We start from the raw sequence: 72,089 nt of genomic DNA on the forward strand, positions 1-72,089 counted from the left end.
CATCTCTAAGATTCTGGAAAAGATAGTAGCGGAGCAGCTATACTCATATCTACATAGAAATAGCATACATGAACTGTATCAGTCAGGATTTAGGCCTCGTCACAGCACAGAGACAGCATTTGTTAAAGTAGTAAATTACCTCCTATTGGCCTCTGATTAGGGTTGTGTAACTATGCTTGTATTACTCGACCTCAGTGCAGCTTTTGAAGCCATTGATCATTGTATTCTCTTTCACAGATTAGAAAATGTAGTAGGGATTAAGGGAACAGCCCTCTCCTGGCTCAGATCCTATGTGACCAATTAGTATCAGTATGTAGACTTAAATAGTGATTATTCTGCATGTTCTCTAGTGGAGTTTGGTGTTTCACAGGGATCAGTTTTAGGCCCACTGCTCTTTTTCCCTTTACATGCTTCCTCTGGGCAACATAATCTGTAAGCATAGTATTAGTTTTTATTGTTATGCTGATGACACACAGTTATATGTTTCAGCAAAACCAGATGAAAAAAAAACAGCTTACTAAAGTTGAGCAAAATATTAATGTGTTCAGGACATAAGAGATTGGATGCTAATTAACTTTTTTCTGCTTAATCCTGATAAGACAGAAGTTCTAGTCATAGGAGCCGCGAGATATGCGTGCACTGCTAGTGTCTTACGATCCGCCACGCCTACTTCGATCAAAAGATGCAGGCTGCTTGTCAGTACCGTATTATGAAAACTACAGCTGGGGGCAGAGCTTTTTCTTACAAAGTTATGGAATAGTCTTCCAAATAATGTTCGGGACTCAGACACAGTCTTATTGTTTAAGTCCAGGCTAAAAACCTATTTATTTAATAAATAATTTTTATAAATAGATTTGTCTTGGGTAAAGGGGCAGATCTGGAGGACTCATAGACATAGAGTATTAGGTGAACTGGTATGTTTAGATGCTATCTTCCCCACTCTCATTGATCACTCAGGTTTGTTTACGGTGAAGTGATTGTTTGCTTTACATCTCAGGAAGTCCTCATGTTTGTGTTTCCTTTTGGCTCTCCCTTTTAGTTAAGCTGTTATAGTTAGTCCTGCCAGAGTCTCTGCATGCACTTTACACTAAATATACATTTACATTATACATTATTTTACATTTAGTCATTTGGCAGACGCTCTTATCCAGAGCGACTTACATTTTTATCTCATTACACATCTGAGCAGTTGAGGGTTAAGGGCCTTGCTCAAGGGCCCAACAGTGGCAACTTGATGGTTGTGGGGTTTGAACCTGGGATCTTCCGAACCGTAGTCCAATGCCTTAACCACTGAGCTACCCCTGGCCACATTATGTGACTGCGACCATACCTACAGTAACTGTTATCTCTCCTCTTCTGCTTTCCCCTCAATTGTTCTCTCTCCCCCTTTCCCCCTCTCTCTTTCTCCCCTCTCTCTCTTTCCCTCTCTCTGTCAAGCTACACGTCATTCCTGAGCTGCCAGTGATCCAGACTCCCTCTGCCCTCCGGACCTGTCTGACCCATCCTGGTGCCCTGCTTCTGGTTGGAGATCCCATCACATGGATGCCCCGTGTATCTCTTTGGGATGAGTCTGGTGTCTGGGACGGTTTCACCCTACCATAAAGATGGTTCTGACCTCGACTGGTGTTGACAGCTGCTTCTCTGGGGACTTGACTTGGGTGTAGTTGCTCGATAGTTCAGGAATGGAATTTCCTAAAGTCTACCTGGGTCTCCAACAACTACCTGGACTCCATAAATGCAGATCAATTCCTGCTTTCTGTTTCATCCAAATGAAGATGGGTTCCCTGTTGAATCTCGTTCCTCTCAAGGTTTCTTCCTATTACCATCTTAGGGTGTTTTTTTTTTTGCCACTGTCGCCCTCGGCCCGCTCACCAGGGATTGATTGTGTAAAGCTGCATTGCAACAATGACAATTGTTAAAAGCGCTATACAAATAAAATTGGATTGAACTGAATTCAGCTTGTCTGCCTGAGTCTCGTCCGCGCATGTCGTACTGGATGTTGGTGCTTTGTTGTCTGTTATTGTTTTTAGTCCCTGCTACAGGCTCCTAGAGTCACTCTGTTGGAGCTGTGACTTTAACTTTTTCCCATAACATTGCTTTGCCTCCTTCACCGCTTTCTGCAGGTTATATGATGCAGCATTGTACAAGTTCATGTCATCCGATGCAAGTCCTGCGTTATAGGTAGCGGTGCGCGATCTCAGAGCATCGCGGATGGTTTTATCCACCCACGGCTTCTGGTTGGAAACGTTTTGATAGTTTTTTGTATGGTACAGTATCTATCATCCGCTAGTTTCTGATGAATCCCACAACCGCTTCCGTAAACACACTGATGTCATCGGAGCTGTTTCGGAACATGTTCTAGTCTGCGTCCTGTACCGGGGCCACCGAGTGGCCGTTCAGCGCGCAACCTTACTCTGAACCAAAACTTCCTGATTGTATTTTGGCATGAGGAAGATGGTGGCGTTGTCAGATTCCCCAAACGGAGGGCAAGATTGTTCCTTGTAGCTGTCCTTGACTGTTATATAACAATGATCCTTTCGCCCCTGGTCGCTTGAGGCGGGATATAAATGGCACTGATTATGACTGATGTAAACTCCCGAGTAAGGTAAAAAGGATGACATTTGAGGGACAGTAGTTACAGGTTGCAGGTTGGGTGTGCAGGAGCGTGTAAGAGGAACAACACTTGCGCTGTTGCACCAGCTATTGTTTACCATTAAGCACACACTGTCCTCCTTGACTTCCCCGAGATGTCCTGTCTATGCGGTGAATCGAGGAGAACTCGGCTGGCTGGATGGCATGGTCTGGCACCGCTGGGTTTAGCCATGTCTCGGTAGCAGAAGCAGCCGACTTCACCCGCGCCGTCTTGGATCTACAGCACTTATGTTGTGTGAAATAGTTGCTGGTACCACCCAATATTTTTCTTTCTGAAAATGTTGGTGGAGGTGTTACCAGCATCAGACTTAGAGGATATATGTGCCGGCAGCATAGATCATTGAATAAATGCTGTGAAATGTTTTTTTTTTATAATGTTAGCCAGTTTATTACTGACAGTTCTCTTCAAACGTATCCAAATTTTATATATATATATATATATATATATATATATTTAATTCAATTCAATTCAATTTTATTTATATAGCGCTTTTAACAATGGTCATTGTCTCAAAGCAGCTTCACAAAGATGAAATAAATAAAAATAAAAAAATTAATAATAATAATAATAATAATAATAATAATAAAATCATAAAATATTAATTATAATAATTAATTGTGTATGTGTGTGAGAAAAATGTGTCTAGATAATAACGAGATGAATGAATGAAATTTCTCTGATGAGCAAGCCAAGGGTGATGGCGACAGTGGCAAGGAAAAACTCCCTGAGATGGCAATAGGAAGAAACCTTGAGAGGAACCAGACTCAACAGGGAACCCATCCTCATTTGAGTGATAACAGATAGAGATGATATAACACCATGTGTGTTATGCAGCTGAGAGTACAATATAACAGAAATTCTTTAAATTAACATGAAGTGCAGTTCAGCATAGGGATGAGTCAGTAGGTGCAGAGGGCAGATGGGATCTGGATCACTGGGAGCACAGGAGCAGGATATGTAGCTCCAATTATAATAAGGCAGAATTCAGCTGGAGCTGGTCCTTCTCTGGATGCCTCAGGATCCTCACAGGGTTGGCCTTTATCTACTGAAGCTGGTACAATCTCCAGACGCCTCGGGATGGGTAGAAAAGTACAGAACAGATGGAGTGAATTAGCGTAGTTGCCATTCAGAATAGATGTACTGAAGGATGAAGTTATGGGATGAGTTACGCGTATGCTAGATTAAAGAGATGCGTCTTGAGTCTACTTTTAAACTGGGAAACTGTGTCTGAGCCCCGAACACTGTCTGGAAGGCTATTCCAAAGTTTTGGAGCTAAATATGAAAAAGCCCTACCCCATTTTGTAGATTTTGAAATTCTGGGAACTACCAGAAGTCCAGAGTTTTGTGATCTTAAGGAGCGTGGCGGATTATAGCGTTTCAGAAGACTAGTTAGGTATGTGGGAGCTAAACCATTTAAAGCCTTGTATGTAAGTAATACTATTTTGTAATTAATTCTAAACTGAACAGGTAGCCATTGCAGGGATGATAATATTGGGGTTATATGATCATATTTTTTGGATCTGGTGAGAACCCTGGCGGCTGCATTTCGGACTAACTGAAGCTTGTTTATTGAGGATGCAGGACAACCACCTAGTAATGCACTACAATAGTCCAGTCTGGAGGTCATGAATGCATGAACTAGCTTTTCTGCATCAGATACGGATAAGATGCTCCTAAGTTTGGCGACATTTCTAAGATGGAAAAAGGCTGTTTTGTGATATTGGAAATATGATTTTCAAAGGACAAGTTACTGTCTAATATTACGCCCAGGTCTTTTACTGTTGAGCTAGTAGTAACAATACATCCCTCTAAATGCAGGCTGAATTGTGAAAGCTGTTGTGTGCTGGATTTTGGGCCGATGAGTAATATCTCTGTCTTGTCTGAGTTTAGTAAAAGGAAGTTATTGGTCATCCAATCTTTTATGTCCTGGACACACTCGGTTAATCTAGACAATTTAGGTATTTCGTCTGGTTTTGTTGAGATATATAATTGGGTATCATCAGCATAACAATGGAAACTAATCCCATGTCTTCTAATGATGTTACCCAGGGGAAGCATGTATATTGAGAACAGTAGAGGACCTAAAACTGACCCTTGTGGGACCTCATATTTCACTGGCATTACACCAGACAGTTCTCCATTTAGGTCTACAAAATGGAATCGATCAGACAGGTATGATCTAAACCATTTTAATGCCTGTCCCTGAATACCTATGTGATTTTGTAAGCGATCTATGAGAATGTTATGATCTATAGTGTTGAATGCAGCACTAAGATCAAGCAAGACTAGAATTGAGGTGCAGCCTTGGTCCGAAGCTAAAAACAAGTCGTTTGCAATCTTAACTAGTGCAGTTTCTGTACTATGATGGCGCCTGAAACCTGATTGAAATTCTTCAAGGATGTTGTTTTCCTGCAAAAATGTGCATATTTGAGCTGATACTACTTTTTCTAATATTTTTGATATAAAGGGGAGGTTTGAAATCGGTCTATAATTTGTTATTTCATTTGCGTGACCTAGATATAATGAAGAATTAATAATGTTTAAAAGTGGCTCTCCAACCGTATGCATCACTTCTTTCAAAAATCTGGTTGGGATTGGGTCTAACAGGCACGTTGCTGAATTAGCTGAGGTGATAAGTTTATAAAGCTCTTCCTGTCCTACACCTGTAAAGCACTGAAAAACTAAATGTGAAACTTTAGGCTGAACTAGATCATGAGATGCTATTAGAGGTTGAACTTCCGTTATTTTCTTCCTTATGCTATCGATTTTTTCCTTAAAGAAGTCCATAAAATCTTCACTACTAAAATGTTGTGGAGTACTCTCTGCAGGCATCTTAGGTTTTGTTAGGCGGGCAACTGTACTAAATAAAAACTTGGGATTGTTTTGATTTCTTGCTATCAGTTGGCTAAGATGCTTGGTCCTAGCAGTTTTTAGAGCCCGTCTATAGCTGCACATCCTGTTTTTAAACGCAATTCGAAAAACTTTTAATTTAGTTTTTCTCCATTTTCGCTCAAGGTTACGGGTTGCTCTCTTTAGGGCGCGAGTATGACTATTGTACCAAGGAGCAAGTGTTTTATCTCTAACTTTTTTTAATCTGATGGGAGCAACAGTGTCTAATGTACTGGTAAAAATAGTACCCATGCTGCTAGTCATTTCATCCAGATCGTCTGCATTTAGGGGTCTAATAAGAATTTGGGACAGATCCGGCAGATTACTTGTGAATCTGTCTTTAGTAGTCGGATTCATATTTCTAACAAATCGATAACGTGGGGAGACACAGCTAATCTGTTCTACGGGTAGAGTATATATCAGGAGGTGATGATCTGTTATATCATTACTTTGAGGTAAAATCTCTATATTAGAGACATCTATACCATGAGATATAATTAAATCTAGCGTATGATTACAGCGGTGAGTTGATCCATTTATATTTTGTTTAACCCCAAAGGAATTTAGTAAGTCCATAAATGCGAGGGCTAAAGTGTTGTTAGCATCATCTACATGAATGTTAAAGTCTCCTACTATCAACACTTTGTCAAAGTTAACAATTAGGTCTGATAGCAGATGTCCAAATTCTTTAAGAAAATCGGCATATGGCCCTGGGGTCTGTACACGGTGGCCATTGTAAAATATAGCGCGGGTTTATTATGTATTTCATTAAGTGCAACATTAATGACGAGCACTTCAAATGAGTTAAACCTGGACCTCATTTTCTGAGTAACCGTGAGTACATCATTGTAGATAGTGGCGACACCACCACCGCGACCGGTTAGACGGGGCTCGTGCTTATAAAAATATCCTGACGGAGTAGACTCATTCAGACCAATATATTCATTTGGTTTAAGCCAGGTTTCGGTGAGGCAGAGTGTGTCAAGGCAATAATCAGAGATCATTTCATTAACAATAAGTGCTTTAGGCGCAAGAGATCTAATGTTGAGAAGTCCAAACTTTATATATATATATAAGGGGTGTCACCATTTTAAGTAAACTCCTAATAGCATTTTCTCAGTCCATTACAGAATCTTATCAATTTCAAGCAATGTTGCTTTGTTCTGAGAGAAAAACAATAATCACCACATTACAGAATAAATTAAATACTTTTTAGGGAGCTGTTATAGGAAAATTGGGCTCCAGATCCACTGAAGTCCTGGACCTACTAAAACTTGCTAAAAACATGGATAAATACAGTTTTAAAAAAATGTTTTGGTACGATTTTTAAAAGTAAATCTCTTAGTACAAAACTCACATTTGATCACATTTGTAACACCACTAGTCATTCTTTCAAATCTGATGTCATAATTTTATTGTATTTGCACATATTTTCATTTCACTTAATCATTGTTTTAGAACACATGATCATTGTGATATATATTGAGAACATTTGCTTTAATCAGCCAAACAAAATAGTACGTTTTTTTTTTTACTTAATTTAATTCAGGATCAAATAATACAAGGTAAGAGTTTCAAATTGTCTTTGGCGCTGAATAAGTGTAACTGAACTGTAAAACTTTACACAGCAAATATTACACTTATGTTCAGACAAAAAAAGCAAAATTATAGGCCATAAATTTTCATCAACATCACAGTGGATGTCTTTGTTGTTTAGGCACTGTGGGAAAAATCTCCTGACATGACAAATCCAGGCTTGACATTGCTCAGCAGCAGTTATATCACCACAAGCTTCACCCATAGCTTGGAAAAGGGAGACATGCTCAAGGGGTTGGAGACCAGACAACAATCAGTCAAGTTGAAAATCCATGGACATAATGAATGATTCATTGATTAAACATTAAGATCAGTTGAATTAAATGACAGACACATGTATTAAACTGAATAATAAGAGATGCAAATAAAAAATTTGATAGTGATAACATTATGAAAGGCAGTTACTGTGAACGGCACATTCATTTGGAATCAACAAACATGGAATCACAATAAAGACTCTTTTCTGGTGTATTTTTTGTGATTGTTTGTTCTATGAACATTTTGAAAGTGGAGATACTGTGCAAAAATGTTATTCATGCATTTTGAATAACATAAGATACCCATTTGAGTTACGGGAGCTTTTGGTATTAACATAGTCCCGGGTTCATGGGGCCAATTATGTCATATCATACTGATGCATATAAATTACACATATTTATTTATAAATCTCATAATATATATAAATCTCTATAATATATAGATATACTTCATATTCCTATATTTGGTGGCACAGGATTGTTGATTTTCATAAGCTTAACCTGTAATCATCACTTTGCAATGAAACTAGACTATGCGAGATGTGAATGATTTAAGGGAAAATATGTGATTTTTCATTTTTTTAGTGGCGGAAACAGGCTTCCATAGGTTTATTCAGAAGAACTACATGAAGAAAAAATTTCTGACGTTAATTAAGTATAATTGGGAAAAGACTGTTTTATATTTATTAGTAAATTTATAATAATTAAATTTATTGTAATTGTTTCTTTTAACTTACGGCTTCAGCTATGAGAAATCCAATCCTTCAGTCTAAGGCTAATGCTAAAAAAACTCATCAAAGATTTCCTTCGCTTGGCCTCAGCGGGGATGTAATTTTTTGTTATTGGCTATGCATGTACACACTAAAAAATGCTGGGTCCACTCTCAATCCAAGGGCTCATGCTGGTTTATCTCTGGTCCAAATTCACATTAAATAAACATGTGCCGAATTTTGTACAAAAATAAGACCGACCAAATCTTTATACCAGATTTGTTACAGAGTTTGGGAAACGTGAGATTAGGGACAGATCTGGTTTGATTAGTTAGCTTAGTGTAATTAGATGAAGGATACCATCATAAAATTTACAGGAATTATACATTAATAGGTGAGGTGAGTTATGCATATGTTTAATAAGCATGTCTAAGTTTGACATGAATTGTAAAGGCCAAAGTAGAATGATTTAAAGCAGTGGTGTCAAATCTTATCAGAAAGGGCCACTGTGGGTGCAGGCTTTTATTCCAACGAAGCTGACACACACCCAGTAGTCTATTGAAAGCCTAGAACAAGTAATTGAACAAGTGGAATCAATTATCACTTCTTTTTTGTTTTGGACTTTAAGCCTATACCAACACCAGCCATTTCTGGATAGTTCAGTAAAGTGAATGCATCCAGAACCTTTATTCCTTGCCTTAGTTTAATGGCATCACATTGTCACGATTTGTTGTGCTGCTGCTTGCTTTCAGTGTATTTTTTTCTGTTGAGGAAATTAGGATTAAATCTTACTGCTGCTGTTTTGTCTGTAAAAGCAATATAGTTATGGTTAAAGAGGAGTACAGTCATATACAACATGGAAGACATGAGTCTTTGTCACATAGAATCTGAACAAATGTTTGTCATGTTAGGTGTGTTAGTTTGAATATTAGTTGAAGTCAGTCAGTCAGTTCTTTGTCTGTGTCAGGAGTGCATGTCGCTCTGTCATGAGCTTCCAAGCCAAGGCTTGTGCTTAATTTGGAGCAGCGGAGCTTAATGCTGCATAATTTGGTATCCAATTTGTGCCAATAGTTGGTTATTTCTTAATCATGAATTAATCTATTTACTTACTTATTTTTGTTACTGCAGTTGTTATATTGTGTGCACAACTGTAATAATTTTATAAGCATGCTTTAATTATTGGTAAATTTTAGTGTATCAAAGATGGTCAGTTTAATTACAAACACTTTAAGCTTGTTTCGTTTAATTATTCCAGAATATATACCCTTTTTTTTTAACTTACGGGTAGTGAAACGTTTGAACAGAGTGTATAAGTATACATTTAAAACTGAAGAATACTGTAATTTATAAGTGTATTATCAAAAATGTGCAATAGCTCCGCGTTCCTGATAACACTATCAAGAATATGAATTTTATTTCAAATTCACGTGCCTCTACACCTTTGGGAATTATTCACACATTTATCAAATACCAATATTGTAAATTAATAAGGCATTCGGTCAATCTGACCTGTTTCTAAGAACACTGTCAGAAAAATTTACCTCGGGTGCGCCGGGCCAGGTTTACATGCCTCTACGGCAGGCAGTCAATCAAGTCATGCACATTTCACATGTATAACTGCAACTGCATGCCACTCCCTGTTGAAAGAACACTCTAAGGAATTTGGTTATTAAATCAATTAATTAATATTGTGGCGTGGGCGGGGCGGCGGCTGACGACCAGCATGCCTTGCGGGGATGTCGGTGTGTTCACCATGATGGTGTTAGTGGCTTCGGCCCTGTTTGTGTGTGTGGGGGTGTGACGTGTGAAATGTTCTCCAGTTCAGGCTGACGCTGAATTGGATGGGGGCTCCTGAGTGAAGGTGCTGCTCATGCCATACCTGCTGTGTGCCTAATAAAGTACTCCCAGCCATTGCATTGGCACACCACGTCAACCAACGCGGAGCGGCAAGAAGAAAATCCTGGCGCTGGAACTCGGGGCGGAGGCTGACGTTGCGCAAGCGCCAGCTACAGCTCCGTGCGCCGTCAGCCGGCGAAGCGACGGCGGGGGTGACCGTAAGGAGGCGCTGCGCGAGGCCGAGCGCGCTGAGCCCATAATGGCGGCACATCACGGCGAAAGAACCGAGCGACCGCCCGCAGCTCAGTGGCACTCGGTAGATGAACCTAGCCGCGGACAGGGACCGCCGGACTACCGCTGCAACGTTCTCAGGCCACAGCGTACACGAGCAGCCGCTAAACTAGCGCCGGGAGGACGCTGGGTAAGCCGCGCTGGGCTTTACGTCGACTGTGTGCTGGACGGCGTCTTACTGTGGGCGCTCGTGGAGCGCCGTCGCGACGTAGAACCCTCGACGCTGAACATTCTCCCTGTGCAGTCCTCCAGGCTCTCAGCCTCAGGTGATCAGCCGTCTGAGCCAGCGTGCAGCCGAGTTACTGCGTCACCCGCAGTCGCTCCGCCGGTCTCACAGCTGAACTGTGAACCGCTCATCGCCAGGCAGAAGGGCCCCACCCAGCTCGCGGGCACCGCTGCAAGACTTTCGGGTGGGGGCACCTATGGGGCGAATGGGCGTGGACACTCACAGCCAGCTCGATGTCATCTACCGGGTGCGGTTGGCAGGGCAGGCACGAGTTTTGCTCCACCGGGACCGTCTTGCGCCTTGCCAGCCGCACGCCGGGGAAACATCGAACTCTGTGGAACTCTGTGTGCAAATAAGTTATTCAAAGCGTGACTCGACACGCAGAACAAATTTAGTTTAAAAAATGAACAACAGTTCTATAAAACACAGTGGACCTTACACCACAACAAGGCCTTTTTAATTTAAAACACAGCGGATGTTTCTTTAAAGATGGCGAAAGATATAAAAACTTGCTCCGGAAAATATGAGGCACCGTATAGGGCTTAAATCAAACTTTACTCATGCACACACATATGAAACACTTGCATACACATATATGAAACATTCACACATACATATATACTACTAAGTGCTTAAACAACCACATATGAAATGCGCGCGCACAAACACCTATGAGATGCGCGCACATACACACACATACAAACTCTTTGCGTGCACACACCTATGAAATGCGCATACATACAAACTCTTAATGCACACGCACCTATGAGATGCGCGCACACACACACACATACATACTCTTCGCACACACAAACACACATACATACTCTCTGCGCACACACACATACATACATACTCTCTGCGCACACACAACTATGAGATGCAGGCACATACACACACACACAAGTCATTTCAGTGTAATCAGAAGTAATTTTAGTGTAATCTGTTCTCAAGGCACAGTTATCTTCTTATTAGATTACAATGTCTTACAATATTACAAAACCTTACATAAGTCAAATAACTTTTTTAATTTATTGATGGAAAATAAACATCAACATAAATTTTTTCACTCTAGAAAAATACCGTTTTTTTACTGTATTGTATAAATTGAATATAAGAAATGTATGACAAAAAAAAAGAAGAGCTAAAGTAACTAAAAATGACAGTTATGCAAGTTATGCAAAAAATAACATGGGTAAGATAAATAAGTCCTGGTCAAGTGAGGTATTTAATCTCTGTAGTGCTGAATTATAAGCCTGGCCTAATCTTATGCTAAATTTAACCAAGTAGGAGTCATACTGATTCTCCTTTTTTTTTTTTTTTTTTTTCATGATTTGGCTCTCATTTGGCAAAAATGAAAGTCTGTAGACACACTAAAGCAGGCTTTATGTTTCCTGTCCTAAATACTGTATGTATTTTAATATTTAAATAATTTTAATATGTAATTCACCCCATATAAATTATTACATTATAGTTATTATATTTGCTTTAGTTTGTTCTTACATAAATGGTACTAAAATACCTTTGGCAACAAGGCAAAAGCACAAGCCCCACCCCATGAAAGATTCTATTATACCACACCTACTGTATGTTTTTGTTAACTACTAGCATACACAAGCTGCTTACACAATCCTTTAGCAGACATTGAAGACATATAAGTCGCAATATACCTCGACATGGCAAGTAGGTCGAATTTTTCATTTTTCAGCTTTGTACTGATCATTCAATTTATTGCCAAATGAATCTAAAATCTTGCCTGTGCAAAGAAGGCAAGAAATTACTAAAACTGGCACTGAGCTCTCTGTTTCATTAATTAAACTGAGCCTGTCTCAGATTTTTTTTTATCTGGATTTGTTGGAGTCTCGAAAACACTTTGTGACTCTATACCTGATTTGAAATGAGTAATGGTTTAAAGAAAATCTCGACTAAAATCAATAGACTTGGCAATATATAGCAGTCCAAATTGCCAATAATAGGTTCAACTGCAGCCACAAAGGCAAAAAAATGTACTGGGCTGTTCCTGCTTTTGTGATAATTATCTTTTTGTGTATATATATATAGATATATATATTTTTTTTAATTTCTTTATTTTTTATAAACAGATCAGGGCAATAACTTAACCAACTACACACCCTGCAGTAATACCAAAGAAAAGGACTTCAGCCGAATCTTCCTCCCTACTTTCTACAGCATCGTCATACTTGTGGGATTCCTTGGAAACAGCCTGGTGGTGTGTGTCATGGTCAAATACCACAAAAAATTTAAAACGTCAGATCTGTGCCTCTTTAACCTGGCTGTTTCAGACCTCATCTTCCTGATCTCATTGCTTTTCTGGGCTCACTACAGCACCATCAACGAGTGGATCTTCGGGAGCTTCATGTGCCATGCAGTAACATTGCTGTACATGATGGGATTCTATGGAAGCATTTTTTTTATGATCCTCATGACCATTGAGCGCTACACTTCCATTGTCCATGCCAGTAAATTCCTTTCCATCAAGCAGCGATCTGTTAGAACTGGCATAGCTTTAGTTTTGTTTATGTGGGCACTCAGCTTGGGAGCTTCTGTGCCAACCATTATTTTTTTACAATTTAAAAATAATTCAAATGTATCACAATGCAGGGTGGATTATCCAGAAGGGAAAGAATGGAAGGTAATTTCATACATTGAGCTGAACATCCTTGGCTTGATTATTCCTCTTTCATTGATGGTGTTCTGTTACTCACGTATTATCCCCATTGTAATGTCCACAGAGTCTCAGGGAAAATACAAATCTGTTAAACTCATGGTGGTCTTGATTATTGTTTTCTTCATCTTCTGGACACCTTACAACATTGTCATCTTCATGACATGTCTGCATCACTTGGACTACATGCAAAGCTGTCAGTGGAATCTGGACCTGCAGATGGCTATGCAATGGGTGGAAACCATAGCCTTCAGTCACTGCTCCCTAAACCCCATTATCTATGCCTTAGTAGGGCAGAAATTCAAATATTTATTTCTAAGGATCCTAAAAGAGTTTGTTTGCTTTAAACGGTGGACAACTGTGGAAAGTCATTCCTTAGAAAGAATGACAATTAGAAACACACGCCCCACAGTGATTTAAAAAAACAAGTCAAGATCAAAACTGTTGACCATAAGTGCATTTCATCAACACTTAAATCTTATGTACTGTATATCTCACTCAACATACTGTTTGACTATTTTCTAATATTGTTAATGTAAAATTCATCATAATAATGAATAAAGTACTCGAAGATCTGCTTAAAACTACTTGAAGGCAAACTTTGGGTTCACTATAATCCTGAAAATCATGATGCATTCAACAGGAAAGAATGAGTGTACCTCTCTCCAGTAAATCAGATTTACTTTTGGCTGTGTTTCAGAGATGTTTGCATGCAAGATTAGTCTTGGCAGAAAATCAAACATTTATAAGGAAATTTATCACTAACAGTGTTGCTGCATTAGAGGATAGGACAGGTTAGAATGCGTCATTCATTAAAAAAAAAAACATGGTTTTGCTGAAGGCACCTGTGTGTTGCAATAGAGGCGTTGCTAAGAATTGCATGTTGTAACATGTAGAAAGTAAAGTTTGTGTCTGATTTTGTGGAACACTGCAATTTTTGCCAAACATGCTAATGTTACAGTATTACTTTACACCACAAAAATATTTAAAGCTATCAGATTATCTTGTTGCATAAGAGTTTATGTTCAATTTCAGTTAAATTAATTTTATTTACAGCATATAAAACTTTTGACTATAATAATATAAATTATATATAACAGAGTATAGTAACATATGAATGTATGGGTAGCATGAAAAGTAGAAAGGATTCTGGCAAATACCTTTATGCTTTGCATGCTACCCATACATTCATATGATACTATACTATGTTACAGATGTTACAGATGTTACTCATGCGGTATTCTGGCTTTACCACCATGCCTCTCAGTGGCAGCATTTGGGTTTGTGCGTTTGCTGGCTTTTACCGCTGAATGGTGCTATATAACTATAGACTGACGCCTCAGGCATCAGTCCATTCTCTCAAGGATTAATAAGCCACACTCCTTTAGAGCTGCACATAGTATCGGATAAAAGCAAGTGAAACATTGTAGTTAAACTAATTTACAATCACAGTGCTAAAATTACAGTACAAATGTAGAATTCTAATTAAATGAAATTTTATTATGATCGAATTTAAGCAAAGTAAATGTTAAGACAATGAGCCTTTAGATTTTATCATGTGTAATTAGAAAAGCTACGCATGTAGGATTTTTTGTCATCTTATATTTTGTGTTCTTTAATTTTGTAGTAGATTTATTAACTAAAATAAATGAAACTAAATGACCATAAAAAATCTAACATTGTCAGGACGTGCTACTGCGTCAGCAGATGTTGATGTGTTTTTGCGTTATTATAAGATGCAACCTAAATGCAGTAGGCTGTTATGATCATCATAATGTTCTTTAATAAATAATGAAAACATTTTAACAAATTACATTTTTACATCCCAGCACCCCTGTTGCACTGTACCACCGCCGGCAAAACCTTATAAAATACAAGTGAAACATTAAATGGATTTACAAACACAGTACTAAAATTACAGTACAAAATTAGAATTTAAATTAAATATAGGCTCTTAGTTACAACGAATTTAAGCAAAGTTAATGTTAACACAGTGAGTCTTTATATTTTATTATGTGTAACACTCACGTAGCCAGAAAACTCAGGTGTGCATCAGAAAAAGTGGGTGAGCCACAGATGTTGTCAGAATAATGGAAAAAAACTATATAATAAACCTATATAAGCTACATAGCCTTTATAAGACTCTACTTTTATTTGATTGCATGCACAATGAAGACAAAACGTTATGATTTTGTAAAATAATGAAAGCAAACAGGGATACAGCGCTATTCTGTATCGGTAAACTTAAGCGCGTCAGAAAATGAACCGAAACTCCACATCAATGAATTATTAAAATGGCCAGAGTGAGTTTGCTGTTTTCCCCGATGCATTCATAATTATAAGTCTACTTCTGCCGATGCGGTGTTTCTTAATCCCACCCCCGTTAAAACCGCGTGTTCCGGGAAATTCAGTTTCCCTATGTTTCCCCGGTCGCGCGCAGTGCGCGTGCAGATTCAAATCATGACGTCACTCGCTACCTAACGCTGAAAAGGCGAACAAGGATTTTAACAGTTTTTTTCTCGTTTTAAAGTGTTTTACGAACTTGGTGAATTAAACAAATAACCTATACAAAATAATCGAGTGTCTTTTCACTTTTTTTGTATTTTTGAAGATAATTTAGACGTTTTAAGCCGCTGCAAAAGGCTGGTTTGCTGGGCAAGTACTGACATCGCGACTACTTTTATTATACGTACATTAGCTGTGTGATGATAGATGTGATACTGATTGATTCTAAATATATTTAAGGTTATACTTTGTAATTTATTATAGCATGTAACTCAAGGGTAGAGTGTCTACTCGTGATAACCACAATATCCTTTTTTTTTTACCCACCCAAACATCCAGTTTTATGGTGTACATATCAAACACACAGGTACAGCGATTATAGGACACCACACTCATAGTTATTCATGTTATTCACATCTATCTATCTATCTATCTATCTATCTATCTATCTATCTATCTATCTATCTATCTATCTATCTCAGCACCCCCATATGATGGGGAAACATGATATACTGTATGGATATCCATGATAAAACAGACATACATAATTGGCACAGCACTTATTATAATAGCATTTTTACATTTAATAATGTATCTGAATTGGTTATTTTTCTTTAATTTCACAAAATATGAAAACTTGAAGTTTATTACAAATGTTAACTGGGTGAATTGTAAAAACACTTTAAAACACGTTTAAAACTGTTAAAATCCTCGTTCGCTCTCTCAGCGTTTGGTAGCGAGTGACGTCATGATTTGAATCTGCGCGAGCACTGCGCGCGACTGGGGAAACCGGTGGGAACACCGCGTATTCAGAGAAGGGCTTGCCCGCGTGCGATCCACTACCCAGCAATTTTTTTTTGTATATTATGACTGAAATAAAGTGGCTCACATCGGCGTGTGTTTCACACAGCGGCGCAAAGACAGCACTTTTTTAACACGTGTAAATTAGCATTTGTTGTATTTCTGGGTAAGAGAAATCCCTAATAAATCTCTCATATCGACGCGCACGTTCATCTGACTCTATATCAAAACTCGGCAAAGTAAAAAAGCGCACGCCGCGGGTTCACTCGAACATTTTACATTCACTAAAAGGTTTATTCAGAACCACATTTCAGCTATTCACACACATGCATTGTGCTGTGTGTACCAACACAAGCAGCTTTGTTTCAATATTGATCTCACATAAAGTACTCATGCTAATTAAACACTGCATTTTTTTAAAAGTGAAAGCATGAGCGATGTGAGCAGCTTTAATTATTAATAATTAAATAATTATTTAATGTTGGACATAATCAGAAAAAAGCACTATGGTTATTAATTATTATTATTATTATTATTATTATTATTATTATCATGTTCTTTTGCTGTTTGTGTTCAGCGTTGAATAATTATTTGAAACTGAAGCACTTTGTGTAGACAATTTTTTTCTTTATCTCATTCTAGGGATTAAAAACGGTAACAATGTCAATTTTAGAATGTAGAATTCAGAATAATTTTTAGTTATTCTAATGTTCTATTCAAAAAGTCTATTTTCCCAGTTATTTTTTATTAAATTTTTTATGTCTTTACAGTTTTTTTCAATCGCTAACAAGCGCTTACCCATACTTCAGATACTTTTTCTAAACTCTTAACACAGACTCACACCTACAAAACACAATTGGCCAAATAGATAATTTTCTTCTAAAAAATACATTTTGTTAAATATATACTAACTCTTCATTTCAAAATAGAACACATCTTTCTCTTCACACACTAACTTTACAAAAACACTATAAATCTGACTAAAAATGAAATTATTCTGTCAAAGAATAACACTTGTTTTCACTTCACAAGGTACATGCAGTCAATCAAAGTACACCAGGTTTCAAAATACTGGCTATTATTGACATTACAAAAACTGCATAGACTTTTATGTTTCAGTTTTACAGGTATTTGCATGCAAAACATGCAATCCACCATTTTGACACCAGAAATGTCTTGGTTGGTAACTGTATGTCCACATGTACAGTAATGTTCACATTCAAAAGCATTCCAGTAAAAAGCAAACAAGTTTTTTTTTCTTTACTGTTTACTACAGGAGGTACAGTAGAAACACGGTATGAAAGAACAGAGAAAGTTTTACAGTATTGCTTACAGTGAACAAAATATCCATGAAACACAAGAGCATTCTGAACAAAAAAACAACAGCAAAAAGCCAAGATAAAAAGGGGGGAAGGGGGAGGGGGGCTAAAAAAAGGCAAAAGATTTGCATCTAATCTCTGCGATCTTCAGGGTTAGGCCACATGTTTTCATCAAAATCACATCTGATGTTATCCAAGTCGATGCACCTGGGAAAAAAAAACGCCTGGTATGTCGGATCCACCCTTGGCAATCATCAACTGTGATGTCCCTGGAGCCAGCATCCATGGCTTCAAGGAGGGACATCTGGTCATGTGGCTGATGGTCATAAACCTTCCACCTCCATGCAGAAAAGAACTCCTCTATGGGGTTGAGGAAAGGTAAATAGGTTGGAAGGAAGAGACTTACCAGTCTTGGGTGGACTTCAAACCATGTTATTGCTTGCGAGTGATGGAAAGCCACATTGTCCCAGGTAATTACAAAGGTCCTCATGTTTTCACCCTCCTGACCCTGCTCTGGAACCAGGCGCTGGTGGAGATCATTGAGAAAGGCAAGCAAGCGCTCTGTATTATAGGGTCCAACCTGACATCTGTGAAGGAGTAATCCTGCATTTGCAATTGCTGCACACATGGTAATGTTTGCCCCTCTCTGTCCTGGCACATCAACTGTGGCCCTTTTTCCAATTACATTTCATCCACGTCGACGCCTTTTGGCCAGATTGAATCCTGCCTCATCGATGTATATGAATTCATGAGGGGCCTGGTTGGCCTCCAATTCCATAACTCTCTGAAACCAAGTTTATGTAAGTTATGTTATTACTGTATACCATACTGTACTGTAACCTAGTATTGTGTAGGTTACCTACTTGCAAAGTGCAAAGCTTATAGAACTGGACATTGAATTAAATATACACTATACCTGGACATATTGTCGTCGTAGCTCCTTGACCCTCTCACTTTTCCTCTCAAAGGGAACAGTGTAGAGCTGCTTCATCCGCACTCTGTGTTTGGACAATGTCCACGTAATGGTTGTGAGGCTGATTCTATCGATATTGTCAAATATCTCATGGTCCGCCACACTTCTAGTTTGAATTTCACGCAGTTTTATTGCATTATTTGCAGCAACCATTTCTACAATGGCAAGCTCTTGATCATTACTGAGGAGCTTTCCTCTTCCCCCAGAGGGTGGAAGACGTTGCATTCTTTAGAAAGACAAAAAAATCAACATATGCATTACTGTATGACCATATTGACATGTCAAGTGAGAATAGAAACAATCCATGTAAAATGCAATACTTACCTGTTGGTTTGTTGAAAGATGCGTATAATGGCGGCAACCGTTGACCGCCTCAAATTGGGCTGCACTCTTTCACCAGCCTCTCTTAGTAAAAGACCATGGTTGATTACATGGTCAATGATAGTGGCACGAATTTCATCACTGACTACTGTTCTTGCAGCCTTTGGAATGCCACCACCACGCATTCTTACACCTCTACCTTGCCCTCTCCTTGGGCCTGCTCTTCTCCCTGGGCCCCTTGCTCTTACTCTTCCTCGACCAGACATTACAGTGTTTGTCTTTTTTTTGTTTCCAAAAACATCACTCCTCAAAGTCTTGCCTTATAAACCCCACTGAGTCTAAGCCAGAATGGAATAAGCTGTGGTTGGCCCAATTTACCCAACATAAATCAGCTGTGTGTCAATTATTCAATTGTTTGTTTATTATCAGCTGAGATATATTTTTGATATTGATATTGTTTTTGAACTGATATCATTGCAGAAGCAGAGGTTTTTATACTGTATCTAAGGTTTGGAATATTGTTTTTGCTAATGTGGGATGTTGTGTGTTAACATTCGTAAATACTACAAAAACAGTCCATAATTTTGTTGGGAGGTATAGCTTGTCTGTTAAGAAAATGTAAGCATTGTGGAAATGTGTTCACTGACTGCATATTGGGTGAAAACGACATGAAATGTGTGAATGGTATGGCCACAAAAGACCGATGCTGTGCTAATTGTGTTTAAAGTTTTGAAAATGTGACAACTGATTGGACAAACGCTTGTTAGCGACTGAAAAAAACTGTAAATGTAACTTTTTTAAATAAAAACAATAAACCGATACAAACAGAAGCTGTATAACAATAAATTCTTTCTACAAATAAAATCGTTAGCTAGTGAACTTAATTAACTAGTCTAAATAATAAAAATGTTTTTACAAGCCCTTGAGCTTGTTTGGCCAGTCAGTTTCCTTGCTGTTTTCCCTGACGCATTGATAATCTTTACACCCCATCCCTGTTAAAACCGCATATTCAGAGAAAGGCTCGCCCGCGAGAGGTTGGAGCAAAGCAGCTTTACACAATCTAAAGAATTATTTAAGTCTGTATGGAATGTCTAGCTTATCACATGCATTAATGTTTCAATTGGTTTCATTTGCTGATTTTTTTGCCTGATGGCACTTTATGGCATATCAATGTGTCATGGCATGAAGGCATTTCACCTGTGGCACTGCTGAGGTATGTCTGAAGACAACAAGGTTGCTTTGATAGCAGCCATCAGCTATTGTTGGCCAGATGTTTCACCTTCTTCCCATAAAAATACTTACATAGATTGTCTATGGGGCTCAGGTCTAGCACAGTAATTTCATGGTCAGCAAACTATTGCGTGGTAGTTTTGGCACTCTAGGCTAAAATGTGCCACTGTATTTACATTTGTTGCGTCTTTTGTGTTCATCATGTAAAAAGGTTTTTGGGGAAAAGAACCACAAGCAACATAACTTGCCATTAAATTAAAAATATTGTTTTTAATTTATTGCACCAATGTGTAAAACTATGTTGTGTGTGTTTTGGAGGCCAGTTGTGTGTGATGTCTGTGGGCAAAGTGAACGGTTTTGAGTGTAGAGCTTAATTTTGACCTGACAATATAGTGTTTGGGAAAATTGGGTGAGACGTTATGGATTTGTGTTTACTGTTTTAAGAATACGAGGCATAGTTCCAAGAAATGTATTTAAGCAATCAAGAAAAACTGTAACAAAACCCAAATTTGACACCATATGGAACACACATGGTTTATAACCTCTGTTTGATTCATTTTTACACTGCAGTGCTCGATATAAGACACTTGTAACCATTATACTTTTCTAATGATTTAGTCTGGGTTAGATTTTTTTATTAGTGTAAAATACATGAATATAAAAAAAAACACAACACCAGCACTGTACATTCACAAAAATATTTATCTTACCACATTGTACACAATATATTCATGGTTTTACAAAGATTGCAATTTAAATTAAAACATATTTCTTCTTCTTTGTCTTTCGGCTGTTCCCTTTCAGGGGTCGCCACAGCGAATCATCTGCCTCCATCTAACCCTATCCTCTGCATCCTCTTTTCTCACACCAACTAACTTCATGTCCTCTCTCACTGCATCCATAAATCTCCTCTTTGGTCTTCCTCTAGACCTCCTGCCTGGCAGTTCCAACCTCAGCATCCTTCTACCAATATATTCACAATCTCTCCTCTGAACATGCCCAAACCACCTCAATCTGGCCTCTCTGACTTTATCTCCAAAACATCTAACGTGGGTTGTCCCTCTGATAAACTCATTCTTAATCCTATCCATCCTTGTCACTCCCAAAGAGAACCTCAACATCTTTAGCTCTGCTACCTCCAACTCTGCCTCCTGTCTTTTCTTCAGCGCCACTGTCTCTAAGCCGTAGAGCATCGCTAGTCTCACCACTGTCCTGTACACCTTTCCTTTCATTCTCGCTGATACTCTTTTATCGCACAACACACCTGACACTTTTCTCCACCCATTCCAACCTGCCTGTACCCGTCTCTTCACCTCTTTTCCACACTCCCCGTTGCTCTGGACCGTTGACCCCAAGTACTTAAAATCCTGCACCTTCTTTACCTCTGCTCCCTGTAGCCTCACCGATCCTCCTGGGTCACTCTCATTTACACACATGTATTCCGTCTTGCTGCGGCTAACCTTCATTCCTCTGCTTTCCAGAGCATACCTCCACCTCTCCAAATTTTCCTCCACCTGTTTCCTGCTCTCGCTACAGAGCACAATGTCATCTGCAAACATCATAGTCCATGGGGACTCCTGTCTTACCTCATCTGTCATCCTGTCCATCACCAGAGCAAACAAAAAGGGGCTTAGAACTGATCCTTGATGCAGACCCACCTCCACCTTAAACTCTTCTGTCACACCTACAGCACATCTTACCACTGTCTTACAGCTCTCATACATGTCCTGCACCACTCTAACATACTTCTCTGCCACTCCAGACTTCCTCATACAATACCACAGCTCCTCTCTTGGCACCCTGTCATACGCTTTCTCTAAATCTAAAAAGACACAATGCAATTCCCTGTTACCTTCTCTGTACTTCTCCGCCAGCATCCTCAAAGCAAATACTGCATCTGATGTACTCTTTCTAGGCATAAAACCATATTGCTGCTCACAAATGCTCACCTCTGCCCTTAACCTAGCTTCCACTACTCTTTCCCACAGCTTCATTGTCTGGCTCATTAGCTTTATACCTCTATAATTGCCACAGCTTTGCACATCTCCCTTGTTCTTAAAAATTGGCACCAATACACTTCTCCTCCATTCCTCTGGAATCCTCTCACTCTCCAAGATCTTGTTAAACAAACTTGTCAAAAACTCTACTGCCACCTCTCCTAAGCACTTCCATACCTCCACAGGTATGTCATCAGGACCAACAGCCTTTCCACTCTTCATCCTCTTCAACGCCCTTCTCACCTCACTTCTACCAATATTTGCTACTTCCTGTTCCCCAACAGTCACCTCTTCTACTCTTTGTTCTCTTTCGTTTTCCTCATTCATCAACTCCTTAAAGTACTCCTTCCATCTTCCCATCACCCTCCTGGCATCTGTCAGTACATTTCCATCTCTATCTTTAATCACTCTAACCTGCTGCACATCCTTCCCATCTCTATCTCTCTGCCTTGCCAACCTGTACAGATCCCCCTCTCCCTCCTTACTGTCTAGCCTAGCATTCAAGTCCTCATATGCTCTTTGTTTGGCCTTTGCCACCTCTACCTTCACCTTACTCTGCATCTCCCTGTACACCTGTCTACTCTCTTCAGTCCTCTCAGTGTCCCACTTCTTCTTAGCTAGCCTCTTTCCCTGTATACACTCCTGGACTTCCTCATTCCACCACCAAGTCTCCTTGTCCACTTTCCCCTTACCTGATGATACACCAAGTACCCTCCTACCTGTCTCCCTGATCACATTGGCTGTAGTTGTTCAGTCAACTGAAAGCACCTCCTGACCACCCATAGCCTGTCTCAACTCCTCCCTAAAGACTTCACAACATTCTTCCTTTTTCAGCTTCCACCACTTTGTCCTCTGCTCTGCCTTTGTCCTCTTCGCCTTCCTCACCACCAGGGTTATTTTGCACACCACCATTCTGTGTTGTCTGGCTACACTCTCCCCTACCAACACTTTGCAGTCACTGATCTCTTTCAGGTTACAACGTCGACACAAGATGTAGTCGACCTGAGTGCTTCTGCCTCCACTCTTATATGTCACCCTATGTTCCTGCCTCTTCTGGAAGAAAGTATTTACCACTGCCATTTCCATCCTCTTTGCAAAGTCCACCACCATCTGTCCTTCTACATTCCTGTCCTGAAGACCAAACCTGCCCATCACATTTTCATCACCTCTGTTCCCTTCCCCAACATGTCCATTGAAGTCTGCACCAATCACCACTCTCTCCCCTCTGGGGATGCTCTGTATCACTTCATCTAACTCACTCCAGAATTTATCCTTCTCTTTAAACTCACATCCTACCTGTGGGGCATAACCACTAACAACATTAAACATTATCTCTTCAATTTCCAGCTTCAGACTCATCACCCTATCTGATACTCTCTTCACCTCTAGAACATTCCTTACAAACTCCTCTTTTAGAATAACTCCTACTCCATTTCTTTTCCTATCCACACCATGGTAAAACAATTTGAACCCTGATCCTAAGCTTCTAGCCTTGCTCCCTTTCCACCTGGTCTCCTGTACACACAGTATATCCACCTTTCTTCTCTGCATCATATCAACCAACTCTCTTCCCTTCCCTGTCATGGTCCCAACATTCAAAGTCCCCACTATCACTCCTAAACTCTTGCCTTTCCTCTTCTCTCTCTGCTTACGAACACGCCTTCCTCCTCTTCTTCTTCGACCAACAGTAGCCCAATTTCCACCAGCACCCTGTAGGTCAACAGCACCAGTGGCGGTCGTTGTTAACCCGGGCCACGACCGATCCGGTATGGGAATTATATTCTTGATTCGCATCATTGATTTGGCAAATGTTTTACGTCGGATGCCCTTCCTGACACAACCCTCTGCATTTATCCAGACTTGGGACTGGCACAAGAAGACACTGGATTGCGCCCCCCGTGGTTGCATTAAATTAAGAGTTAAAACATATTTGAAATACAATATAGTACACAAACAAAAACATCTGAAGACAAAACTAAAGTATAAAGTGAGGGAAGAATCTTCTTGAATGGGAAATCCATCCTTGCACAGACCCTGCATAAATTAGATCACAGACCTCCTGGAGATGGTAAAACCTTTCACTGCTATGCAGAAAAAAAAAACTCTTTAATGAGGTTGAGAAAGGGAAACTATGGTGCGAGATATTGGAGTGAAAACTGTGGATGATCAAGTTTTAGTTTTAGTGGAAAGATACGTTGTCCCAGATGACAATGTATCTCATCTGCTTTGCATCCATTTGTTGTTCTGCTGCAACATTGTAGTGAAGTCTGTCTAAAATTGTGATAATGTGGGCCGTGTTGTAGGGACCTAACTTGACATGGCAGTGTAGGATCCCATTCTGTGTGATTGCAGTGGAGATTGTGACATTGCCTCCACATTGGCCTAGGACATTCAAAATTGCTCTATGGCCAATGATGTTTATTCCTCATCTTCTTACTTTAGTCAGGTTGAACCCAGCCTCATCTAAGAAAATAAATTCATGCGAGATTGGACCATCAATTAGTAGAACTCTCTGAAAATAGAGAACATGTAACAAGGTTGTGTGCAGTAGACAATACTAAAGTGGACATTACTTACTTTCACATATTCGCACTGTAGGTCTTTTAGTCTTTTAGAATTGGCACTCAGTACAGTTGTTGCACCTGAATGTGATGTTTTTTAAAGATTTGCACCAGTGTTGTGTGAGAGACCTGATGGACATTATTAAAAAGTCTGTGCTCATTCAGGATGTTTGTCTGAATTTTTCTAAGACATATCACATTAGTGACCAAAACCATATTTATAATAGCTCTCTCTTATTCCTCTTTGAATATTGGGCCCTTACCTCGTGTATATTCTCGACCCTCAATCCTATGTAGATCACTCAAGATACATGTTACAGTAAATGTCACAAGACAACATGTGCTGACAAGACATTGTATCAAACATGAATCACAGTGAATAGTACCAAATACTGTAGTACTAAGGGAGGTCATGTAGTAGGCTATATTATACTGTAGAAAGCAGAGAAAAGTTGTTTTTACATATACTTGTGCACTGTGACATTGTGAAATGTCTAAATAACTAAAGCAACAGTGAGGTTCGGCTGAACTTAATGTCAACCCATTGTTTACAACATGTTTAACCAAGGTTGCTCAAATCGCATCTGATAAATTTTGTCCCATTCTTCTTTGTCCACGTCCTCCAGGTCTATCTCTTTTTCTTCCCCCCTTCCTCCATACCCCTCTCATCCTAACTCTTTTTCTTACTGCAACATTGCCTTCCATTTTTGTTGAAGACAGGTAAACTGACCCGTTGCCTTTTGTAGTGCTTATGTCTGATCATTGAGTTTATAGTTAAGCACCTAAGTGTCCGCACATGTGACACCCATGTTTGATTAGTTCATAGGGGTGGTATTTTGCAGTGTCTTGAAATGGCAAAGAAGTTGTGTCTAATGTAGAGAAGTGTTTTTAGTGTTTTGCAAAACTATGTGTGTAGTGTTTTGCAAAACATGTGAAACTGAAAATGTGCTTATAGTTGTGCAAATCTGAGTTGAGGTTTTGCTTCTTGAGTGTAAGGTTTTGGTAACTGTGTTATTTAAAATTTTAGTGTGTAAGCAATCATAAAAAAAACTGTAAGTCCCTATCAGCTCAATATGGAATAACTACACTTGACAATTTAAATAAATTGGTATAGGCCATATGACTTTGGACAAAATTTCAAATCAGAAGACATCAGGAGAGGTTGGGAGCAAATTCGGCCAAATGGAATGGGGGTTTTACTATCCCGCCTAAAACCAACCATTTAAATTGTTTCTTTTACCTCCACTGTCCCTATTATCTCTCCCAGACCCAGACTCTTTTTCTTTTCTATCATAAGAAATAGCCACAGATACTTTTGTCTTTTTTATGGATCTTCTATGTCCTCTGTCATCCATTATCTACAGTATACCACTTATTCTGTAAAGGGTCTTAGGGAGCCTGAAGCCAATTGCAGGAGACTCATAGTACAAATCGGGGGATACACTGGTTGTGTGTGGACACCCCCGGGGGTGTCTGTGTATGGGCAGTGGTAGCTGAGTTATTAAGACATTGAACTTCTAATGAGAAGATCACAGATTCAACCCCAGCACCACTGTTTGGCCCTTGAGCAAGGTCCTTAACTCTCAAATGCATAATGAGATAAAGCATACAAAGTGAAGGAATGGTAGTTTGCTCTGTATAAGGGCATATGACAAATGATGTAATTATAAATAAATATAGAGCTTACACATCCCAATCACTGCCATTTCAGGTTAAAGCCTCTGCTTCCACAGTTTACATAATTAAAATTTGTTAATATTATGTAAGGTTTTGCAGTGTATTTTGAGCCAACTTTAAACTACTGTATTGTTTCAAATGATTTTGACACTAATATATGTAGTTTTATTTCCATCATGTTTGTTTATGCTTATAAATACATGTAGTCTTACATACAGATATTACAGTATGCATTTAAAATGTTTAATATACTTGTTTAAAGTACTGTATATATATATATAAATATATATGCGTTGAAGATGCATATAGATTGCGTATAGAAGATTGTTGAAGATTTTTTTTAATATTATAAACTATACAAAACTTCAGCTTACAGGATCATCAGCTTTATCTCTACCAGTTTCAGTTATACTTTGGTAGATGATAACATTGACTTACAGGTCTGCACCATATCAGATCTGTTTAGGCAGCAAGCAATTGCTTAAACTTTCCTGGAACCATAAGGATATTATATATTTACCAAATCCTGACTGGAGAACCTTAGGTGTTACAAAGCACAACTATCGCATTCCTCTTGCGCAGAAAGCTATTTGTTACCCTAATTATGTACATTTCCACATAACTGTACTTTACTTGAGACATATACACATATACTGTACATTAAAGCAGTGGTTCGCAACCTTGCTCTGCACATTGTTGTGTTTCCCTGCTCTGTCACACGAACTTCCTAACTGCATTGAGAGCAGAGAAAACACTAAAATGTTGAGGGGAGTAAATCCTCCCGGACCATTGTTGGGAACTACTGCATTACAGCACTGTAAAATTCTATTCTTTGCATATCCTAGCTATTTATGGAGCTGTAATGCAGGTGTGAAGCAGAGTATAAAGGGATTAATGGCCTTGCTCAAGGGCCCTACAGTGGCCGCCTGGTGGAGCTGCTGACTGTCGTAAGGCTTAAACATATATATATATATCAAGTGATATTATTTTAATCTACTGTTCACCTATAACCAACAAAGAAATGTAGGGGGACCGAAGGTTAAAATGTGGTAACTTAATAATTTTAATATCTGACTCTAAGTGTCCAATTTATAATATTTTAGTAATCACTTGAAATTTATTATTTCAATAGTCAATTTATCTTATTAAAACCAGCCATATACCAAAGCTTCTACAGGTAGTCATCGACTTACGAATGAGTACTGTTTAGGGAACGCGTTTGTTAGTCAGGTTTTTCTGACAAAATGAGTTTTTAACGCATTTGACACAAATATTCAATGTAAAGCATACCAACCCATTTTTGACTAAATCTGTCCCCTTTCTCCACACTGCCATCATGTGGCCAAAAAAAATAATTGTGTGAAATGAATTAATCTCATTACTGTCATGTCGAACAGCCTTTGTACATATAATGTTATTGTGTGGGCCTACAGTATGCTGGTAAAATGGCCCCTGGGCTTAGCGTGGTGCAAAGGCCTCCTTTATTATAGTGTAATGCGTACCTTTTTAATACCCTCTGGCAATCCATGAAATAAATGATGGCCAGAGTAACAAAGGGTCAGGTCCACACAAGGGATGGACTTAAGTATATCTGTACTGTATGTTAAGTAAATTCCGGAGATTGTGTATGAAAAGACAAGGGCTCTTTCCTTGTCAAGTGGTCTGGCAATGCATAATGGGTGTAAAGGACAACTATACATTACATAAAGCGTTAATGTTATTTCCTGAACTTTTTTTGCCATTATTGATAATATTGTTTACCATAAAATACAGACTTAATTTATATCAGATATAATTGTCAAACACTGTTTAGATTATTACTGTTTATTTTAATTTGACCAGTTCAACAAAATCCTACTGCCACCATGTATAAGTTTTTAACACTTTAACCAGATTGAGCTACTGACTTCCCCATCCATATTAAAAGACTTATCTTATGTTATCTTGTCATTTTTTCTTGTCATACTATTATGCAAAGTGCAATTGTGTATTTGAAGTTGGTCTTTTTATGCTGGAGATAACATTTATTAAATGATAATAGTTCATATATATTAAGTAATAAATTAAACTTTTGGAATTTGATTGAAAAATGATTAATCAGTGGCAAGGTGGTGTGACTTGGTCTCTGGTGCAGAATTACTGTTACCTTATCCTACAATTTCTTATTTTCAAATAACAGCACACATTCATTCACATTTACATATCACATTTACACATTTCAGCATATGATTTGAAATGCACTGATGTCTAACATCACAGTTAAAGTCATTATGAAGGTTAATTATTCCTTTAAAACAGCTAGAAAACTAAAAACACTGAATTAATCACTCTACCTAAACGACTTTAATTCTGCAAATTTGTCACAGAAAGCGCATGCATGTATGTCTCCCTAGATGGCACTGCAGGACATTTCTAAAAGATGTTCGATGCGAAACAGTTTTAAAAAAGGCTTATATACATACATTTTTGCATTTTTTAAATTATTATTTGCATATAGACTGTTAGTGAATGCAGTATGTAAGCAATCCAAACATCCTCCTGAAATATAAATGAATAAATAAATAAACAAATAAAATAATCTTTTTATGATAATCCTGAGAGCTAGAAGGGTTTAAAATGTGATTAACTGAAATATGGTTAAAAGAGGACATACATGTAACATAAAACTACTGCCCCTACAAACTGTGTTAATTTTTTTAACATGATCCTGTAGTACACTCAATGGGGCAAAGGATACACAAAACACCAGGTAAGGTACCAGAAAAAAGTTTTTGTTTTTTTTTTATTTATGTTTTTTTAAATAAGACATGAGATCAATTTGAGTAAAAGAATTAAAGGACATTTTGTTAGGGAGAAGGGCTCGAGGTGATGCACCTGGGTGTTCGTGGCAGTGCAGGTAGGGTGCCACGATGCGACAGTAGGGGTCAGCAGCTGTTATAAGCCTGTGAAGGGTAGTGGACCCAGCAACATCCCATTATGCAGCCCCAAACCTTGCTTGGCTTGCTCCAGCTGTTGGCTGGTGATGAGGAGCACTTGGTTGATTTTGTCCTGTATGTCCTGAATGTAGTCAACAACATGCATGGACATAGCATGTGCTTCAGAGTCTGGTTCAAGTGCTCCACTAGGCTCTCAGTTTGTAGGTGGTATACTAGTGTACAGATCTGCTTCACTTGCAACCACTAATAAAGGGTGTTCCTTGGTCTGTGAGCACCTTCTTAAATAAACAGCTTTAAAATATAAAGAGTGGCATAGTCCACCAGCATGAGGATGCACTAGTACTGTAGGTCTGTGCCCATTTTCCCAGTGACCAGATGAGATTCATGCCTATCTGGAATGGGCAGAGACATAAGTGGGGCTAAAATAGGCTCCCAAGGAGCCATCTGCTGTCCTTCCTGGTATTGTTTGCAGATGTTTCTGATGTCTGCTTCCGGGCTAGGTCAGTGGAATTGTTCTCGGACCCACCACTGGGTGCAGTAATATAGCAGGCTCCTCCTTATTACAAAATAAGCCATTGGACGGGAAATCTCACCATAATGGGCTTTGCCCTTGATCTCTAGCATCTGGTTCATTTAGTTTTTCCTGTCACTCATCCTGTTTTCTCTCCTGCCAAAAGTTTCCAAGGATAATCACTAACTATTATTGACTCATGCTTTTGTACCAGTAAAGGGACAAATGTATATACATGCTCCACAATGCAGGTATGTTTCATGCAAACATCAAGTCTTTGTTATCTTATGGCTGTACACACATGCTTTTTGAATGCAGAAAAATGCTATTGTTGATACCTGTATAATTGTTTCCACTTCATCATCCATACACTGAAACTTGATGACACAACAAGTCACAAATGCTGTCACAAAAATACTGGTGGTGTTTATCCTACTTCTGTTCACATTAGTGCCTTCATCTGTTTCCGTATTAGGAGTTAACAATCCTACATCAAGATTAACCAGAGAGCTCTTAATTTCTAAATTTTAAATCACAGAAAATATATGGGCCTTTCGAATTTGTCTTGGAGTGTGTGAATGAAACCACGTACTTTATAAGAATATAACAAATATATAAATCTACATTGTTGTAGAAAATCACAAAAGCTGAAATTCTAAATAATTAATTCTAAATAATAGGAGAGAACATTGTGGCATTTCAGAAGCTGTTTTGCATAGAACGTATTAGATCCACCCTCACTGAATTTAATTCCATCTTGTCATGTTTGCATTCACTTTTTATAGTGAAGTCTGCATTTCCCAACCATGCCGTATCCGTTTACTAGCCGATCTTTACCGCTTCAAAATGGCGGATGTGCATAGGCACAAGGGTGGCTTATAGCAGTAGCAAGTGCGGTATCTATACTTCAATAGTCTTCAAGACTTCAAGAGTCTTCGCTGTAAGCCACCGTCCTAAAGTGTCTCTATTTGCCTAATTGTAGACTGTTGAACTTCCAAAGTCTTTGAAATAATTTTTTAAAGCTTTTTTTGGCAAGGTACTGTATGGCCCACATAGCCTACTCTTCCTAAAATAATTCTAAACGTTTGAGTGGTTTTGATCAGTCAAAGTAGCTCTAGTTCACATCTCTAAATCTCTCCTCATCTCTTGTTTTTTTAACAAGACTCTAGGTATGCTTACATCTGACTCTAATTAGCTTTTTTAAAGGTTATACACTCAAGGATTCACATACTTTTTTCACTACCGCTATGAGCTTTTTATGGTTGTTTTCAATAAAGTAAAGAGTACAATAAATACTCTTGACTTTCAATCTTCTCGACAAATTAATGCAGAAAACCATGAAATTCCAAAACGTTCACCCACTTTTATTTGCCACTGTAGATACTGTAGATATCAACCATTTTGTTCTTAATCATGAACATGGAAAATGCTATTTAGTTTGAAAATTCTTTAGTGACCAAAATTAATAAAATGGTATATTATTAGTCATCTTCACATGTAGTTTACTATTGAGATTAAATTCTCATGAAGAAAGCAATGAAAGTAATAGACATTTACTTAAGATAAGATAAGGCAGCTGGAATAAAACATTTAAATGATGCAGATATTTTAGAGAAGGCTGTGCATTCAGAAGAGATGAATCAGTCTGCAGCTACAAGAACTCAGCAGGGAGTTGCTGCCTATCCCTTGTATAATCCTGAGCTTGTTCCAAGCCTTTTCCCCATGTTTGTGGCATTAAATAGTTTCCGGGAAGCCAAAGTTTCAGACGTGCAGCAGGCAGTCAGCAAAAACATTCTACCTTGATGGTATCCAACACTAGTGAACACAATTTCTTCTTTTACTAGGTTTAATAACTGATTTAATAGTTGGAAGGCAATAAAAACCAAATATGTATATATTAAACATTGGTTTATACATGTTTTATATGGACATGTTTATGATTCCTTCTAACATACTCAGGAAAATACATCTGGACAAAAGCTGTTCTGGCAACAAGAAGAAGCCCCACCTTATGAAATCACAGACTGTTATAAAACTCAGTCTGAAAGAGACTGCCTACCCAGTCTCTTTCACAGCCACTTCTGGAGAGATGAGCCATGGCTACAGTGCACTCCAACATGTCAAGTAGGTTCATGTTCAGTTTTTTTTTTCACCATGTGTCTATTTATTAATGTTCAGACAATTAGTAAAATGTGTCAAAAACTCTAAAAGTGTTAACTTAACAGGGAATTTTAATGTGTAGTAAAAAATTACCTGCTTTATTAAGACTGACACTGGGTTCTTTAGCTTTCTGAAAAACTGTAGTTTTATTAAATTACTGTAAAGATTGGATAAAATGTGTGCATCAGTTGTATTAATTTTTTTTAACAGTTTTAACGTTCTGCTGAATAATAGAACTCATTATGTTTCACATTTAGAGCAGCCAGACAGACACCCACATTAGCCTCTTGCTGCTAATTGTTGAAAACTTTTTATACATTTTTGCAATTAAATTTTTCATTAACTTTGTCTTAATGACACCATGCTTTTTTTCTCCATTAATAGCTGAGAACTACCCTGATTACAACAACCTGAATGAAAACCACACATTCTCACCCTGCAGCAGTATTAAAGTAAAAGAATTCAGCCGCATCTTCCTCCCCACCCTCTATAGCATTGTCTTCATTGTAGGATTAATTGGTAATGGCCTGGTTGTTTGTATTTTGGTCAAGTACCATAAAAGATCTAACATGTCAGATCTGTGCCTCTTTAACCTGGCTCTTTCAGACCTCTTCTTTCTTATCTCATTGCCTTTCTGGGCTCATTATGCTGCTATTGGTAATTGGATTTTTGGCCACTTCATGTGCCATACAGTGACAGCACTCTACATGCTGGGACTCTATGGAAGCATCTTCTTCATGATTCTAATGACTGTAGACCGCTATGCTGTCATCGTTCACACCTATACCTCCCTTGTTTCTAAATACCATTCGCTCAGAGCTAGTATAGCCTTGGCTTTGTTTATGTGGGCACTTAGCTTGGGAGCCTCTCTACCAAGCATAATTTTCTCCCAAGTGAAGAATGAAACGAATAGATTGACATGCAAAGTGGAAGGTCCCCAAGGAACATCATGGATGTCATTTTCATACATTGAACTAAACATTGTTGGCTTGATAATTCCTCTGTCAGTGATGGTATTCTGCTATTCACGTATCATCCCCATATTAATGACCATGAAGTCACAGAAGAAACACAAAGCTGTTAGGCTCATGCTAGTCTTAGTTATTGTTTTCTTTTTTTTTTGGACGCCCTACAACATCATCATCTTCCTGAAGTTCCTGCATCACCTGGGTTACTTGAAAAGTTGTGAGTGGGAGCAGGACCTGCACATGGCTTTGCAGTGGGTGGAAACTATAGCATTCAGTCACTGCTGCCTGAACCCCATAATTTATGCTTTTGTGGGGCAAAAATTCAGGAATTTATTTCGAAAGATCCTAAACGAGTGGTTTCCTAATTGCTTTGGTCGGTGTGCAAAAACTGAAAGTGAGCTATCAGAGACGGGAAGCTCTATGTACATACGCTGGTCAGTCACAAATTCCAGCACAAAACCAAAATCTAAGCGGTAAATGTTAACAGCTTATTGCCAAACCTACTGAAATTTCTGTCATTTTATTGCTGTATGTATATGTAACTATACTGTATATCTAGTTCTACATTTATGAACAAGCAGTGAGTCTATATTTCAATATAATCTACTGAGGATATGTAATCACATCATCATAATTAGTAATAACATAATTCTCACCATGTCTCTCCTGTATTTGACTTGTATTTAAATGCTATTTACTGTAGTGTGTGGATAGTGTAGTTACTGTTACTATGTTATTTACAGAATTAACATTCTATGTCACAATAAACAAAATACTTCACTAGAAAAAACAGACATTTTAGAAAGTGAAATATTCTCGAATATGGCCAAACATATCTGTAATCTCTTAAAATAATAATAATTTGATTTCTTAAAATTAAGATTACAAACAAAATATTAGCTTATTACTTGTCAAAAGTTACTAAAATAGCAAGAATTATATTATTAAAATAAATAAATAAATTTCTAAAAATGAGCAAAAATATATGGCAGTAAAATAAGAGTAACATTTTAGTAACATTTTACCAGAAATTAGCTAAATAATCTTGGACTGTATTTGGTGTTTTGTAATATTACCTTATAATATACATTACAATAAAAATACTGTAGTTTGACTAGATTCCAGAATGAAGAAGCATCCTAGGTTTAAATGGATCCACTAGGTTTAAATAAAACCATCCTAGGTTTAAACCATCCACCATGTCTATAGCATTTAATAAATATCCATAAACAAATCGTTTGTAGATCAGGTTGTATAGTACAGTACTTCAATTATTTTTTTTAAGTTTATTTACTTAATATGGAGATAGTTATATATATTATGTGATTATATATCCATAATATCATAGCTACCTCCATATTATGGATAACTAAAAGTAGTTTTCCCACTACTATAAAGTTGAGAATATTATTTATACATGATATATATATACATGATATATATATATATATATATATATATATATATATATATATATATATATATATATATATATATATATATATATATATAAGCTGGGAAACTATTTTAGGGCTAACACAGAATTACATTTTTAGGGATTTGCTCATTTTCTTCTGCAAGATTCAGTTTAGATTAGAAATTAAAAGCAATTTAATTTAAAAGCTTATTTATGATCATGGCCAAAATTGTTGGCACCCCTGAAATCTTTCCAGAATATCAAGTATTTCTCACAGAAAAGTATTGCATCAACACATGTTTTGCTATACATATGTTCATTCCCATTGTGTGTATTGGAACAAAACAAAAAAGGGAGGAAAAAGGTTAATTTGACATAATGTCACACAAAACTTCAAAAATGGGCTGGACAAATTTATTGGCACCCTTTTAAAATTGTGGATAAATAAGAGCATGCACATTTGCGTTATGTGTCTGTGTGTGCCACACTAAGCATGGACAAAAGAAAGAGGCAAAGAAAACTGTGTGAGGACTTGAGAGCCAAAATTGTGAAAAAAATATTAACAATCTCAAGGTTACAAGTCTGTCTCCAGAGATCTAGATTTGCCTTTGTCCACAGTGCGCAACATTATCAAGAAGTTTGCAACCCATGGTACTGTAGCTAATCTCCCTGGGTGTGGATGGAAAAGAAAAAATTTATGAAAGGTTGCAACGTAGAATAGTCTGGATGGTGGATAAGCAGCCCCAAACAAGTTCCAAAGAAATTCAGGCTGTCCTGCAGGCTCAGGGAGCATCAGTGTCAGCGTGAACTATCCATCGACATTTAAATGAAATGAAAAGTAAGACTACAGTTTCCCAAAATGTACTTTAGTAAACCAAAATTCTTCTGGGAAAATGTCTTGTGGACAGATGAGACCAAGATAGAGCTTTTTGATAAAGCACATCATCAAAGATGGTGGAGGTTCAAAGATGTCTTGGGGTTGTTTTGGTGCCTCTGGCACTGGGTGCCTTGACTGTGTGAAAGGAATCATGAAATCTGAGGATTACCAAAGGATTTTGGGTCGCACTGTAGGGCCCTGGGTCAGAAAGCTGGGTTTGTGTCTGAGATCTTGGGTCTTCCAGCAGGACAATGACTCCAAACATACTTCAAAAAGCACCCAGAAATGGATGGCAACAAAGCGCTGGAGAGTTCTGAAGTGGCCAGCAATAAATCCAGATCTAAATCCCATTAAACACCTGTGGAGAGATCTTAAAATTCCTGTTGGGAAAAGGCGCCCTTCCAATATGAGAGACCTGGAGCAGTTTGCAAAGGGAGAGTGGTCCAAATTTCCAGGTGAGAGGTGTAAGAAGCTTACTGATGGTTATAGGAAGCGACTGATTTAAGTTATTTTTTCCAAAGAGTGTGCAACCAAATATTAAGTTAAGTGCCAATAATTTTGTCCAGCCCATTTTTGGAGTTTTGTGTGACATTAGGTCAAGTTAGCTTTTTTACCTCCCTTTTTTCATTTTGTTTAAATACACACTAATAGTATAAACATGTGTATAGCATAACATGTGTTATTGCAATACTTTTCTGTGAAAAATACTTGCTTTTCTGGAAACTTTTCAGGGGTGCCAACAAATTTGGCCATGACTGTGTCAATAGATGGCACTGCAGATTCGAAATACAATAAGAGAAATAAGCTTCAACAGACATCTGACAAAACATCTCCAAAATGTTTCTATGATTTTAGTGTTGATCTAGATCTTAGCAAGTCAAAATATGTTAAATGTAGTCAAATTTATCTAAAATATCTTCGTATATAATCAGAACAAACCAAATATAACAGCAAAAGCATATTTCTGGTCTACATATACATATTTCTGACTATTTTATTTTATTTTATTTTTTCAAGAAAGAAGTGCTTAAAACTAGCAAAATTGTCTGTGAGTAAAACAAGAAATGTATACTTAAAAAATAGTAAAGTTTGTCTAGAAATAGGTAAAAAAATAATAATTTTACCATAAAAAAATTATAACTTGATAAATTTGACTCGGTTCAAGATAGTTTTACTTTTTATTGCAGAACAATTTTGAACAAACGTACAAAAAAAAACAATTTTGGAATTAAAAAGCATTTGTCCTTTTTGTTTCTTACAGCACGTCTTCTTGATATCATATATACATTTTTAAGATTATATGTCCTATTGGTAGAATTGTGGTATTGACATATCAGTAGAAAATTCTCTATACTGTATATATTTCCTACTAGTATGTCAATACCACAATTCTGCCAATCCAGCAGCTATTTTATGAGGCAGGTTTAAACCCGAAAGTTTCAGTTTTAGAACAGGTGGTAACTCGTGCAGTCAACTCTGAGTCAAGTTAACTAATATTATACAACAGTTTGTTCTGACCGAATAATCTGCTTAGAACTATTACATGAATAATGATAATAGAGCATAACAGCACTGGGAACTTAATATTATTATACGATTATACTACTATAATATATTATACGTAACTTAATAAGCTAAATATAAGAAGCATTCCATGGCATAGGTGTTCTAACAACGTTACAGTTAGTGTAATGTTAATTACACTGTCAGCAAGAAAACACATCCTATAATTGAATGTCATCTTAAACAGCACTTTGTCTGCTTAATAATTGCTTATAAGTTGTTTCAAATTGTTGTTAAATTATCCAATGTTGTTTTATTTATGTCTAAGGTGAACTACAAAGATAATTAGATTAAAGCATCAACACAAGACTAAATCCTAAATCCCTCTTTAACCCTTGCTCAAGAGGATTACTGTATTTGGTGTGTTGAACATGTGATTGTACAACCTAGTGCACTAGCGTTCCATTTAATGCTATTTCTACTTGCAGAAAATTGTAACAATTCATAAAAAGAAAAGAATAATTGAACACTGGAACAGGATGGTCAGAATGAGTAAAAGTCACTGTTTGTTTGTAAAGGAGATTGTTTTCTATTCGCGGAAAATACACATGCCATTCTAATGAAACATGTACTTTTATATAAAAAATAAATAAAGTATTACTTACACTGATGCCTGCAATTTTGTGAAATGTGTTTCTTTGCTAAGTCGTGTGGGTCTGTGACTTGACAACCCATAAAAAGTTAAGAACAGCTTGTAGGACTGACAGTTCAACTGAAAACCTGTTCAGCATCACTAAAGTTATATATATTATTTATATAGCGCTTTTAACAATGGCTGTTGTCGCAAAGCGACATTATTATGGAAATGTGTTTGAAATGTAAGACAACGTGTATTAATTACCATGTCCAAAAGGAGATTTCTGTAGAGTATTATCAACAGTGTTTTTAAGAAAAGCATACTTACACTTTTTTTTAGTCTATAGGTTTTAACTGAAGTGGAGGAGAATCCCAGGCTTAGCTTTACAAAGTATGGTTCCATAATAACTGTTGTTGAGTTTAACTGAACTGGCTTTTAGAAAGCAAAAAAGATGGGGAAAAAAAGATGATTATGAAAATTTTTTTTTACAATAGGAACAGTAAATGCTTGTCTTGCGCTTTCTTTTCTTTATATACTAACCTTCTTAGTAACCTGTTGATGGCCTTACCTAATTAGAACGTTTTAACATTTGAAAACACTGTTTAAACACCACATGATAAGAAGTGTTTTTACTTCTTATTTGCCTTAAAAAAAACAATGAACTTATCACATAATGCATTAGACGCTCTACTGAGTTCATTTGTATAACACTTTTTCAATGTGAGTGTAACAAACCAGCATAAAAGAATTAAAATAAATATGGAAAAACTTAGAAAAATATAAGGAAAAAGTCTAGTGGTAAATGAAAATCTTCCTGAGAAAACCAAAGGGATGAGTCCTTAAAAGGAATCAGACTCAACAGGGATTCTATCCTCGTCTAGGTAATCACCCTGTGTGCTATGAGGCAGAAAGTTCACTATGACAATAAAATTTTTAAGTTAACTATTATTTAATAAACTTCATTAACAGGTTACTTTTTAAATGCATGTAAGACATATTAGTTTCATAAAAAAATTATTGTGTAGTTTTTATTTGTGGTCTCTGGCAAATGAATGTAAATTAATTCATAAAGGATTTTATTCTGTAAATGCATGACTGATCTGTCAGCAGGGTAAAGCCCCACCTCAACCAACAGCCTCGTCATGCTGCAGCTAACACAGCCTGCTTTCACAGTCACTACTAACTGCTGGACTTAGAAGTCACGGCTATGATACATCCCAACATGACAAAAAGTAAGTGGTGTTTTGTATTCTGCATCATTGTTTAATCTAAGGTGTGTTTATTTCCTTTCCATTGTCACCACAGAGATCAACAATTTAACAAAACGTACAACTGCATGGAGACTTGCTGCTTTAATGAGAATGCAATATTCACTAATAAATCCTAATGTTTATTTCCTAAACAGCTGAAGAGTTCGCTGACTATTATAACTTGGAGAACATAACCGTATTCCAACCCTGCGACAACAGCAGTGTAAGGACATTCAGCCAAGTTTTCCTTGCTACACTCTACAGCATCGTCTTTATTGTGGGATTAATTGGCAATGGCCTGGTGCTGTGTGTCCTAGTCAAGTACCACAAAAGCAGATCAAATCTCACAGATGTTTGTCTCTTTAACCTGGCACTTTCAGACCTTATCTTCCTTATCTCATTGCCTTTCTGGGCCCACTATGCTGCCATTTCAGAGTGGACTTTCGGAAGCTTTATGTGCCATGCAGTGACAGCACTCTACATGCTGGGATTCTATGGAAGTACTTTCTTCATGATCCTTATGACCATACACCGTTATGCTATTACTGTCCATGTTCATACCTGCCACTTTTTTAAGCAGTGGTCTGTCAGAACTAGCATACTACTCATGTTGTTTATGTGGGCACTTAGCTTGGGAGCCTCTCTACCAAACATAATTTTCTCCCAAGTGAAGAATGAATCAGATAGATGGACTTGCCAGGTGGGACATCCATATGGGACACAATGGAAGTCATTCGCTTACATTGAGCTAAACATCCTTGGTTTAATCATTCCTCTGTCAGTGATGGTGTTCTGCTACTCACGTATCATCCCTGTTTTAATGGCCATGAGATCTCAGAAGAAGCACAAACCTGTCAAGCTCATCCTGGCCATAGTTATTGTTTTTTTTCTCTTTTGGACGCCCTACAACATTGTCATCTTTCTAAAGTTCCTGCATCACTTGGGTTACATGCAAAGCTGTGAGTGGGGAAAGGACCTAAGCATGGCTATGCAGTGGGTGGAAACCATAGCATTCAGTCACTGCTGCCTCAACCCCATAATCTATGCTTTTGTGGGGCAAAAATTCAGGTTTTTATTCCTGAAGATCCTGAAAGAATGGTTTCCTTTTTGCTTTCGTCAGGGCCCAACAAGTATCAGTGAGCTCTCAGACAGAAGGAGCTCTTTGTCCTCAAGACAAATTTACTCAATGTATAAAACGACAAGTACAAAGAATGTTTAGTCAAAACTGGACAAACGTGCAACAGTTAAAAAATAGGTTAACCAGAAAGACTTTTAAATGCAGATGAAGAAGTGTAATATGTTTGTTAGTTTTTATCACTTTTTGTCAGGTGACATTTTTTTTTGCATACTTTATGCATACTTCAAAAGTTTAATGCTTTATTTCCAACTATTTTTCCACATGTTTGTAGACACCACTGAATCAATTTTAAGTACAATCTACTGAATTTAAATACTGCCATTTAAAAAGTCTTATAAATTACATTACGTCAGTATTTTTTAAAATCACATTAATCTTTTGCTTTGCTAATTGCACAGTGTAACTGATAAAAAGTTACTTACTGTTAAAACCTGATTGCCTCTCCTGCTTTATTCAACACATACAACAGAACTAGAACTACTATTACCACCAATTAATTATTTGTGATGCGGTGTTGTGCTAGTTACTAATTAATATAATTTTTTTTTATAAAAGATAATCAGATAAGGCTTTTGCATGTTGATGTGCCCGCTAATACTCACAAGAGTGCAACCCATTCCTCATCACTGAAATGTGCTTTCAGCAGTAACTTCTTTTTTGAGAGAAATCTTTGCAGCGGATTTCATAATGGCGCGCAAGATATAACCGAGAGAATCCAGTAATTTGTCAAAATAAAATGTTTTTCAAAAGAAAATATCGTTCAGACTCAGATAATACATAAAACAGAAATATTTAAATCTTAATTGTGCGGCCCGGTACCATTCAATCCATGGACTGGTACCAGTCCACGACCTGGGGGTTGGGGACTACTGGCATATTTGACTTAGTAGTTAATAATAAAGTAATATATTACTATTACTGTTTTATTATATTAATATATTACAGTACCACATTACTCTCATTGTATTAACACATTACTCCCATGCTATAAAGTATTTAATTCCTCAACAGTAAGCTGCATTTGACTAGAATTTAAAAATATTTTACTGAAAATCTCATCTAATTAATGATTATTTATACAGTATTCTTTTACTGCTGTTGAATATGTCAAAACCAGACTTTTACAAAGCGTTGATGTTGAAGACTGCATCTATAAATGTTTAATTCAATCATGTGCTTTTGGTAAAATAATTTACCCAGGGTTCTAATTCACTAATTCATTTTTTATTTTTTTTGCCTGCTTGCTTTTAATCAGAAAACATAATGTTGCCTATGCAATAAGTTTGCCATTTACTGCCTGGTTCACTATAATCACTAGAACAAACATAATATGTAATAAGATTTCTTATGAACAGCAAAATAATGCAGACTACAGGGTGAGCACAATTTACACAAAATTCAAACAAAATCTAGCATTTTCTTTTAGGTATAGGAAAGTATTAACAATAGGAGACTAAGTTTCTAGGCTGCTTTTCGTACAAACCCGGAAGTTTGTGACAGTCATGCTGATATGATCACATTATTGCATTACAAATTTTACATAATGCTGCTTATTTATAAGCATAAGCAAATATGTGGTGAGGCTTCAATAAAAATAGCTCATGAAAACAGCACGTCTTTGGTTTTATTTTTACTTGCTGCATTCCCCCAGTGAAACAATAGGCACAGCAGCTTCACTTTTGTGTTTTAGATCATTCTATTACTGTTATCTGTAATTGAAATGTTGGTTTAAATGAAACACAAATACAAATACTTCAGAAGAACATTCTGCACGAATTGATCAGCTGAAGGTCACAAACAGACACCAACGGTCAAATGTATAATTTCTTGAAGCAGGGATCAGGGCAGCTTAATGTTTCAAACAATATATGTGTCTATTCACTATGATGAAATGTTTTTATTCTGTGGGTTTAAAATAATTTTACCACTTGTTATGGAATCATCTGAAACCAACAATGTGCAGTACTAAATACAACTGTTTTAATTTTATTATTAATATTAATATTATATTATGAAATCTATCCAATTATTGTGTTAGTGTATATGTGCTTTCTTTTAGGATCAGGCAAAGAACTGGAAAAGAAAACTATTTTTAAACACGAGATCATTACTATATGTTAAAATCTCTTGTGCAGTCCAACACATAAATTACAAAGTAATAGAAGAAAAATTTTATAAATTACAAAATAATAACACTGACTTGTTGACTGAATAACTTATCACCTAACCGGAAAAAAACTCCTATAGACTTAAATTCAGTTTTATGTACAGCCACAAAGAAAATAAATATTGACATAATAGAGAATGAAGTGCCTAACATATAGCTATGAATGATTTTTTAACAGCACAAAAATTAGATTAATGGTTTACAGTAGGTTGAAAGTTTAGCAACACTAATAATTTCAATTAGTTTTAATTATATATGATCAGTATTGAAAGAGTCATCAAGAAAAATTTCACAATTTCCAGAAAAAAAGTAGAAGGATATATACAGGATATCAAAAGGAAAGACAAAACTAGGCAAGGATAAAAAACACTGAAATAGCCAATAACGGGAAGGCTTTACAACACTAATCGGTAAAGATGACCTTTACACATTCTTTAACGAAAAACTGGTACTGTTGAGAAGGCTTCTATAATTTTTGGGAGATAGCCCTCTGGTGGTGTGGCAACAAGGCTGGAGGTGGAAAGTAATAAGAGGTTTCCCACAATACTTCAGTCAAACCAAACAGGAGTCAGAATGATAACGAATTTATTTAATATCTCTTGTCTTATAAAGGCATCATGTGCTAACTCTTACAGTAAATTCAGTTCTAATATTTGAACTGCCTTGGCTTACAAAGCAGCACATCCTGCTTTTATACAATAATATTTTTTTCTTAATTTCACGTCAAACCGTACTTCTTTTAGAATCGATTTGGGCTGATTTGCTGTCTTATTTTTTATTTTTTTTACACTTAGATAAAATGATTATATAGAAATATCTATCATAGAGATTGGCAAAATTGAAAAAAGGCTTTGAAAGTTTGAAGAGAGTCCTGCGAGAGACCAGGAGTTCCAGGAAATCTTCAGGAGTGTGCCCATTTTCTTGCCAAAATCACTCTTGGGAGATCTCTTATGAGATGCTTTTAAATATGAAAGAGCCTCAAAGCCTGCAGGGAAAGTTGCTGGATGTTGCTACAGTACATAATGTTACACTATGATTTGCATCATGCTTAGATAATCACAAAATATTTGAATAGCAACTTGCAGCAGAAACAGAAGGCACATAGAAATCGGACATAGGTGAGCAGTGAGTAGCTGAAGCCATCTTGCAGACAGAAGGTGTGCTGGGTAAGAGACTTGAGGCTAAAGTAGTAAGTACTGTAGGTGAGGGAGAACTGGTGAGGCTGTGTCATTCTGCCCCTATCTACTCCATCCATTAATGCACACATCGTGTCCTTAAAGAAGCACACGTCTGTGTCTCTATCCCCTGACAAGGGAAGTTCTGCTGAGTGGTGCTCCTGAAAAGATACTGTAGATGATTCCTAGTTAAAAGTTAAAATTCACCTTCTAATCAGGATATAAAGCGAGCTGTAGAAATCATGTGACACACAGGGTCTTGATAATTTACATGCAGCTCATTGTGAGTAGGAAAACACATAAGTACATATATTATAAGCCCTATACTTTAACTATGCATTGCTGTCAATTCTGCTCAACCTTACTTTAACATTATTTAAAAACTGAATATTCATAGCTTATAACCAATAGTTCAAGAAACACAGTAAAAAATACTCCAAGGATTCCACATACGTCAACAAACAGACTGTCCTGGTGTCTGAACCATATGGTCAGGAACAAGAGGCCTTTCTCCTAGCCATCAAAAATAGGCATTGTGGAGGCATGGACCCAACACAAATACACAAACAAACTGCATCCAAAAAACTCATATTTGCACATGCACTGGGCAATTTAGTACACATAATATGTACAGTACTTGTACATACAGATACAGGATGTACATACCTTTTTATACTTGTTTTGTATCTATTGTCGAGATACCTGTGAATAACCTGTGAATTAGATCCTATACCGACACATTTTCTCAAGCAGATAGTTCCAGCAATAACAGAACCCCTGTTAAAAGTAATTAACTGTTCACTCAGCAGTGGGTATGTTCCTAAATCCCTTAAATTAGCAGTTATTAAACCACTAATCAAAAAACCTGACCTTGACCCCTGTCAGCTTTCCAATTACAGGCCGATATCAAACCTCCCGTTTATCTCTAAAATTCTGGAAAAGGTAGTTTCACAACAGCTATGTTCATATCTACATAGGAATAGCATACATGAACTGTATCAGTCAGGATTTAGGCCTCATCACAGCACAGAGACAGCACTCGTTAAAGTAGTAAATGACCTCCTAGTGGCCTCTGATTAGGGTTGTGTCACTATACTTGTGTTACTCGACCTCAGTGCAGCTTTTGACACTATTGATCATGGTATTCTCCTTCACAGATTAGAAAATGTAGTAGGAATTAAGGGAACGGCCCTCTTATGGCTCAGATCCTATTTGACTGATCGTTATCAGTTTGTAGATTTAAATGGTGACCATTCCTCATGTTCTCAAGTTGAGTTTGGTGTTCCAAAGGGTTCTGTTTTAGGCCCACTGCTTTTTTCCCTTTACATGCTTCCATGCTTAGTTTTCATTGTTATGCTGATGACACACAAGTATACGTTTCAGCAAAACCAGATGAGAAAAACCAGCTTACTAAAGTTGAGCAATGTGTGCAGAACATAAGAGATTGGATGTTAATTAATTTCCTTCTGCTTAATCCTGATAAGACAGAAGTTCTAGTCATAGGACCACAAGCAGCTAGAAGTAAGCTTTCTGATCACACTGTGATTTTAAATGGCCTTTCTGTTCCATCAAGTGCAACAGTAAAAGACCTCGGTGTGATTATAGATTCAAGCCTTTCATTTGAAGCACATGTAGATAATATTACCAGCATAGCATTCTTTCACCTCAGAAATATTGCCAAGATAAGTAATATATTGTCACTAAACGATGCAGAAAAACTAGTTCATGCTTTTATCACGTCTAGGTTGGATTATTGTAACGCCTTACTGTCTGGTTGTTCAACTAGGTGCTTTAACAAGCTTCAATTAGTCCAGAATGCAGCAGCGAGAGTCCTCACTCGAACCAGAAGATATGAGCACATAACCCCTATCTTATCCACATTGCATTGGCTTCCTGTGAAATTTCGCATCCATATTAAAATACTACTCTTGACGTATAAAGCATTAAATGGTCTCGCGCCGCAGTATCTGAGTGAACTGCTAGTGTCTTACAATCCGCCACGCCTACTTCGATCAAAGGATGCAGGCTGCTTGTCAGTACGACGTATTATTAAAACTACAGCAGGGGGCAGAGCTTTTTCTTACAAAGCCCCAAAGTTATGGAATAGTCTTCCAAATAGTGTTCAGGACTCAGACACAGTCTCAGTGTTTAAGTCCAGGCTAAAAACCTATTTATTTAACCAAACATTTTTATAAATAGATTAGCCTTAGGTAAAGGAGCAGATCTGGGGGACTCATGGATGTAGAGTATTAGGTGAACTGGTATGTTTGGATGCTGTCTTCCCCACTCTCATTGATCACTCAGGTTTGTTGAGGGTGAGGTGATTGGTTGCCTTACATCTCAGGAAGCCCTCATGTTTGTGTTTCCTTCTGGCTCTCCCTTTTTAGTTATGCTGTCATAGTTAGTCCTGCCGGAGTCTCTGCTTGCACTCTGCACTAAATATACATTAACTTTTTACATTGTTCGACTGTGACCATACCTAACTGTTATTTCTCCATCTCTTTGCTCTCTCCTTTTCTGCTCTCTCCTCTCTCTCTTTCTCCCTCTCTCCTTTTTCCTCTACCTATCTCTCTGTCGAGCTATACATGTCGCTCCTGAGCTGCCAGTGATCCAGACACCCTCTGCCCGCTGGACCTCTCTAACTCATCCTGAAGTCCTGCTTCTGGTTGGAGATCTCATCACATGGATGCCCCCGGGTCAATATATAATTGAGGGAGATTTCATGTCCATGAGATTTATCTCGCAAACATGCTTATTAAAATAAAATTTTAAAAGTCTTCAGTGTTCTTCATGATCTTGTCTTTACAAATTCCATAGTTAATTATTATGGAAATAATCATTTATTTATAAAAATTTACTAGATATCCCTAAAATGTCAACTAAATAACCGTCCGAAATGAATTGCAACCACAATCTCATTACCTAAAAAAACATTTTAAAAACTTATTCAAAAACAGTTTTAATTATATTATTTACATTAAGTTGAGGTAATTTTGAACAATGTGTCTTTTTGGGCAATATGTCACATTTTCAATAGAAAATGACAAATTGAATATGTGTCCGAGAAGTCGCTGTCATCTAAGTTACCCATAGCAAATACACCCCTCAAGGAAGAGTGTGTTTTCCAAATCACATGACCTGCTCCACATGATGTCATTTCCTCCTGAAGAGAAAACTAGCAAGACTCCAAGGTATGTTCTCCCTCCACATTTTCAGTTATTTCACCTAAAGTAGTGCTTGGGGCAAATGTGTACTTATCATATGTCAACAATGTTACTACAATGAATTCATAAATAACTTTGAATTTCAATTTTACTCAGTTGTACATATAATATTTAGAAGAACCTCTCTGTAAAATGCCATGTGGTGTCTGGTGCTAGGCAACCATTTTGATTTTATCCCTAAAAACAGCAAAAATGTCAACTAGGTTACCAGTCACCTATGTTACTCTGCAAAGGTAACTTAGTTGACTAAGAGTAACATAGTTGACATTCATTGTGCTTCACAACAATTTCGCCATGCAAAGAAAAGGGTCCACCTGCCATATGGGCACACCTCTCCCCAGTACTTAACCATCTCAAGGAAACATGCCCAACAGTGTCAATTATCCACTTTTTCAGTGATGGTCCCTGCTCACAATACAGGCAGAAGGGCAACTTTTACATGTTGACAACTGAATTGTACAACCAGGGCTTCACTGCGGGCACTTGGAACTTTTTTGAGGCCAGTCACGGAAAGGGTGCCCCCGATGGGGTAGGAGGCCTTCTGAAGAGAACAGCTGACAGATTGGTGAGCCAAGGTGAAGACATTTCCACTGCTAAACATCTTTTCAATGCATTGGTAAACACCAGTACAGCTGTCAAGATCTTCTACATTGAAGAGGCTACAGTGGAAAAGGCCATACAGCAGATGCCACAACGACTCCCCACTGTACCATGCACTATGCGGATTCACCAGGTCATCACGCACCAGGGAAACTGACATACCGTGATGTGAGCTGCCTGTGTTCAACAAGGCAGATTCTGCAATGTCAGTGTTACCAAGCTCAGGCCTTCGACTTCAAAGTCAACTCTGCTGTTCCTGCATTGCACCAAGAACAACCAGACCTTGAAGTACAGTGGGATAGAGATGACATTGTTGGTCAGTGGTGTGTCATCAGATATGACAATGAGGTTTACCCTGGAACCATTGTTGAAGTGAGTGAGACACATGTTCATGTTAAGTGCATGCACAGAGTGGGACACAATCATTACTACTGGCCAATGCGAGAGGATGCGCTCTGGTATCCATTTGAGGATGTGCTCAGGTTGATTCCTGCCCCACAGCACATGACAGCACGTCATGTTGAAATAAAAAGAGATGTGTGGGAAGATATTGCCAAATCATATCTTCATGGCTAAGGACATGCACACACACACACACACACACACACACACACACATGCACACAAACAAACACACACACACACACTCAAAGATTACTTGATTGAGCTTGACAAAGTCATTGAAAAACAACCCATAATTGGCCATGTTCTTGGGTTAGAAAATGGGGAGTGTGTTCTGTCTCCACCGGTTTCATGGGTGCCTGGAAGTTGGAGGGTATGCCAATGTTTTACTTGGGTTCTAACATATGAATGTTTTTGAGATACAACAGTTTGCACAATTAAAATTTTGATCCAATGCAGCACACTTATTCTGTTAACCAACAGAATAAAACACTAATTGGTTATTGTTACTTATTGCAGTGCACTATAATTTTTTGTTCAATACAATGCACTACTGTATTTCATTCCACAAACAAGATTTTCAAAATGTTTACATGGTGGAATTTTTGTGTAAGTGCTGTTTTTGATACTTTTGTTGTTGTTGTTTTCTATGTTAGGATCTCTTGCTTATGATATATGTGCTTGTTAATAAAGTTGTGATTGATCCTTGTAAACTGATGTGTGTCTGTATTTCTCCTTTATGTCATGAAATATTCAACAGGTCTTGATTAAATGCAGTAAAAGATTAGCTAACATAAAATAATTGATATAGTTTAGGATTGTTTTTGTTAAATACATCACCCTACTTTGTCATGTCCAGTCAACTATGTTACTTTTGTCAACTATGATACTGGGCTGTCAATTAGGTTACCATTATGTTTTTTAAAAAATATATGTATTTCAATGGTTCCCTAATCTCCAAGTAAATATTTAGAAACTGAGTAGCTGTCAAATATATACCTCAGCATAATTTCATCAAGAAAATTATCATGAATCAAGCAGTTTGGAAACAAAATATACAGACCGGTTACTTCAGTACTTGAAATTTGGGGTTTCAATTGAACAAAATGTGTATTTTCTTAATTAATTGGGTATTTTAATTGAAAAGATAGGTAAATAGACACATATTGTTCCAAGAGTAATGATTTTTTTAAATGTCTGACATTTACTTAAAGTTAAAACTTATAGGTTTTGTCCGTAACATAGTTGACCAAATAATGAGTAAACTTCTTGTTTTTAAAACTAAATATCTGAAATCAATTATGCCTGAGCTTGGCAATGACTAAAAACAAAATATTTCAGGGATGATTTATCAGGGAAGATAATAATATTTTGTAAATAAATATATTTTTTCCCAGAATTATTCAAACTCAAAATCTCCCACAATTATATATTGACCCCCCCGTGTGGTCTGCCTGGAATGCGTGTGGTGACTGGGGTTGGTTCCACTTTTCCATGAAGGTGGTCCTGTCCTCGACTGATGCAGACAACTGTTCTCTGAGGACCTGTGACTTCAGTCGCTCAATAGTTCAGGACTGGAATTTTTCACAGTCTACCTGAGCCTCCAGGAACAAACTGGACTTTAATCTTACACATCTCCTCTTATACTGAACTTCCAGTCTCGCATATTATTATGCACATCAATCCCTGCTCTCTGTTTTCACCCAGATGAGGATGGGTTCCCTGTTGAGTCTGGTTCCTCTCAAGGTTTCTTCCTATTACCATCTCAGGGAGTTTTTCCTTGCCACTGTCGCCGTCGTCCTAGGCTTGCTCATCAGGGACAATCATATAATTTTGATTCATACACATTCACATTTCATATAAACTTAATTCTTTTGATTGTGTAAAGCTGCTTTGTAATGATGTAAATCGTTAAAAGCGCTATACAAATAAAATTTAATTGAATTGAATCTGGGAATTTGCACATTAGCTTCTGCTTCAAACTCGAACAAAGGCATTAGATAACTACAGGAGACATGAGCATCAACTCTGGAATCACTTTTTAATTCTTGTGTCTGACAGCTTTGCAGGTTACACAACAATTGTTTAAAGTAGATTCAACTAAGTGGTCGATAACCATAAACAAAAAAAAAACACAAAAAAGGTATATCACTATATCTAAAAATAATAGGTAAATCATTACTTCTCATATTAGTTAAATAAAATGTAAACAAATACAACAAAATGATTTAACTAGGCGTAAGATACTATTCCATTTACTGTTTTTTATTAAACATGTAATGCACATCATACCGTACTACATTTTTGTTGAATAAATGGAAACACCTAAATAACAATCATAACATAAGTTAATCTTTCTCTCTTGTATTGAGCACAATAGCAATTAAATAAAATATCAAGGAACTTAGGTTTAAGTGATCATTCCTAAAGTAAAGAGCTATATTATCATACCAACAGTGTCCCTGAGATGACCAACAGCCGATGCGCTTCCCTTTCTCACGTTACTGACTGCAGTCTCTTACACGCAGGCTTTTATACAGACCCTATACTGTTACATCATAGTTACATCATAGTAGAGGTGGCGATTCTGTCACAGATGGTGTTTGTATGTTGAGTCTGTGCCTTTGCTCCATGAGTGACTGTGAGGTGATGCATAATGTGATGTAATACTCTGATCGTGTCACAGTTGTTCCTTTGTCAAATGACTTCAGCTCCATCATTTCACTTATTTTAGCTTCACATCTATCTTCATGTGTGTTATACCTTCCCCCTTAACCTTAAACTGATTGTATGTTTTATTTTTTATGCTCAGCCTTTTTCAAAGTCTTGATCACCTCAGGGGGGATAACCAAGAGCCCAATAGTCATCCTGACAGAGCCTCAGAAATCCTCTTCTGAGAATCTAAGAAACAATTGTCAGTTAGACAATCAGGATGTCTTACTAAATGGAAGCCACTCCTAAGTAAAATTTATGAGACAGAGACTTCAATTAGAATCATGAGAGCATTAAAAAGATTCTGTGGTCAGATAAAAGCAACTTGGCACCAGGACAAGTCTATGAATGTCTTTAAGTGGCCTAGCCCATACTGTATTTGAACCCTGTGAGATATCTGTGGTTAAGCCTAAAAGGATCTGCTTAAAAAAATAGAACAAATTTCCAAAATATAAGTTACTAGTGCTTGAGGGGAATTTTAAAAGACTGTCTAATACAGCAAAACAAATTAATGTAATATATGTAATATAAAGCCTAAATACGTTGTTTGCATACAGATGTGGTCTTTAAAAACGCGCGTTTTCGGAAAAGGGATCCCACGACTTACCGCGAGTGCGCGCGGCAAGCTGTGAAAATGCCCTTCAATACCTGTAGGGGGCAGTCGTGTTTCAGTCTAAAGTATTGTGTGTCTACTGAAGCCGAAAAGTGTTATGTCTCTTAGGCGCCCATTGACGGCAAGCGACAGAGCTCATAAACGTGTCATGCTCAAACTGTTATGTATTTATTCATCATTTTCATTCAGAATTATTATTATTATTAGAAGTAGTTCTCCAAATATATTATTATTATTATTATTATTATTGTAACGCACCCGCGCGTGTGCAAAAGGACTACAAAGCAGACGGGTACTGGTGGCTCAGTGGTAGGTGATTCGCCCGCCATGCGGGAGACCCGGGTTCGATTCCCAGCCAGTGCTATTCGCTAAAATACTACGATATAGCCATTACATTATCAAGTTATGCTTCAGTACTAAATGCATGTTGGCAATCGAGAATTTTTTTTTCTTAAGCTATGAAACACATTAGCACTCACCACACAGTTGCTGTAATTTAATGATTATCATAAGCAAAAAGTGTAAAACAAAGAATTCACATTTATTACATTTTCACCCAGAGCGGGATTCGAACAAGGGTCTGGACGTTTTTTTAGGATATACGGATATTATACAGATATTATTTAAGCAACGCCACACCACGTGGAAAGCAACAAAAATGCTTCAATTTCATTGGCTGTTACTGAGTGTCAGCTATTCACGACTGGCCCCCGCGGAACACAGAATCCCCGGGCTTTGACTGCGCTTTCTCCATTCGTTATTACAGGGGCGGACTGGGACCAAAAAGTGTCCCTGGACTTCCTGGCCCACAGCAGCCCACACCATAATACATTGGCTCATTAATGTGGAGATACATTTTTAACACCAGTTACTAGTATAAAAATATAACACAATACAGAAATCAATGCTATTTAAACATGTTATTTGAAGTATCACTGAACATATATTGGGTCAAAGAAACGAAAAAAAAGAACATCAAGACAAACAACATATAAATCTATAAAGACAATATTTTAAAAGGAATGGCAATAAAACTGAACACGTAAGCTGAAATAAAATCAGTAGCAGCAGTAGCTCACGCTAGTAAACTAGTTAATTATTTTAATTATTAGGGTAGTCAATATTAACACGAAATAATACTGAGAAACATTATTTCAATTAATATTGACCACCATCATAATAACTAGCACAAGTTAGTGCTGCTACTAATTTTATTCTGTTTGATTGCCATTCTTTTTACTTGGCTCTGGTAGATCAGGGGAGACGTGTTGGTCATCATCAGCATGTATTATGATGTGGGATATGGTGGGCTGCTGGATCCAGCCTCACTGTCCCTGACCTGTTATAGGCAGAATCTGTTCATTTGAAGCATTTCACAGCATTTACCTCTAAAGCTTTTTCTTATTTTCGCGTAACCTTTTCTTCTTCCTGCTTTTCATTCATGGAAATTATTATTAATTTGCTCAGAAAATTCGCTGCATCGAGAAAGGATCAATATCTAAAAATTTAAAGATGCCCACGTGTGTGGACAAAGAATACAAAAGTGTATAATCTTTAATAAAGTTAATCTAATACAATACTGTTTCCAATGCTGAAGCAAACATGATTTTGTTTTAGTCTATTCATTGAATACAACGCGCAGCGCGCTCCGAGGTGAAGCGCACCCACAGTTACTGTAATCCCCCATCTCACCTTTACAACAGGTGTGAAGTCATCAAACCGGTTTCGCTGCTGGGGGAATTCACAGAATTTGGGGTTTTAAAACAAATTAACAAGACCGATGGGGGGGGGGAGTCTCGCCCGCGTAGCAATTCAGTGTAGAACCGCCACTGCCTATTTTCCACCACATCTCGTACTTCCCTGATCTCGAACTAAACTCCGCGCTTTGCTTTTATAATGTGGAGCAAGCCCGAGATCATATTAACGTAGCATTCATCATTCAAAGTTATTCATATCAGTGTATAGTAAGCGTGATTTGAAAAGTGCTATAACTCCACCTGCCACAGTTTCAGCCACTGGAACAATCTGACTACATGTGAAGTGCCATGAAAAAGTATTTGCCCCTTCCTATTTTTATTTTTTTTTGCATTTCTTTGCATATTTGTCACACTTATATAGGTGGAATTTTACCTTTAGGTGAGAACGTATAGGTTAATATGTATAGGTGAGAACAGCTGATTCACACTTGGGGAGAGTGAATAATTTGCATTTGAATGTTGTCTGGCATTGTATGCACACGCAGTGACACTAAAAGAACAATAGGATTAATAGGAATAGGAGGCACTAAAGAGGAGGATTTTCATTTAGACTATAAAAAAAAATAACCTGCGTCTATTTTTAGGCGTGCCAGCTGCCACTTTTTAGTCTTATAATGCCCACATGACATGCTGGTACAGAGCTGGACAGAGCTCATCCATGCCAATAATCCCGTGTTTGCACCCTGCGCTATAAAATACGAGTACGACGGCCATCCGCGGACAGCAGCTCCTGCCTCCGTCCGCTCGCGCTTGCTCTTCTGGGGCGCGTTCCAATTGCCCCGTTTGCATGCCGCACTTCCGCGTTGTGTGCGCGCGTCTCACTCACACCGCGTAGTAAAATCCACTGTAAACCAACAAACCCCGAGTATTTTATAGCGCGGATGAACCCGGGATCATTAGCAAGGAGAGCTCTTCTTCACTATTCATGCCTAATTCTGCAGCCCCGCTTCTTCGCATATCTGAAGGAGAGGCCGCCTAACTAGTGAGCGAGGAGCGATATTGATTTGGGCGCACGCCGTGACAGGCAAAAAAAAAAGCTATTGTCCTAGAAAATGTAACAGATGAGGACTCTGATTAATGTGCAAAAACTATATAATAAAACTATATAAGACTACATGCCTTTATAAGACTCAACTTTTATTTAAGCGCACTCACAATAACGAAAAAAAAACGTGATTTTATAAATGTTTGAAAGCAAATAAGCTGCGCTGCTCTGTATTGTTTTTGGTGAACTTGAGCGCGTCAGAAAATGAACGCAAACGTTTTTTTTTAAATGGTCAGAGTCAGTCTGCTTGCTGTTTTCCCGAAGCGTTTATAATCATTAGTCTACTTCTGCCGGTGCGCTCTGGAAAACTTTATGCATGAGGCTGAGCGCTGATTAAAACTATGGAGTAAATTAAAGAGGAGAATCACGATGCCGAATCGAAGTCCTGAGCCCAAACCTCATTTAAATTAAATTAACAAATACTATAAGTAAAAAAAACAATAGCCCACGTTTAGAAACCGTTTATAAATTCTTTTCGACATGAGTTGGCCCAGTGTTATGCGCAGAGCGCCGGGAGATTTTCTGAAGCTCCGAAATCACGGGGCATTTTTTCTAAATAGATGCTATTGTTAATAACTGATGGAGGTTTTGAGCTGTATACACACACATTTTTGAGGGGTTTAAAACGAATTAGTCCGAGCAGACCTACATGAAAGGTGAGAAGTGAGTAACTGCGCGCGCTGTCGCGGTGTATATACTGTACAACACACGTTTATCAACCTACATAAAAACGCTGCCTTTAAAAAACGCTTTATAAAAACGCTGCCTTTTGTAAAGTGAAAGTACTTTACAAGAGACAAACTGCTTTATTTTAGTCATGAATTCACAATCACATCACACTCCAGCTATTATTTCCAGCCGTGGTTAAATAATGTATGAAATAATTATTAAATGCTGGACACAAACAGCAAATATAATGATTATTATAAAATGCCAGAAGAAGCTCGTGGTCATAAAATAATATTTACTTAATAATATAATATATATAGTTCATTCATGTCTTCTGATGATGTCGACACATTTTTTACGTTTTAAGTGAGATATGTTGGCATATTCACGAATCAGGACATTCGCATAGTTAAGACTATCAGATAGCCTACTATCAGGAAATTGAATTAATTTCAACACCATGTAAACCGAGACATTGCCATGTCTTTTACTGTTTTGTCCCTGTTAAAACATTACAAAAAATATATAAGAAACTTATTAAAAAATTTAAAGCACGAATTTGGGCATCTCATTTCATCATTATGAAAAAAATATGAAGCACATATACACACATTTATCATGAAAGATCTGTTGTAAAGCAAAATAAAATTCATGTTTGCTTCAGCATTGGGAACAATATTGTTTTAGACTAAGTAATTATACACAATTTCTTCGTTGTACAGTACTTGGTCCGGCGTGCGTTTAAATAAAGTCCTTCCATGCGCCATCTGGCGGATATTCAGTGAAGCACAACACATTTATTTAAATTCCCGAATGTTGCTTACGGCAAGTCGCGGCGCCGCGCGCGCTAAATTGAGGCATCCCGCGGGAAAACACACGCAGTCTTAATGACCACATCTGTACATAAAATTTTTTTATATGTACATGTTAAATTTATGCCATACTGCACATGTCCACTTGGTACGGTGGCCCAGAAGGGCAAATCATCTTTCCCGTATATGTGTGTTTTTTCCCTTGTAAGTGTGTTTTTTTTCCCTTGAAAATGTCTGCTTTTTTCGTTATAAATGTCCTTTTTCCCTTATAAATGTCCTTTTTCCCTTATAAATGTGCTTTTTCCCGTGTAAATGTGTGCGTTTTCCCGTGTAGCCGTCTGCTCTTTCCCATTTGTGCGCAACTACTATTTTCCCGTGTGAGAACTTTCTTTTTCCCGTATTTTGCAAGCTAAAAGCTAATGCGCAAAGGACTATGAAAGTGAGGTCAAAACGCAACTGAACACAGAACCTTTCTGGATATTAGCTTCAGGACTCAACATCATGGAGTATACAGTGAATTATAGCATGATAACATTATAATTTTCACTAAATTTTCAACTACACACACTTACCAGGTAATGTTTAATATATACAATTAATCAGATGTTTCTGTTTTAGGCACTAATGATAACTTTGTAGCAGTGTTAATACTATTGAAATGTTTGGGGGAAATGCCAAGACGGGTGTAAATGGCAGTGATTAAAAGGAATATCATCTCATTTAGACCATTAAACACTGATGTAAACCATCAGCTCCATGGCATCTCTGTAATATACATCCACATATGGATTTATAAGCAAGCTAATATCACTATGCTAACCGCAAGCACTTAGCATGGGGAAACTAGCTTGTTCTTTGATAGCTATATATTAGTTTAATAGTGTATTTGGACACCTATACGTGATGTAAACAGTTAGCTCTATTGTTTTTGTAAAATGCCTGTCCAAATATGGATCTATAAGCAAGCTAATATAATTATGCTAAGCGCTAGCTTACTAAAAGAGCTAAGATAGCAGACTATTAACTGTTGCCTATCAACTTTTGCTAATTATCCCTGAGCTGCTCCTGTTATGGTAAATGTTACAGATGATTAATGAATTGTTGTATGCAGTTTATTGGAGCTCCTGAGTGCCATATAATGTATACTGCTGTATAATGTAGTGGTTTTATCATAGTTAGAGATCTTCTGAATAGTTAGTTATGTGCTTACACAATGTATGTAACAGTCAAGAAAAGGGGCTTTTGTTCAGGTTCTATCTATTCTAGTCATTAAAGTCATTAAATATATGTTTATACTCCTTATAATATGTATGATTGTGTGTTTTTCTTCTCACAGTGAACTGTGTGTAAATCATCAACTGCCTGTGTATCAGCTGATTTCTACACCAGCTTTACATCCTGAGCAGAAGGTGAGTGCTCAGAAGTATTTACCTCTCTTTTCAAGAACACCACTGAGCACATCTTAATCAGGGGACAGGGACACATTTCTCTTTATGGACATGATGTGTGTGTTAATGAATGGTGGAGATGGGGCCAAATTTTGCAGCAATCCTTAATAGCAAAACCACATAATTGGTTTTAATACACAGCATTACTAAAAGCTTGCTAAAGAAATTTTGTGTGCGTGCCTGCCTGTGTGTGTCAAACTGATGTCATATGATGTCAAACATCATGAAGTGATTTTAACTTGCTTATAAACTCATATGTGGATGTATATTTCAGAGATGCCATGGAGCTGCATAGTAACACCATGAAGTCTTTTTACTAGACACTTATATTGTGTATACAGTACATGTCTTTATTTCTCCCCTGTTGTAGATTGTCAGGGAGAGGACGGACCCTTGATGCTCTGCCTTCTTGCACCACCAATACACAAAAATATACATGTATTTTATTAATTTGTAAATAAAGTCTTTAATATAATTTATAGTTGAGTATTTATTTCTAGTTTGCTTATTATTTAGCAAAACAGTTAAAGTGCATGTAAAGCATTGCTGCAAATGACACTGAATAGAATCAGATGTTACTCCACTCTGCGTGAGGGTACAGGCTTATATCAGAATGTGATTTTAGCATTAATAATGTTTTTCTGCTAACTAAAGCATGCTGCCTTGGAGATATTAGTGACATCTCTGTTTCAGTTCGAACAACATAATCCATAATATTTATGAATACATTAATCCCATATGTTCAGCAGTTAAAACAGAGGTTCTTAAACATTTTACAGCGAAGGACTCCTTCAACTGTAAAATAAAAACCTCTGCATACATTTACTTATAGTGCATTTCCAAAAATACATTTTTATGTTATTCAAAAAGTAAAACTTTTTTCAAAAATCTAGTATGTCAAAATATTAGAATATTTCACTGCAATCATGGGGAAGACTGCTGACCTAACAAGTTGTCCAGAAGATGATTATCTACACCTTCCAGAAGGAGTGTAAGCCCCCTAAGGTCAAACTTTATCACCAACTATTTCACTGACCATTTAGTTGCTTAATTGGCTGGCCATGTCACCTGACCTTACGTTTTATGGAAAAGATGAGCTGAAATCTGGGATAAATTTACAAGCTGAATGCTTCAAGTGTGATCTGCAAACATAACCAGGGTGTCATGTTTAATAGCTTAATGCAATGGGTTACATAAAAACACCAACTATTTAAAAACATGTAGGCTTATGAATAGTAGCAACTTATATCTATGTACTGTGAATGAAATGTTTAAGAATAAGAGTATCATAAATTGCCAAATAATTACAATACACATGTAAACAATGAGTATGACATTTAAAATACAGTTTATCTAAAACAATTTGAATATTATGCAAGTGTTTAAATTTAATAATTATGGGGGAAAAACAAAAAAACAAACACGCACAAGGGAAACGTCATACACATAGAAAGAAAGAAAAAATCATAGACCATAAAGGGAACATTTAAGGAAAAAATAATATACATACACGGGAAAAAGCACACATTTACACAGGAAAAATAATACACTTACATGGGACAAATAATATACGTACACGGGAAAAATAATACACTTACATAGGACAAATAATTTACGTACACTGGAAAAAGCACACATTTACACGGGAAAAATAATACACTTACATGGGACAAATGATATACGTACACGGGAAAAATAATATACTTACATGGGACAAAAAATAAACTTACACTGGAAAAAGCACACGGGAAAAATAATACACTTACATGGGACAAATAATATACATACACGGGAAAAAACACACATTTACACGGGAAAAATAATACACTTACATGGGACAAATAATATACGTACACGGGAAAAATAATACACTTACATAGGACAAATAATATACGTACACGGGAAAAAGCACACATTTACACAGGAAAAATAATACACTAACATGGGACAAATAATATACGTACACAGGAAAAAGCACACATTTACACGGGAAAAATAATACACTTACATGGGACAAATGATATACATACATGGGAAAAATAATATACTTACATGGGACAAATAATAAACGTACACTGCAAAAAGCACACAGAAAAAATAAAACACTTACATAGGACAAATAATATACATACACGGGAAAAATAAACCACTTACATGGGACAAATAATATACGTACACGGGAAAAATAATACACTTACATGGGACAAATAATATACATACACGGGAAAAAACACATTTACACGGGAAAAATAATACACTTACATGGGACAAATAATATACGTACGCATATACGGGAAAGATGATTTGCCCTTCTGGGCCACTGTAACTTGGTTTGCTTGGCTTGTTTTGGCCTTTACTGGTATGACACAATATACACCTGACTCTGTTTTGTAGAGATAAACAGGCCCCCGAAGAGAGCAATCATTTGATTACATTTCAGAACCCCTCCCCCAGCCGAATGGCACCATCCTGCTAACCTTATCTCATCGGTGAGATACTGTAAAGCAGCATCTGTGACACTAAAAAGTGGGAAACTTACCTCAATCAGGCAAAGAAAGGCTGCAGTGCCTGGAGCTAGTTAATTCCAATTAACCTCAACTACAACGGTGTAAATTGGCGATTCGTTAAACAAAGGAAACAGTTTTCCATCTTTGAGTGGGGAAAACCCTCACCAACTCATACCACTGGCACTCTTGTTGACCTTCAGAGCGCACGCCTTTCCACGAACAAAGAGACATACGGCAAAGACATAATTTTTAAACAATCCTTAAAGTGTGCCAGTACTACAAAATTTTATCTACATATATGTACTTGTTATGTTTAATGTCTGTATGTATGTTAAATTATTTTGTCAAACCTAAGAAATGTAATCGGCGTTTACAAAATTCTTTTGGGTAGAAGAATGTATGAGTGAATGTGCAAGATATGGGATGTGTGATATCAGTTGAAAGCTTGTTTAATTCAAAGAACATTGGTGTAAATGGAAAATCGGTAGCATGAACAGAGCTCATGCAAAATTACTATATACAGTGGTGTGAAAAACTATTTGCCCCCTTTCTGATTTCTTATTCTTCTGCATGTTTGTCACACAAAATGTTTCTGATCATCAAACACATTTACCTATTAGTCAAAGATAACACAAGTACTGTAAACACAAAATGCAGTTTTTAAATGATGGTTTTTATTTTTTAGGGAGAAGAAAAATCCAAACCTACATGGCCCTGTGTGAAAAAGTAATTGCCCCCGGAACCTAATAACTGGTTGGGCCACCCTTAGCAGTAATAACTGCAATCAAGCGTTTGCGATAACTTGCAACGAGTCTTTTACAGCGTTCTGGAGGAATTTTGGCCCACTCATCTTTGCAGAATTGTTGTAATTCAGCTTTATTTGAGGGTTTTCTAGCATGAACCGCCTTTTTAAGGTGATGCCACAACAACTTAATAGGATTCAGGTCAGGACTTTGACTAGGCCACTCCAAAGTCTTCATTTTGATTTTCTTCAGCCATTCAGAAGTGGATTTGATGGTGTGTTTTGGGTCATTGTCCTGCTGCAGCACCCAAGATCGCTTCAGCTTGAGTTGACGAACAGATGGCCGGACATTCTCCTTCAGGACTTTTTGGTAGACAGTAGAATTCATGGTTCCATCTATCACAGCAAGCCTTCCAGGTCCTGAAGCAGCAAAACAACCCCAGTTCATCACACTACAGTACCACCACCATATTTTACTGTTGGTATGATGTTCTTTTTCTGAAATGCTGTGTTACTTTTACGCCAGATGTAATGGGAGACGCACCTTCCACGCAACTTTTGTCTCGTCGGTCCACAAGATATTTTCCCAAAAGTCTTGGCAATCATTGAGATGTTTTTTAGCAAAATTGAGATGAGCCTTAATGTTCTTTTTGCTTAAAAGTGGTTTGCGCCTTTGAAATCTGCCATGCAGGCCATTTTTGCCCAGTCTCTTTCTTATGGTGGAGTCGTGAACACTGACCTTAATTGAGGCAAGTGAGGCCTGCAGTTCTTTAGATGTTGTCCTGGGGTCTTTTGTGGCCTCTCGGATGAGTTGTCTCTGCGCTCTTGGGGTAATTTTGGTCGGCCGGCCACTCCTGGGAAGGTTCACCACTGTTCCATGTTTTTGCCATTTGTGGATAATGGCTCTCACTGTGGTTCGCTGGAGTCCCAAAGCTTTAGAAATGGCTTTATAACCTTTACCAGACTGATAGATCTCAATTACTTTTGTTCTCATTTGTTCCTGAATTTATTTGGATCTTGGCATGATGTCTAGCTTTTGAGGTGCTTTTGGTCTACTTCTCTGTGTCAGGTAGCTCCTATTTAAATGATTTCTTGATTGAAACAGGTGTGGCAGTAATCAGGCCTGGGGGTGACTACAGAAATTGAACTCAGGTGTGACAAACCACAGTTAAGTTATTTTTTAACAAGGGGGGCAATCACTTTTTCACACAGGGCCATGTAGATTTGGAGTTTTTTTTCTCCCTTAATAACGTAAACCTTCATTTAAAAACTGCATTTTGTGTTCAATTATGTTATCTTTGACTTATGGTTAACAGTTTTTGATGAGCAGATAGATTTAAGCGTGACAAACATGCAAAAGAATAAGAAATCAGGAAGGGGGCTAAGCCCCTCAACCACATCCATGGGACGGATCTAATCTTTGGGGTCAAAAACCCAAGGTCTGAACAATCTCTTCAGGTCGTCGTCGTGTGAAGGTAACCAGCAAGCTCGCCCTTGCTTTTGCAGCTTGTGCTCTGGCCTTTGCGGGCACTGCACCGCCTCTGCTGGTGCACTTTTGTTTTTTCTGCCGCTGCACTACCAAGTGACCGGGTCATCTGCTCTGCTCTTGTGACTTTCTTAGACACAACTAACTAACACATACTATTCTATTAATCCTTTAAAGGACATGTAATACACAATATTATATTACATTTTTTGTAAAGATATGGAAACACCTAAACAACAATCAGAGCATAACATAAGTTACTCTTTCTCTTGTAATGAGCACTATAGTAAATAAATTAAATATCAAGTAACTTAATCAAGATTCAAGTAATCTGTCCTTTGTACTGTATAAGTAAAGAGTGGTATTATCATACCATCAGTGTCACCGAGATGACCCGCAGCCGATGCGCTTCCCTGTCTCACATATGATTGCACATGGTGCTTGTACGTTAAGTCTGTACCTTTGCTCTATTAGCGACTGTGTGGTGATGCATACTGTGATCTAATATTCTGATCATGTCACAGTTGTTCCCTGTCGAGTGACTTCAGCTCCACCATTTCACTAATTTAACTTTACACCTCCCATTTAATATACTGGTTCTTGAACACTTATTTTTCTTCTGCCTGTTCTTCTGCTGGAACGAAGACAACTAGCCATCTAACATCTCTATGAAGGATGGTCGCAGGAATCTTGTTTTTCAATTTCTTGATGACCTTCTCTGTCTTGTCTGTGACACTCACTTGGTTGGGCCTTATACTTGGAACTGGGTAGTGTATAAAGACTCTCAAACATGCGTCTCCAACAACACCCTTGTGGTCTGAATTGACTTTGATTACTCTGGCTAGTTTGTACTGGCTTCTTAGTGCATTTTGATCAGCCAGCCAGACTATGTCCCCCACAGCAACATTCTGTTCTTTTGTGTGCCACTTACTTCTCTCAAACAAGTTTGGTCCTGCTAACTGACTCCATTTCTTCCAAAACTTGGTACCTTCCTGGATAATCTTTAATTTTTTGTAGGGATAGCCTATGTAATCAAAATCTTCTGGGTCTCCATTCGGTCCTGACCTTCCGAGTAAGAGAGAGTTGGGAGTAATGTATTCTATGCGGTTCTCTCTACTCTGCGTTATTGTATCTATAGGTCTTTCATTTTATAGATTGGCTGCCATGTAGAGAAAGGCTTGGAACTTAACCTACGCGAAAACGCCATTGCCACCCAAGTTGTGAAGAGCTCGCTTTACAATACGAACAGCAGCCTCTGCTGCCCCATTCCTGTTAGGAGAACTTGCAAGATGGATTTTCCAGGATTTTCCATTCATGCTTGGCTCCCTCCAGCTCAGAGCTCTGCAGCTTATTTAAAAACTTGTAGAGTTCTTCAAAAGCAGGTTTGGCCCCTGTTACGTGCGGCTGTAGTGCACGTATGTGCGCGTGCGTGGCTGCTGGTGCTGCTCTCTCTCTCCCTGCCTTTCTCTCTCTCCCTCGCTCTCCCTGCTGCAGGAAGTTCCGCCCTGATTGAGCGTGCTGTGACGTGCGACGGGATTGGCTGGCCGTGAAGAAGCGCGTCCTTTTAAGCTGGCCAGTGAAACCCGGAAGCGCGCGTTGTTGGATGTGGAGATGTGTGTTGTGTTGGAGATTGTGTTGAATATTGAATGTAAAGCTGTTGAGTCGCGCCGATATTTTGTGGGTTGTAAAGTATTGGTTTCTTTTTTCTTTTGTTTATATCTTTGTTTTGCTTTTGTTGTGAATATTGTAAATAGTTTTCAGTTTGTTTGTATATACTTTTTTTTTTCCTTCGGAAGCAGTAGGGGTTGGGTGCCATTTTCTTTAAACCCATTTTTTCTCCTGTTTTTGTGTTAGCTAGGGAGTTAGGTTAGTTTATGTATTTTGTTTATAGTTTTTTTATGGTAGCTTAGTTAGCTTGTGGGAGGAGATAGGGGGAGTTTTTGTTTATTGTTTTGGCCTTGGCCCAACCCTGAAGCCTAGAGCTTCCTGTATGTGTATGTGTGTAAAAAAATAAAAGACCACGCACACTCTATCCTGTTGTGAAGGATTTCTCTTTTTTATTTTCTTCTTTGTTGCGGCCCTGAAACCTAGACTAAGGGGTCGTAACAAGTGGGGTCTCGTCTATTTCCCCAGTAACAAGTGGGGCTCGTGTATTGTCCCAGTAACAAGTGGGGACTGTCCATTTCAGAGCATACTCGGCATTGGTTTGTTTGGCTGCCTTCTTAGGTTGGGCGATAGTTGTAAAACAATGGCTTTTGATTTAATAGCTTTTACGCTTGATCCTACCTTAGAGGAATTTGACCGGTGTCGTAAGGATGACTTGTTCGGCATTGCAGAATTTTTTGAAATTGATGTGCCACGCAAGGGTCTTAAAAAGGAGATTAAAAAAATGTTACGTAAAACATTAATTGAGCAACAGATTTTACCCCAGGTGGCGGGAGAGTACACTGAGGATGAAGACGCTTCAACGCCGACGGAGGTTGACGGTAAGCCGTCGGTTGCGCCACAGTCACCCTCCACGCCCCCCAGGCATAAGGTAATTAAATCATCCACGGTAACACCGATTGACAGATCAGAACAACTTTTGGTTCTAAAAACGAGGGAGGTAGAGCTGGAAATAAAACGAGAGGAAACGGAGACTCAAAGACTTCGGTTGCGGGAGCTGGAGCTTGAGATAGAGCGGGAGCATTTTTCGGCGAGATTTCAGCCGGTTACACCGGGCTGAGAGCGCGCCGGAGAGTTCCCCTGCCTCTCCATCATTCGCTCAGTTGCCTGCAGCAGCTGCGCCGGGTTCTTCTTCTCTCGTTTCTGCCCCAGTTACTACCTCCCCACCCCAGTTTGATGTAAGCAAGCATATTGTTTTAGTACCTCCTTTTAGAGAGACCGAAGTGGATAGCTATTTTATAGCTTTTGAGCGTGTGGCGGCTACGTTACAGTGGCCAAGAGCTATGTGGGCTCTCTTGTTACAGTGTAAGCTGACTGGTAAAGCGCAGGATGTGTGCTCTGCGTTGCCTATTGAGCAAAGTTTGGATTACGACATGGTCAAACAGACGGTCCTACGTGCCTATGAGTTAGTGCCTGAGGCTTATAGACAAAAATTTAGGTCCCATAGGAAGGCAGATAGACAAACCTTTGTTGAATTTGCCCGTGAAAAGCAAACATTGTTTGAGAAGTGGTGTGCTGCAACAAAGACTACCACTTTTGAGGCTCTTAAAGAGTTAATCTTGTTGGAGGATTTTAAAAATTGTGTGTTTGAAAATGTTGTATTGCACCTGAATGAGCAAAAAGTCACTTCTTTGTCAGCAGCCGCTGTTTTGGCTGATGAGTTTGTTTTAACACACCGTACTGTATTCTCTCCTGTTATAAGAACGGATAAATTCGCTGCCCGTGGGGTTGAAGGGCAGGTGAAACCTTCAGCAGGCAGTATGAAACCTGCAAGAGGGGGTGTTTTTAAAAGTTCTCAAAATCGCTCAGGAGGAGGTAGGGTCTGTTTTTATTGTTTAGCTCCTGATCATCTGATTTCAGACTGTGAGGCCTGGAAGAAGAAAAACACATCAGTAAAGTCAAAGTCTGTGGTTTTTATTAAAAAACAAACAAATCAGATTTTACCTGAACAAACGGTGGCAGCGTATAAGCCTTTTATGTTACAGGGGTGGGTGGCAGACAGCCCTGAAGGCGTGCGCAGAGCAGTATCCATCCTGCGAGATACAGGTGCAGCGCAGACGCTAATGCTAGCTGGTACACTTCCACTGTCTCAGACAACCTATACGGGCACTGATGTTATTTTACGTGGAATCGGAGCAGGCTGTATCACAGTTCCACTTCATCAGGTACATCTTGAAACAGATATAGTAACGGGTGTAGTATCTATTGGTATTTGTACCGAACTCCCTGTTGAAGGAGTTCAGTTAATTTTAGGAAACGATCTGGCAGGTGGTGTTGTTTTTCCTCGTCCTATTGTAACAGAAAAACCAGTGACTGATGATGATTTTGTTTCCAACTTGCCTAAAGTATTTCCATTATGTGCAGTTACACGTGCACAGGCACGAAATTTTGACGATGTTGTCGATTTGTCGGATTCTTTTTTACAAACACCTGTGACAAGTAAATGTTATGTCAAACCAACGTTGTCTGATGAAACTATTGCACCCTTACAAATGGGCCGTTCGCAATTGGCGGCAGCGCAGCGGGCTGATGTAACATTAGCAAAATATTTTAAAGCTGTGTCTGATGAGCTAATGATACCTAATAAAAATGTAACGTTTTATCTAGATGGCGAAGTGTTAATGAGACGTTGGGAAAATGTTGATATTGTTCAACAAATTGTGGTGCCTGTAACGTATCGACGGCAGATATTAAATCTCGCTCATGATCATGTTTTCTCTGGCCATTTGGGGATTACAAAGACGTATGACCGTATTTTACGATCGTTTTTTTGGCCAGGCATGAAGGCAGATGTTGCTGCTCATTGCAGATCGTGCCATATTTGCCAGGTGACGGGCAAGCCGAATCAAAATGTTCCTCCGGCTCCTTTGCACCCAATTCCTGTAATGGGAGAACCATTTGAGCATGTAATTATTGATTGTGTGGGACCTTTGCCAAAATCGAAAGCAGGTCACCAATTTATACTCACTTTTATGTGTGCTGCCACTCGTTTTCCGGAGGCCGTTCCGATGCGCAGTATTAAAGCGAAGCTGGTGACGAAAGAAATAATAAATTTTTTTTCATTGTTTGGGTTGCCGAAAGTGATACAAACTGACCAGGGGTCTAATTTTACCTCGAGGCTGTTTTCTCAGGTTCTTCGCGAACTAGCTGTTAAGCATCAGCTGTCGACTGCTTTCCATCCGGAGTCGCAAGGCATGTTGGAGAGATTCCACCAAACTCTCAAGTCCATGCTCCGGGCCTTCTGTCTCGAGACGGGAAAGGACTGGGATGAAGGGCTCCCGATGCTTATGTTTGCGGTACGTGAGACGGTGCAGGAATCATTAGGCTTCAGTCCGGCTGAGCTGGTCTTTGGACACACTGTGCGGGGTCCCCTGAAACTTTTAAAAGAGCAGTTTTTATCATCGGAGAAAGAAACAGTGACAGTATGTGAGTATGTGACTCAAATGCGACAGCGTTTAAATCGAGTGTTGGGAATGGCAAAGTCAAACTTGGGTTTTAAACAAGAACAAATGAAGAAACGTTTTGATTTTAAGAGTGTGGCACGTAATTTTAAACCGGGAGATTTGGTCTTGGTTTTACTTCCTCTCCCAGGGTCGTCGTTGCAGGCCAGGTTTTCTGGGCCCTATGTGGTGGAAAAGAAAATTAGTGAAGTTAATTATCAAATCCGTACCCCTGAGAGACGAAAGAAAAGTCGGGTGTGTCACATCAATATGTTGAAACCTTATGTGCATAGGGAGACGTCTGTGAAGCCCGCAGTGGAGGTGTCCTCGGTGGTGACCGTTTCCCCTCTGCATAGTGAAGTCAATCCTGAGGATGATGGGTTAAAGCATTATGACAAAATTGCTGACAGCAAATTGTCTAACTCTGATATTTTAAACAATCTAAAAGAGCATTTATCTTACCTCTCATATTCTCAACGAACAGACGTGGTTTCATTAATTCATGAATTCTCTTCTCTCTTTTCAGACATCCCCAGACAAACTCAGATGAGATGAGGAGAGAGGTAGAATATTTGCTTACGCATGGTTTGGCGGTGCCTAGTTCGAGCCCGTGGAGCTCACCGTGTTTACTGGTGCCAAAATCCGATAACTCGGTTAGATTCTGCACGGATTATAGGAAAGTTAATAGCGTAACGAAACCAGATTGCCTCGGATGGAGGATTGTGTGGACCGTGTTGGTGCCTCGTCGTTTGTAACGAAACTTGATTTATTGAAAGGTTACTGGCAAGTACCGCTTACACAACGTGCGTCGGACATCTCCGCGTTTGTAACGCCAGATAATTTTTTACAATACACCGTCATGGCCTTTGGAATGCGAAATGCTCCAGCTACCTTCCAAAGGCTAATGCAAAAGGTTTTATCAGGTGTAAAGAACTGCGAAGCATATTTGGACGACGTCGTTATTTATTCTAATTCGTGGAATGCCCACTTAGACTCATTGCGTGAGGTATTTTCTCGCTTAAATAAAGCATCCTTGACAATCAATCTAAAGAAATGTGAGTTTGGAAAAGCTGTGGTCATTTACCTGGGTAAGCAAGTTGGCCATGGACAGGTGCGCCCTGTTAATGCCAAGGTAGAGGCAATTAGTGACTTTCCCATTCCCAAATCGAAAAGAGAGCTACGGCGGTTTTTAGGCATGATTGGTTATTACCGTGCCTTCTGCAAAAACTTTTCCTCCGTAGTATGTCCTCTAACGGACCTATTAAGTACGTCCAAAATTTTTGCCTGGACCAGTGAATGTAATAATGCTTTTAACTCTGCAAAAGATCTTTTATGTTGTGCGCCGGTTCTCTCCGCCCCTGATTTCTCAAAGCCTTTTAAATTAGAGGTGGATGCAAGCGCATTGGGCGCAGGTGCAGTTTTATTGCAGCAAAGCAAGTCGAAATTGACCACCCGGTGTGCTATTTTTCAAAGAAATTTTCGAAAACGCAACAGAATTATAGCACAATTGAAAAAGAAGCTCTAGCCTTGCTCCTTGCTCTTCAACACTTTGAAGTGTATGTTGGTGGTAGCGCTGCGCCGGTGGTGGTATACACAGATCATAACCCCTTAATCTTCCTATCACGAATGGCCAATTCGAACCAGCGGTTAATGCGGTGGTCATTAATCATTCAGGGTTTTAATCTGGAAATACGCCACAAGAAAGGAGTAGAAAATATTTTAGCGGACGCACTGTCAAAACTGAGCGTGATGTTTTTTTTAGTCAAAATAAGATTTTGACTTTTATGGGTGGGGGTGTTACGTGCGGCTGTAGTGCACGTATGTGCGCGTGCGTGGCTGCTGGTGCTGCTCTCTCTCTCCCTGCCTTTCTCTCTCTCCCTCGCTCTCCCTGCTGCAGGAAGTTCCGCCCTGATTGAGCGTGCTGTGACGTGCGACGGGATTGGCTGGCCGTGAAGAAGCGCGTCCTTTTAAGCTGGCCAGTGAAACCCGGAAGCGCGCGTTGTTGGATGTGGAGATGTGTGTTGTGTTGGAGATTGTGTTGAATATTGAATGTAAAGCTGTTGAGTCGCGCCAATATTTTGTGGGTTGTAAAGTATTGGTTTCTTTTTTCTTTTGTTTATATCTTTGTTTTGCTTTTGTTGTGAATATTGTAAATAGTTTTCAGTTTGTTTGTATATTTTTTTTCCTTCGGAAGCAGTAGGGGTTGGGTGCCATTTTCTTTAAACCCATTTTTCTCCTGTTTTTGTGTTAGCTAGGGAGTTAGGTTAGTTTATGTATTTTGTTTATAGTTTTTTTATGGTAGCTTAGTTAGCTTGTGGGAGGAGATAGGGGCAGTTTTTGTTTATTGTTTTGGCCTTGGCCCAACCCTGAAGCCTAGAGCTTCCTGTATGTGTATGTGTGTAAAAAAATAAAAGAGGGCTCCAGGGCTCGATATGGGTGCTAGAGAATAACTGTGCCAGGCAGGGTCTAAATGTTATGGCACACAAGGTGCATGAGCCCGGTTCAGTGGAGAACACATTCGTAAACTATCATTAATGTAAAAGATGATTCCGCGTCCTTTTGTTGTCACAGGTAATTCTTATATTTGTTTAGCTTGATGAAAACTAAAGCCTGTCAGATCTAAAATACAGTCTGGCATCAATTAATTGAGTCAGGTCTCAGTGAAGCACAGAACAGCAGTGTGTGAAAAATCAGAGTTTGTCCTGATTATTAATAGAAGTTATGACAAGAGACTTACCTGCGCTGAGTGCAAAGATAAGAACAGAGCAGTTTCCTCTCTATTGTAACTGTACCAGTGCACCAGTGCACTTTTCCCATTGACATCTCCTCTGTGTACAGAACTGCACCTCCTCCAATAAAACTTTACTTCCTGAATAATGATTCCTACACCCTTCCTAATCTTATTTTTCAATCTGTCCCAAGATTTGTGGATGGGTGAAGTAAAAACTATGGTAACCAACCCCCCCTCAATTGGATAGTAATGGAAACTAAAGGATATACAGATGTGGCTATTAAGAATGCCCACCTCTGGAAAAGGGATCTCACGTGCTGCTGCGGCCGTGCGTGGGCAGCTGTTAAGTTCTCAGGCACATGATGTAAGGGATCTACATCTGCCTGACATAGACTCTCTACTGGTGTCCCGCAAGGCTCAGTACTTGGTTCTCTTCTGTTCTCCCTCTATACCCAGTCTCTTGGTAAGGTCATATCATCGCATGGATTTTCATACCATTGTTATGTCGATGACACCCATCGTACTCTCTCCTTTCCTCCCTCTGACACTCAGGTTTCCACCCGGATCTCAGCATGTCTGGCAGACATCTCATCCTGGATGGCTGCTCATCAGCTGAAGCTCAATCTCAGTAAAACTGAACTGTTGTTTATCTCTTGTGACTCATCCCCCAACAACCAAAATCGTCTCGGTCTACTTTGTTGTAACCCTGTTCCCTGAAAAGGTGGAAACGAGATGCTGCGTGAAAACGCTATGGGAACGAGAGTGCCAACGCCGCCGCACTGCAAGTGTGTGGACTCCAAGGTTGTGTAGCGTGTGCACACAAGGCCGAGAAGGTCTCAGAACTATGTCTGGGTAGCTGACTCAAGGACCCGTGAGCCCGGAGTAGCATGAACATCCAGACTATAAATGTAACAAATGTGAGCGGAGAGGTCAACCCTCCGTGTCACACACTTGCTGCAGGGGAATACCTCTTGCTAATGCAATAGATGAGGCGATCCCCCTGGTTCAATAAGCCCTGATTCCTAGAGGCAAAGTGAGCCCACGCGCCTCATAGGAGAGGGCAATAGCCCAGTGTAGTGGGTGCCGCCCCCCGGTTGCGGCCCCAGACCATGTAAAAGCTGCTCTGATTTACGCCACTAGCTGATGCGGTGGACGTCAATCTGAAGAGAATGTACTGGACACAGTAAGTGAAGTCTTTCCTGCTCTGAAGCTGTTAAGGCGGAGCACAGAAGGCTTCAAAAACAATAGGGTGCATGTTGGGAATGGAACTTTCGGAAGATAGTTAGTGAGAATGCAAAATGGCCCTGACTAGCCCAGGGGCAAAGTCCAGGCAGGATGGGGAGACTGACAGATCTCCGATCCTCTTAGAGAGGTAACACCATTTAGAAAAACCATCTTGAGGGTCAGAAACCTGAGGCGCTCTGTAGTGGTTCAACAAGAGGCACAAGCCCGAGTAAAAATTTTCCTGCAGAAACTTCAGCAATGAAACAATTCGGCAGTGGACTGGGTCTACCTGCTTCGTCATGCACCAACTTTCAAATACATTCCATTTGAAGGCATAAGCTTTTCTAGGGGAGGCAGCCCTAGCACTTAGAATAGTCTTAATTACGCTGGCTGAAAGACCAGCTTGACTTAGTTGGTCCTGTTCAGGGACCGCCAAGGCGTCCAGACACAGGGGCTGGAAGACAGAGAGTGGTAAAGGGGACATTTGCTGATCTAGCGAGGCAAAGAGGTCCACCTCCGCTACATGAAATTTTTACGAGGGACAGGAACCTAGTGCGCTAGCTATTTAGGGCGCGAGCACAGTCCGCCCTGGCGATTAATATATGAGACTGCCATAGTGTTGTCCACCCGCACTAGAACATGGTAGTCTCAACTGCTGGAGGAAGTGCTTTAGGACCCGAAATAGAGCCATCATTTTAAGGCAATTGATGTGCTGCGCAAGAAGATGGCCTCTCCAGCTCCCTTGGGCTGGATGGTCATCTAAGACCGCACCCCAGCCTATGAGGCAAGCGTCTGTCGTTAGCATCTGCGACGACAAGACGAACTTAGAGTGGGACCAGAGTCAGAAACCGGGGTCTGAACCACATAGGAAGGGTACAAAGCACCTGGCGCATAGCCCTTATTGGGGATTGGCCCTAGAGTAAAATCCCCTGGTTCTTAGCCACAACTGAAATGCTCTCATGTGCAGAAGGACCAAAGGTGTCACCGTGGATACAGCTGCCATGAGAGCTAAGATCTCTGAAAGTGATGGTCACTTTCTGGTCTAGCTTGTTTTCCTTGACGGTGTTGAGAATGGATTCGACACGAGCGGGAGACAGCTGTGCCCGCTTACGCTCAAATTCAATGTGACACCCAAATATGTTGTCCTCTAAACAGAAAAGAGCATGCTTTCATGGCGTTGGATCTCAATCCTAAGAAACAAAGATTAGCTAGGATGACATGCTGATGTCGAAGCGCTAGCTACTGAGACTGGGCCAGCCAGTCATGTAATTCAAATACGGATGCTCTGGAGTCGTAAGAGCCAGAACTACATCCATGTATTTTGTGTATGTGCAGGTGAGAGAGCTAGACCAAATAGAAGGACCCGATACTGGTAAGCTTCGCCCCCGAAAGCGAACCTCAGGAACCTCCTGTGTTGTGGCAATATTTCCATTGATTTATTTTTAGATAGCGGTAAAGCCCGCAAAATCTAAAAAGTTGGACGCAGCCACCCGTTCCTCTTGGGAACTAAAAAATACCGAATGTAGTAGCCTGACTCTCTGTCTGGTAGGGGAACATGTTACATGGCCCCATTTCCCAGCAACTTCTGTCAGCAGATGAGCACTTTCCGGTTTCATGGAAGTGGAGACTACGCCATTGAAACGCGGAGGGTGATGTGAGAACAGAATCCTGTAGTTTCTCTCTACAGTGCTTAGTACCCAAGGAGATATACTTGGCAGTAGCTTCCATGCTGCCAGTTTCTCAGAA

The 72,089-nt window shown here is 38.6% G+C and overlaps 2 protein-coding genes, 1 long non-coding RNA gene and 1 pseudogene across 4 annotated transcripts; 3 read left to right on the plus strand and 1 right to left on the minus strand.

The window, feature by feature from the left end:
- Positions 1–12,097: 12,097 nt before the first annotated feature.
- On the plus strand, positions 12,098–13,717 carry LOC128520676 (C-C chemokine receptor type 3-like). Its single transcript, XM_053495023.1, has 2 exons — positions 12,098–12,141; positions 12,561–13,717. The coding sequence occupies exons 1-2, from the start codon at positions 12,135–12,137 to the stop codon at positions 13,562–13,564; spliced, it is 1,011 nt and encodes a 336-aa protein (XP_053350998.1). The 5' UTR covers positions 12,098–12,134; the 3' UTR covers positions 13,565–13,717.
- An 18,326-nt stretch (positions 13,718–32,043) lies between these two features.
- On the plus strand, positions 32,044–34,046 carry LOC128520355 (C-C chemokine receptor type 5-like). Its single transcript, XM_053494553.1, has 2 exons — positions 32,044–32,099; positions 32,520–34,046. Exons 1-2 carry the CDS (start codon positions 32,072–32,074, stop codon positions 33,578–33,580), a joined length of 1,089 nt encoding a protein of 362 aa, XP_053350528.1. The 5' UTR covers positions 32,044–32,071; the 3' UTR covers positions 33,581–34,046.
- A 1,757-nt stretch (positions 34,047–35,803) lies between these two features.
- On the plus strand, positions 35,804–39,927 carry LOC128520000 (C-C chemokine receptor type 4-like; annotated as a pseudogene).
- A 25,440-nt stretch (positions 39,928–65,367) lies between these two features.
- On the minus strand, positions 65,368–66,897 carry LOC128520736 (uncharacterized). Of its 2 annotated transcripts, XR_008357952.1 has the most exons (4): positions 66,669–66,897; positions 66,061–66,570; positions 65,917–65,977; positions 65,368–65,828 (listed from the first exon to the last, which is right to left on the minus strand). It is a non-coding gene; the product is annotated as an uncharacterized LOC128520736 (long non-coding RNA). The 2 variants fall into 2 exon arrangements; XR_008357951.1 differs by having other exon boundaries at positions 65,368–65,977.
- Positions 66,898–72,089: the final 5,192 nt, after the last annotated feature.

Source organism: Clarias gariepinus, chromosome 4 (assembly GCF_024256425.1).
Source record: "Clarias gariepinus isolate MV-2021 ecotype Netherlands chromosome 4, CGAR_prim_01v2, whole genome shotgun sequence".
Lineage (NCBI taxonomy): Eukaryota > Metazoa > Chordata > Actinopteri > Siluriformes > Clariidae > Clarias > Clarias gariepinus.

Excerpts from the sequence above, each read along its gene's own strand:
- LOC128520355 (XM_053494553.1), top strand. The coding sequence starts at position 32,072 with ATGGCTACAGTGCACTCCAACATGTCAA. Across the intron at positions 32,100-32,519 it reads AGTGCACTCCAACATGTCAA|CTGAGAACTACCCTGATTAC; the intron begins GTAGGTTCATGT and ends CTCCATTAATAG.